The 57652-nt window shown below is 45.1% G+C and overlaps 1 pseudogene; it reads right to left on the reverse strand.

The window, feature by feature from the left end:
* Positions 1-28120: 28120 nt before the first annotated feature.
* LOC117369380 lies at positions 28121-47428 on the reverse strand (annotated as a pseudogene).
* Between the last annotated feature and the right edge of the window lie 10224 nt (positions 47429-57652).

Consider the following 57652-nt stretch of genomic DNA (forward strand, 5'->3'; position numbering starts at 1 on the left):
TGGTGGAATGAGGCATTATGACATCACAATATCTGCTCTGGATACCAGAGACTGTCATTCTGTAGTGTCTGTTTCAACCTCAGTCCTTCTACACCAGCATTCTTCAAAGCAAAGCTTGCGGGTCAGTGGTTGTGGCCATTCATACTCTGATTCTTATTTGAGCCAAGTATAGGATAATGAAGCCATTGTGACATCACTGATGTGATTGGCTCTTAGGCACTGGTGGAATGAGGCATTATGACATCACAATATCTGCTCTGGATACCAGAGACTGTCATTCTGTAGTGTCTGTTTCATCCTCAGTCCTTCTACACCAGCATTCTTCAAAGCAAAGCTTGCGGGTCAGTGGTTGTGGCCATTCATACTCTGATTCTTATGGGAGCCATTGTGACATCACTGATGTGATTGGCTCTTAGGCACTGGTGGAATGAGGCATTATGACATCACAATATCTGCTCTGGATACCAGAGACTGTCATTCTGTAGTGTCTGTTTCATCCTCAGTCCTTCTACACCAGCATTCTTCAAAGCAAAGCTTGCGGATCAGTGGTTGTGGCCATTCATACTCTGATTCTTATGGGAGCCATTGTGACATCACTGATGTGATTGGCTCTTAGGCACTGGTGGAATGAGGCATTATGACATCACAATATCTGCTCTGGATACCAGAGACTGTCATTCTGTAGTGTCTGTTTCATCCTCAGTCCTTCTACACCAGCATTCTTCAAAGCAAAGCTTGCGGGTCAGTGGTTGTGGCCATTCATACTCTGATTCTTATGGGAGCCATCGATAATGAAGCCATTGTGACATCACTGATGTGATTGGCTCTTAGGCACTGGTGGAATGAGGCATTATGACATCACAATATCTGCTCTGGATACCAGAGACTGTCATTCTGTAGTGTCTGTTTCATCCTCAGTCCTTCTACACCAGCATTCTTCAAAGCAAAGCTTGCGGGTCAGTGGCTGGGCCCATTCATACTCTGATTCTTATGGGAGCCATTGTGACATCACTGATGTGATTGGCTCTTAGGCACTGGTGGAATGAGGCATTATGACATCACAATATCTGCTCTGGATACCAGAGACTGTCATTCTGTAGTGTCTGTTTCATCCTCAGTCCTTCTACACCAGCATTCTTCAAAGCAAAGCTTGCGGGTCAGTGGCTGGGCCCATTCATACTCTGATTCTTATGGGAGCCATTGTGACATCACTGATGTGATTGGCTCTTAGGCACTGGTGGAATGAGGCATTATGACATCACAATATCTGCTCTGGATACCAGAGACTGTCATTCTGTAGTGTCTGTTTCAACCTCAGTCCTTCTACCCCAGCATTCTTCAAAGCAAAGCTTGTGGGTCAGTGGTTGTGGCCATTCATACTCTGATTCTTATGGGAGCCATGGATAATGAAGCCATTGTGACATCACTGATGTGATTGGCTCTTAGGCACTGGTGGAATGAGGCATTATGACATCACAATATCTGCTCTGGATACCAGAGACTGTCATTCTGTAGTGTCTGTTTCATCCTCAGTCCTTCTACACCAGCATTCTTCAAAGCAAAGCTTGCGGGTCAGTGGCTGGGCCCATTCATACTCTGATTCTTATGGGAGCCATTGTGACATCACTGATGTGATTGGCTCTTAGGCACTGGTGGAATGAGGCATTATGACATCACAATATCTGCTCTGGATACCAGAGACTGTCATTCTGTAGTGTCTGTTTCATCCTCAGTCCTTCTACACCAGCATTCTTCAAAGCAAAGCTTGCGGGTCAGTGGCTGGGCCCATTCATACTCTGATTCTTATGGGAGCCATTGTGACATCACTGATGTGATTGGCTCTTAGGCACTGGTGGAATGAGGCATTATGACATCACAATATCTGCTCTGGATACCAGAGACTGTCATTCTGTAGTGTCTGTTTCAACCTCAGTCCTTCTACCCCAGCATTCTTCAAAGCAAAGCTTGTGGGTCAGTGGTTGTGGCCATTCATACTCTGATTCTTATGGGAGCCATGGATAATGAAGCCATTGTGACATCACTGATGTGATTGGCTCTTAGGCACTGGTGGAATGAGGCATTATGACATCACAATATCTGCTCTGGATACCAGAGACTGTCATTCTGTAGTGTCTGTTTCATCCTCAGTCCTTCTACACCAGCATTCTTCAAAGCAAAGCTTGCGGGTCAGTGGCTGGGCCCATTCATACTCTGATTCTTATGGGAGCCATTGTGACATCACTGATGTGATTGGCTCTTAGGCACTGGTGGAATGAGGCATTATGACATCACAATATCTGCTCTGGATACCAGAGACTGTCATTCTGTAGTGTCTGTTTCATCCTCAGTCCTTCTACACCAGCATTCTTCAAAGCAAAGCTTGCGGGTCAGTGGCTGGGCCCATTCATACTCTGATTCTTATGGGAGCCATTGTGACATCACTGATGTGATTGGCTCTTAGGCACTGGTGGAATGAGGCATTATGACATCACAATATCTGCTCTGGATACCAGAGACTGTCATTCTGTAGTGTCTGTTTCAACCTCAGTCCTTCTACCCCAGCATTCTTCAAAGCAAAGCTTGTGGGTCAGTGGTTGTGGCCATTCATACTCTGATTCTTATGTGAGCCATGGATAATGAAGCCATTGTGACATCACTGATGTGATTGGCTCTTAGGCACTGGTGGAATGAGGCATTATGACATCACAATATCTGCTCTGGATACCAGAGACTGTCATTCTGTAGTGTCTGTTTCATCCTCAGTCCTTCTACACCAGCATTCTTCAAAGCAAAGCTTGCGGGTCAGTGGTTGTGGCCATTCATACTCTGATTCTTATTTGAGCCAAGTATAGGATAATGAAGCCATTGTGACATCACTGATGTGATTGGCTCTTAGGCACTGGTGGAATGAGGCATTATGACATCACAATATCTGCTCTGGATACCAGAGACTGTCATTCTGTAGTGTCTGTTTCAACCTCAGTCCTTCTACCCCAGCATTCTTCAAAGCAAAGCTTGTGGGTCAGTGGTTGTGGCCATTCATACTCTGATTCTTATGGGAGCCATGGATAATGAAGCCATTGTGACATCACTGATGTGATTGGCTCTTAGGCACTGGTGGAATGAGGCATTATGACATCACAATATCTGCTCTGGATACCAGAGACTGTCATTCTGTAGTGTCTGTTTCATCCTCAGTCCTTCTACACCAGCATTCTTCAAAGCAAAGCTTGCGGGTCAGTGGTTGTGGCCATTCATACTCTGATTCTTATTTGAGCCAAGTATAGGATAATGAAGCCATTGTGACATCACTGATGTGATTGGCTCTTAGGCACTGGTGGAATGAGGCATTATGACATCACAATATCTGCTCTGGATACCAGAGACTGTCATTCTGTAGTGTCTGTTTCAACCTCAGTCCTTCTACCCCAGCATTCTTCAAAGCAAAGCTTGTGGGTCAGTGGTTGTGGCCATTCATACTCTGATTCTTATGGGAGCCATGGATAATGAAGCCATTGTGACATCACTGATGTGATTGGCTCTTAGGCACTGGTGGAATGAGGCATTATGACATCACAATATCTGCTCTGGATACCAGAGACTGTCATTCTGTAGTGTCTGTTTCATCCTCAGTCCTTCTACACCAGCATTCTTCAAAGCAAAGCTTGCGGGTCAGTGGTTGTGGCCATTCATACTCTGATTCTTATGGGAGCCATTGTGACATCACTGATGTGATTGGCTCTTAGGCACTGGTGGAATGAGGCATTATGACATCACAATATCTGCTCTGGATACCAGAGACTGTCATTCTGTAGTGTCTGTTTCATCCTCAGTCCTTCTACACCAGCATTCTTCAAAGCAAAGCTTGCGGGTCAGTGGTTGTGGCCATTCATACTCTGATTCTTATGGGAGCCATTGTGACATCACTGATGTGATTGGCTCTTAGGCACTGGTGGAATGAGGCATTATGACATCACAATATCTGCTCTGGATACCAGAGACTGTCATTCTGTAGTGTCTGTTTCATCCTCAGTCCTTCTACACCAGCATTCTTCAAAGCAAAGCTTGCGGGTCAGTGGTTGTGGCCATTCATACTCTGATTCTTATGGGAGCCATTGTGACATCACTGATGTGATTGGCTCTTAGGCACTGGTGGAATGAGGCATTATGACATCACAATATCTGCTCTGGATACCAGAGACTGTCATTCTGTAGTGTCTGTTTCATCCTCAGTCCTTCTACACCAGCATTCTTCAAAGCAAAGCTTGCGGGTCAGTGGTTGTGGCCATTCATACTCTGATTCTTATGGGAGCCATGGATAATGAAGCCATTGTGACATCACTGATGTGATTGGCTCTTAGGCACTGGTGGAATGAGGCATTATGACATCACAATATCTGCTCTGGATACCAGAGACTGTCATTCTGTAGTGTCTGTTTCATCCTCAGTCCTTCTACACCAGCATTCTTCAAAGCAAAGCTTGCGGGTCAGTGGCTGGGCCCATTCATACTCTGATTCTTATGGGAGCCATTGTGACATCACTGATGTGATTGGCTCTTAGGCACTGGTGGAATGAGGCATTATGACATCACAATATCTGCTCTGGATACCAGAGACTGTCATTCTGTAGTGTCTGTTTCATCCTCAGTCCTTCTACACCAGCATTCTTCAAAGCAAAGCTTGCGGGTCAGTGGCTGGGCCCATTCATACTCTGATTCTTATGGGAGCCATTGTGACATCACTGATGTGATTGGCTCTTAGGCACTGGTGGAATGAGGCATTATGACATCACAATATCTGCTCTGGATACCAGAGACTGTCATTCTGTAGTGTCTGTTTCAACCTCAGTCCTTCTACCCCAGCATTCTTCAAAGCAAAGCTTGTGGGTCAGTGGTTGTGGCCATTCATACTCTGATTCTTATGGGAGCCATGGATAATGAAGCCATTGTGACATCACTGATGTGATTGGCTCTTAGGCACTGGTGGAATGAGGCATTATGACATCACAATATCTGCTCTGGATACCAGAGACTGTCATTCTGTAGTGTCTGTTTCATCCTCAGTCCTTCTACACCAGCATTCTTCAAAGCAAAGCTTGCGGGTCAGTGGCTGGGCCCATTCATACTCTGATTCTTATGGGAGCCATTGTGACATCACTGATGTGATTGGCTCTTAGGCACTGGTGGAATGAGGCATTATGACATCACAATATCTGCTCTGGATACCAGAGACTGTCATTCTGTAGTGTCTGTTTCAACCTCAGTCCTTCTACCCCAGCATTCTTCAAAGCAAAGCTTGCGGGTCAGTGGTTGTGGCCATTCATACTCTGATTCTTATGGGAGCCAAGGATAATGAAGCCATTGTGACATCACTGATGTGGTTGGCTCTTAGGCACTGGTGGAATGAGGCATTATGACATCACAATCTCAGCTCTGGAATGTTGCTGCTCAATCTCAGCATTCTTCAAAGCAAAGCTTGCGGGTCAGTGGTTGTGGCCATTCATACTCTGATTCTTCCCTCTCTCCTTAAAGAATGACATGAAGATGGTTTCCCGCGGGGACGGGAACGGTGATGAATTTTGTCACCGTGTCATTCTCTACCATGAAACTCTTGTACAGGTTATTCCACACATTCCCCCCTAAGTTCAACACATTTAGCACATCGTGTCTTGAAATTTCTGTAACCCTACCCAAAAAAATACTCTGATGTCCGATCACTGAAATATTGCACTGTTGCTGCAATCACCTCTGAATCACTTGAAAATTGTCACCCTTTCAAACGTTGGGAAGCAGAAACCAGTCAGATGGCGCAAGATCTGTGGAGTAGGGTGGATGGTCTATGCACCGAAACCCCAGCTGCGTCAAAATATCTCCAACTTTGTCCGGTAGCATCGAAAGCAATTTATAATGCCCCTTCCACTCTCCTTTAAATCTCTTACCATACAGCATCATGCGCACTTATTCTTGATTCCTGTCCATCCATTGGTTGGCTGTTATAGCTCATAGTATTAGCAAGCCAATTAAAAATTTCTTGGTCTGAACTGAGCTGCTTCCTAAGTCTCCTACCCTTGAGTTGCTTCTACAAGGTAGGTCCCAACCATTCACTTGTAGGTGCAGGCTAAGATAAGCCACAGTTGTGCACCTGGAATGGACATTTCTAACATACTCAGCTTGGGAGTCGGATATTTGTCTTCATGTTTTGCCAGCCTTGCGAGCAGGTGCATTGTTTTGCAGAAAGAGAACGCCTTTCCACAGTGTCCCTCTCCTTTTTTCGGTTCATAGACAATTGCGCTGCGCTCAATTGTCTTGCGCTCAAATGTCTTACGCTGGATTGTCTTTGCGCTTACTTGTCTTGCGCTCAATTGTCTTTGCGCTGAGTTGTCTGCGCGATTTTGTCCGCGCGCGATTGTCTTGCGCACTTTTGACCTGTCACCCCTTTTTTCTTTCAATGTCTCCTTTAATCGGCCCAGCAAGTAACGGGAGCATTCTGCATTAACTATTTCACCCCCTTGGAAGATAGTCACTCATTACAACACTTTCCTGATCCCAAAACACTATGGCCATAACCTTTCCCGCTGACGTTTGGGTCTTGAATTTCCTTTGAGCTGTCTTAACTTGGCCAGCCTAGGTAAGCGGGTCCCAGCACTGAATATTGCCAACATAATAATAATAATAATAATAATAATAACAGTTTATATACCGCAGGACTGTGAATTTCTATGCGGTTTACAAAGATTAAAGAAGGTACAAATAGATTGAACTTAACAGGGTGGAAGCTAGTGATTAACGGCTCAAGGGATCAGTTATTGAGGAGAAAGAGTTGTATAGGTCAGCTGCCTAGATCAGGGGTAGGGAACTCCGGTCCTCGAGAGCCGTATTCCAGTCGGGTTTTCAGGATTTCCCCAATGAACATGCATGCGATCTATTTGCATGCACTGCTTTCAATGCATATTCATTGGGGAAATCCTGAAAACCCGACTGGAATATGGCTCTCGAGGACCGGAGTTCCCTACCCCTGGCCTAGATATTTCAGGAACAGATGTGTTTTTAGGCGTTTCCTGAATTCCCCGGATGTCTCAATCTGTCCTCCTTTTTCTGGATACTTACAAAAAGGCAGAACAAGTCAAAAGGTTCTGAGAGTGGTAACTCAAAGACAAAAGCCCCTGTGATTATCAACACAATTTCAAAATGAGATAATGTGGTAAATATTTAGTGTAATTGGGTACCCTCAGTGTGGAGGGTCAGCGAAGGGAGAATTTCTCCAGCGCTTCACACAACAAGGCGGAGGCAACCATACCCAAATCCATGCAAGACTTACACCCTTAATGGTGAGATCCTAACAAGAACTGAAGCAGAATGAGACTTAGGGGTGATCGTCAGTGAGAACATGAAGACTGCCAATCAAGTGGAGCAAGCTTCATCGAAGGCAAGGCAAATCATAGGTTGCATACGCAGGAGTTTCGTCAGCCGTAAGCCTGAAGTCATTATGCCATTGTATAGATCCATGGTGAGGCCCCACCTGGAATACTGTGTGCAATTCTGGAGGCCGCATTACCGCAAGGATGTGCTGAGACTGGAGTCGGTCCAGAGAATGGCCATCCGGATGGTCTCGGGACTCAAGGATCTCCCGTACGAGGAACGGCTGGATAAGTTGCAGCTGTACTCACTCGAGGAACGCAGAGACAGGGGTGACATGATCGAGACATTCAAGTATCTCACGGGCTCATCGAGGTGGAAGAAGATATCTTCTTTTTCAAGGGTCCCGCGGCAACAAGGGGGCATCCGTGGAAAATCAGGGGCAGGAAACTACACGGGGACACCAGGAAATTCTTTTTCACTGAAAGGGTGGTTGATCGCTGGAATAGTCTTCCACTTCAGGTTATTGAGGCCAGCAGCGTGTCTGATTTTAAGGCCAAATGGGATAGACACGTGGGATCTATTCACAGAGAAAGGTAGGGGAGGGTCATTGGGGTGGGCAGACTAGATGGGCCGTGGCCCTTATCTGCCGTCTATTTCTATGTTTCTATGTTTCAATACCCCCGCCTGCACACCATCATCGGGTACCTCATGTGTGCCTTAAATCAAAATGTGAATCAAACCACAGTGAAATAACTAATAAAACACAGGTGAAATCGAACATTGAGACCACTCTGAGAACCCCCCCAGCCAACTCCCCAAACAGAAACAATGGACTTAGCTTCAAGTAGTCTTCATGAGTCCTACAGCAAAAACAAGGGGAAATAAGTCATCAATGCACCCCTGGATATCAGAATCAACCAAGCCCGGTTTCGGGAACTCAGCGTCTCTTCATCAGGAACCCGCAGATGAAAAGAAATGGCATAAGTCCAAGCCAGCTGAGAGGAGGGCGGGTTCCTGATGAAGGGACTCTGAGTTCCCGAAACCGGGCTTGGTTGAACCTGGTATCCAGGGGTGCATTGACGACCTATTTCCCCTTGTTTTTGTTGTAGGACTCATGAAGACTACTTGAAGCTAAGTCCATTGTTTCTGTTTGGGGAGTAGGCTGGGGGGTTCTCAGAGTGGGAGAGGGGAGACATGATCGAAACATTTAAATACCTCACGGGACGTGTCGAAGTGGAAGATGATATTTTCTTTCTCAAGGGACCCTCGGCCACAAGAGGGCACCCGCTCAAACTCAGGGGCGGAAAATTTCATGGCGACACCAGAAAGTATTTCTTCACAGAGAGAGTGGTTGATCATTGGAACAAGCTTCCAGTGCAGGTGATCGAGGCAGACAGCGTGCCAGACTTTAAGAATAAATGGGATACCCATGTGGGATCCCTACGAGGGTCAAGATAAGGAAATTGGGTCATTAGGGCATAGACAGGGGGTGGGTAAGCAGAGTGGGCAGACTTGATGGGCTGTAGCCCTTTTCTGCCGTCATCTTCTATGTTTCTATGATGGGTCATTTGGCCTTTATCTGCCATCATGTTTCTATGTTTCTATAATCAGAAAGTTCTATGACATCACAATGCAGGTGTAAAGAGCCTTAGCCTATAGGAAGAGGAGATGCAAATGTTAAGAGCCTTAGCCAATAGAGAGAGGAGGAGAGAGTGGCTGCTGCAGACACCAGAAAGTATTTCTTCACAGAGAGAGTGGTTGATCATTGGAACAAGCTTCCAGTGCAGGTGATCGAGGCAGACAGCGTGCCAGACTTTAAGAATAAATGGGATACCCATGTGGGATCCCTACGAGGGTCAAGATAAGGAAATTGGGTCATTAGGGCATAGACAGGGGGTGGGTAAGCAGAGTGGACAGACTTGATGGGCTTTAGCCCTTTTCTGCCGTCATCTTCTATGTTTCTATAATGTTTGATTTCACCTGTGTTTTATTAGTTATTTCACTGTGGTTTGATTCACATTTTGATTTAAGGCACACATGAGGTACCCGATGATGGTGTGCAGGTGGGGGTATGGTACCCAATTACACTAAATAGCTAGCATATTATCTCATTTTGAAATTGTGCTGATATTCACAGGGGCTTTTGTCTTTGAGTTACCACTCTCAGAACCTTTTGACTTGTTCTGCCTTTTTGTAAGTCTCTTTTGTAAGTTCCAGTGGCAGGTTACCGGGAATAGCGTAGTGACTCCTTTTTCCGGAGCCATATGGTGACCCTACATACATCAAATAACAAAAAATTGACAACCTATTAAGAACTAGGGGGTCAGTATGACAGGATTTTGCAATATCACAGAGTTCAGGACGGACTGTTCCAGTACATCCCACCTTCTGGTGTCAGGTCAAAAGCGTGCCGGGACAAAGGCGCACGCAGACAACTGAGCGCAACGTGGAGGCACGCGCCGCAGAAAATGACTGTTTTAAAGGGCTCCGACGGGGGTATGTGTGTGGGGGGGAACCCCCCCACTTTACTTTATACAGATCGCGGGGCGTTGTGGGGGGTTTGGGGGTTGTAACCCCCCCCCATTTTACTGAAAACTTCACTTTTTCCATAAAAAACAGGGAAACAGTTAAGTTTCCAGTATAATGAGGGCAGTTACAACCCCCAAACCCCCCACAACGCCGCTGTAATCTGTATTAAGTAAAGTGTGTGGGGGGGGGTTTCCCCAACAAAACCCCCTGTCGGAACCCCTAAAAACAATCTTTTTCTTCGGCGCGCACTTCTGTCTTGCGCTCAGTTGTCGGCGCACGCCTTTGTCTTCGGCGGTTTTGTCTATGAACCCACCCTCTCGCTCTTTCTATATAGTGTACATAAAACAGATTTTGTGCTTGTAGAGACACAGTAATAACAGACCAGAAGCAGCAAGAGGATAACAGGCATGATGATCTATTCGGAGCGGAAAATGTGAAATGCAACTGGGTGTACATGTGAACTGGGGGAGGGACTTTTCCACTGGTCATTAAGATAAACGAGGTCTTGCGTATTAAAATTTTTTTTTTTTTAATTGACTTGCTATTCAAGCCGACCAGTTTATTTTCTCCACAATCGGAGCTGAGGCAGCTGGATTTCTCTCTGGACAGGGGAAATAGTTGAGAATCTCTTTCTAATTTAACAGCTGTCAGGAGCTCCTGGTTAATTGAGCCAAGATGATGCAGGGGGGGACCCTTTACCAGGAACCGGTCTGTACTGTAATCTGTATTTAATTGGATAAGCTAAAGCTATAATCGCCTGTCAGTCGCCATGTTTCAGGGGCGAATTTCAAACTCTGGACAGGTAGGTGATTTGCTTAATGCTGCAGGTAAGTGGAGGTAATTCAATTACCTTCTATCTGCGGACAATTTGGGGTGACACTAGTGATCCTGGTCGCAGGAGTATTACCATTTGCGGAGGAGACGCCCTCGAATAGACATCAGAACAGTTACAGAAATAACCTTTCAGAGAACTAGGGAGGAGAGGAAGTGATCATTTCGGTTAGTAATTTCACACTTAGGGCTCCTTTTACGACGCCGCGTTATCGGCTTTATCGCACACACCTTTTTAGTGCGTGCTAACCCCCCGCGCTAGCCAAAAAAAACCTACTGCCTGCACAAGAGGAGGCGGTAGCGGCCAGCGTGGCCGGCAAATTAGTGCACACTATTCCGCGCGTTAGACCGCTAACACGGCTTCGTAAAAGGAGCCCTTAGGGCCTTCACGCGCGGAATAGCACATACTAAATTGCCGCACACGCTAGACCTTAACGCCGGCATTGAACTGGTGTTATTCTAGAAGCGTGGCGCGCGGCCATTTTGTGCGTGTGCTAAAAACGTTAGCGTACCTTAGTAAAAGGAGCCCTTAGATTATCGAAATTCACCTTGCCAGGGAATAACGTAAAAGGAAATTAGAAGGCTTCCGATAATACAGAATACGGCTGTTAAAATTATTTATAAAGCAAAAAAAAAAAAATAAATTTAATTTAATTTAAAAAAGACCATGTCGCCCCTCTTTTTAAAAAGGCGCAACGGCTTGCCCATCACCCACTGGACTACATTTAAAATTCGGTTCATAGTCTAAAGCGCGCGAAGATAAAGGCGCGCAGACAACTGAGCGCAGGACTTCATCGCGCTGAAGAAAAACAATATTTTAAAGGGCTCCGATGAGGGGTGTTGGTGGGGAACCCCCTCCCACTTTACTTAGTAGAGATCGCGCTGGTGTTGTGGGGGGTTTGGGGGGTTGTAACCCCCTTCATTATACTGGAAACGTAACTTTTTTCCCTGTTTATTAGGGAAAAAGTTAAGTTTTCAGTATAATGTGGGGGGTTATACCCCCCACACACCCCCAACATGGCAGTTTGAGGCAGCGCGATCCCTATTAAGTAGAGTGGGGGGGTTCCCCCCACACACACCCATCAGAGCCCTTTAAAATACGGGTTTTCATTGGTGCGATTAAGCCCTATGCTCAGTTGTCCGCGCTCGGTTGTCGGTGCGCCTTTGTCCTCGCGCGCTTTTTGACCCGTCACCTATAATTCTGTTCTTTCCTGGGGAGTTCGTGACAGACTTCTTACTTTTGTCAATCAAGGTGAGGGTTTACCAATTTCGGTTTCTCTGTTAAAGAGGTGGTGGTGGAACCTACTTCCAAATTGTACATATGATAAGCTCTTACAAAATTGAGTTGAGGAGTTGGGGACTTAGATATCGCTTTTTGATTTTAGTCAAGCAATTCATCATTTACCTAAAATTATTACGGGTTTTGTATGGAGGGAATGCACATATAGAGTGATACATAGGGCTTATTTCTCACAAATACAAGCTTTTCATGCGGGATTGGTGAATTCTCCAAAATGTAATAAATGTGACAAAGATCTCAATATGTTATCTCGTGCTTATTGGCAATGTCCTTTTATTAAGTCTTTCTAGTCTGCCATTCTATTTTATTTGGGTTCATTATGGGATAGTCCTGTGGTGGGATTTCCAAGGGGGGAGGGTGCTATTTGGTAAGGCAGCTGCTTTTGGGGTATATGGTCAAGGAAGATGCCTCTTATAAAGCTTGTATGGTGGGTCATAAATGTATTTTGCAATATTGGTTGCAGAAAGAACCTCCTAATTTTTGACATTGGAAGAACCAATTACATCGTGTACTTTGGGAGGTTCATCGATCTCCTAGACAAACTTGTCTTTTTATGAAAATTTGGGACCCTTATATTCAAAAACTTTCACCTAGAGCACGAAGTTTGATTCTTAATGAATTGCATTGAAGCTTTAATTGAATTCATTGTATCCTATACCTGGTTGTCCTTGTCACCTTCCATCTTGGGTGGGAGGGGGGGGATTGGAGGGAAGGTAGGGAGGGGGCAGGGGGAAATTAGATTTTTTTATATAAAATATTTGGAGGAATGATTTTATTTAATAGAATATGTAAACTGAATTTTCAAAATGTATGAAATCATTTGTAATGAATATCTATATGTACTACATAAATGTTTATTTACTTTATTCCTTCAATAAAAATGTTAAAACGTAAATTGTCTTTTTATATATATATTCCTTGGCCATAGACTGTAGAAGTCTGCCTGGAACTGTATTTAGGTTCCAAGTACCAGAGTTAAGAACATAAGAATAGCTTTCCTGGGTCAGGCCAATGGTCCATCAAGCCCAGTAGCCAGGTCTCACGATGGCCAATCCAGGTCACTAGCCCAAACCCAAAGAGTAGCAACATTCCATGCTTCCGATCCAGGGCAAGCAGAGGCTTCCCCCATGTCTTAATAACAGACTATGGACTTTTCCTCTAGGAAACTGTCCAAACCTTTCTTAAAACCAGCTCTTACCAGAACCTATCTGCTCTTACCACAACCTCTGGCAATGCGTTGCAGAGCTTAACTATTCTCTGAGTGAAAAAATATTTCCTCCTATTGTAACTTCGAGTGTCCCCTAGTCTTTATAATTTTTGACAGAGTGAAAAATTGATCCATTTGTACCCATTCTACTCCACTCAAGATTTTGTAGACTTCAATCCTATCTCCTCTCAGCCGTCTCTTTTCCAAACTGAAGATCCCTAACTGTTTTAGTCTTTCCTCATACGAGAGGAGTTCCATCCCCTTTATCATCTTGGTCGCTCTTCTTTGAACTTTTTTAGCGCCCCTACATCTTTCTTGAGATAAGGAGACCAAAACTGAATGCAATACTCCAGATGAGGTTGCACCATGGAGCGATACAGGGGCATTATAACATTTTTAGTCTTATTAACCATCCCTTTTTTAATAATTCCTAGCATTCTGTTTGCTTTTTTTGGCTGCCGCTGCAAATTGAGTGGAAGGTTTCATCGTATTGTCTACGATGACACCCAGATCCTTTTCTTGGGCGCTAACCCCCAAGGTGGACCCTAGCATCCGGTAACTGTGATTCGGGTTATTCTTCTGGGTGGAGAGTGGGGCATGAAAGCGCCGATGAGTAAGCGTGTGAGCCCTTGCTGTCTACATCAGTATCTCGCAAACTCTCCGGAGCCACGGCACACTAAACTCGGGGGCCGCAGCTGGAGTGCATCCAGAAATGCGGACGTTGATGCGATGACATCACACACACGCATGACATCGTCACATTGACATCCGTGCATGCATGGAGGCCCTCAACAGGGTCCTGAGCCGCCAGTTGGGGGAATGGTGGAAGAGGAGAGGTGCACGGCTGACTGCTTACAGGACGTGCCTGTCGCTGCAAGAGGCACATCCTGTAGGCAGACGGTGCCCCTCCTCCTTTCCGGCGTCTTGCAGCGCGCCGGGAATCTCCCTGCGGCACACAGTTTGTGATACACTGGCCTACATAATGGGCTCACACGGTAATATTTTTAATGCAGAACGCTAACTGCACAATTACCACATGGCCATTAATTCTGGAAATAGGAAAATCGGCCTACTTCCGGCAGCAGCGAACGTGGCCTTGGTGTGTGGAAAAGACCCGCGTTACGGGTGCGCTAAGGCCACTTTTGCTGTAGTTTTAATAGTAAAGGCAGTGGACTCCCGCCTGCCCAATGTAGAAGATGCAGAAGGAAGAAGGAAGCTCGGTGACAGGTCAAAAGCGCGCAAGACAATCGCGTGCGGACAAAATCGCGCAGACAACTCAGCGCAAAGACAATTGAGCGTGAAGACAAGTAAGCGCAAAGACAACCGAGCGTAAGACATTTCAGCGCAAGACAATTGAGCGCAGCGACAACTCAGCGCCAGACAATTTAGCGCAAGATAACTCAGTTGTCCCGCTCGTGCACATTTCGGAAAATAATTTGCGCTCAATTGTCTTGCGCTCAAATGTCTCACGCTCGGTTGTCTTTGCGCTCACTTGTCTTAACGCTCAATTGTCTTCCGCTCATTTGTCTCGCGTTAAGTTGTCTCGCGCTGAGTTGTCTGCGCGCGATTGTCTTGCGCGCAATTGTCTATGAACCAGGAAGCTCAGTTCCCAAATTTGGATACAGGTGGGGAGGAATGCCCCAGAAACACTTCCCTGCAGGCTCATTGTTCAATTGAGCTGGTCAGAATCTCTCATGTAATCCTTTAAAAGTCCTGCTTTAGGGACTGACATTAAAGACAACCATTAATGGCAGCCTACCATCCTTAAGCTGGCCTGGCCTTAGACTGACAATGCTGGTTGTCAGTTTCCAACTTTTTAATTTATTATACAGGATTTGCCTTGTTACCCTACAGTGGTAGAGTTTAAATAGTATTAGGGAATGACTCCCGTTGAACGAAAGAGAGAATCCAGGCTAAGAGCTGGAGGGTGTTGAAAATGTTAAGTGCTGCTGGCCACATTTTAAGAATGAATTGCTTTCACCCAAAATGATTCCCAGGCAATGGGGAGTAAAAGCTGGGGGGGGGGGGGAGTGCAAAAGGTCACACTCATGACGCCTAAGAGGCTCGTTTGAAGGCTGCAAAGTTTGGGAACTCCAGGATCCTGGAAAGCCTAAAATCTAGTGGCTTTAGCCTGACTCTCCTCAAGGTGCGACCATGTCTCTGGGTCAGTGCAAAGGATGCATTAGTGGAAATATTTAGCCAGAAATTCAATCCCAGCCTCTCGATCACACTTCTCTTTAATTGATTGAAGAGTTCCTTTGAAGTGAGAAGAAGCTTAGCACGTGATTCCAGAGAGCCTGGGGGGGGAGGGGCAGATAATGACTCCTGAAGACTTTAGTCCACTCCACACCTGAGTCTCCAGCTGCCCACGTCCTCCACTCGCACCCCTGGGAAAGATCAGAGCCGGAGACGGGATCTTCACCCCAATACGGGCACCCGGATCACCGGTTAAGGCAGGTAAAGGGAAGGGGGGTTCTGAGCATTTCCAACAGCCTAATGAGGGGACTTGGCTCCCTGCAAGGTGCCCTCTTACATACATCCTTCTTTCTCAACACCGGGGAGATCTTCTTTCTCTGCAAATCCCCCCCCCCCTACCTCCAGGTCTCTGTGGTACTCCTCTCTGTACCCCCTTTTTTGCATTCTTTCCCCCTAGGGATTTCCTGGAGTTCTGCTTTTACCCTCGCTTCTCTTCATCCTTTCTCCTCATGCAATTCTCTCCTTGTCCCTCTTTCTCTGAACCCTTGTACTCTAGGGATTCTCTGTAGTACCGCAGGGGCCCCGCCATTCTTTTCCATGGGATAGCTGGTTGTTTTCTCATTTCCTCTTTCCCACACCCCAGGGACCTCCCCCAATCCTTCCTCTGGAGATCCCCTTAGTTCTCTCTCCTCTGCTGCACCCTGGGGCCCCTCCATCTGTTCCCTCTCTAGCAGGTTTTTCCTCTTTCCTCAGACCTTTTGCACTTCCTGTCTCTTTTCACCTCTCGCTCCAGTCTGCACTCCTCAGTTTCTTCCATCTCTTCAGTTCCGACCCCACCTGAGTTGTTGGCAGACTCTTTGGAGCCTTCCCCGGGTCTGATTGTTTTGTCTTTCCCCTCCAGGTGCTGTCACGCGCTCCCAGTGCTGGATCTCAGTCTGAGGAAGGATGTTTAACCCTGACCACCTGCTGCCCTGCGGTCCAGCAGCTACTTGCTTCTATAGCATCCCTTTTCCGGGCTCACTGGGACTCTACCCAGGCTGTGGGCTTTTCCTGCCACCCCCTTTCTTCGGCTACCAGCTCCTGCAGTCCTGCAGCCCCCCAGAGACTTGCAAGCAAGCGCTACAGCTGGCCAGCCAGGCTGTGGGGCTGGGGACCTTGGGGGACTTTTCCGGTAAGCACTGACTTTCTGCTATGGCCTGACCCAAGAAGACCCACTAAAACAGTGGTCTCAAACTCGCGGCCCGCCAGGTACTATTTTGAGGCCCTCGGTATGTTTATCATAATCACAAAAGTAAACTAAAACAGTTCCTTGGTCATTTGTCTCTTTAGCTATAAATGACAATATTATTATTAAGACTTAGCCAAAAGGAAAGATTTATCAACTATAAAGAGTTTTGCCTCATGCAAAATTGTCATTTGTTTAATAAGACATTAACTATTTTTTTCTGCGGCCCTCCAAGTACCTACAAATCCAAAATGTGGCCCTGCAAAGGGTTTGAGTTGGAGACCACTGCACTAAAAAGCCTGGCTTCCCATCATTGAATGAACAGAAGCTATGGGCAAACTGGAAACGTGCATTGTGATTCATTGATTTAAAAGCCCAGGCAGGTTTAACTTCACGTACTCCAATGGAATATTTCTCCTAATATTATTTGCTCCAGGAGAGCATTCTGGGGTTACTCAGTATATTTCCACGTTATCTATTTATTTATTTTACATTTTAGAGGGTTGAGATACACATTTCCAGGAATAAAAACAATGAAATGTGAAGAGCAAGAAATGGAAATGTGCCATAAAATCTTTAAATGAAAAATAGGAAAGTATACTCCAGTGCATAGGTATTGAAAAGCTATGTTTATACACTGCTGTACACACAGCGGCTCATTAATAACCACCGCCAATAGGACAATAAGTTATTTTACGGCCAAGCTTGTTTTCTTGACATTCCTGTAAAGATATTTTGTATAACTTTCATATAAATCATTTTTCAATTTAGGCTCTAAGGTTTAAGCAGGTTTGGCTTGCCCTAGCAATGTGCAAACAATATTATTTTCATAAAATATTGATGCAGAGGATTTTTAAAATTAAAATAAAATGAATGGTCTGGTCCCTAAGACATTAACTTATGTTTGTTCAAGGGAAAATTCTCTTCATCAATATTTGAAGTTGGCAGTCCTGGAGATGGATTATCGTCTGCGAGGGGCAGAGGTGATGGAATTTAAAAGCTCTTAGGGTCATCTGACAGCAATAACCAGTTCAGAAGCTTTTGCTGGAATGGGCATTTGCCGTTTGCTTGTTTAGCAGTCGGGAATCAGGATGGCTGGCAGCCCACCGATTTCCTCTTTAATTAATAGGGACCCTCCTCAGATCTTTGGCTAAAACAATGATTAATATCATAATAGCACTTGACTTTAGAAAATTTATTTAACTATGACACTTAAGAATTAGACTGGACAAGTAGGTGGACTGAAATAGGCCATAGCTCCGTTTATTGGTGAGCAAATTTGGTTCTAGCTAAGAAGGCAAATATTTGTCTGACAATCTAAACCCCGGATTTCTTGCTGTTAGCATCAAGGCGTTCACATGTAAAAGCAGCAGAAAACTTAACACACATCCTGCATAGTAGCTAGAACTGCAGGAATGACAGGCATGGACCTCCATGCCTGAGTTTCAGCGCGCTGCCCCGTATGCCTGGAATAAATGACCCGAGCCCGTCCGCCACTCCCGTTCCCTTATTCAAAAGTAGGCTGAAAACCCACCTTTTTTTTAGACAGCCTTCAACCCATAACCCTACTTGTCTGTCTTGATTTTTTAGATTGTAAGCTCACTGGAGCAGGGACTGTCTCCTTTGTGACTCTGTACAGCGTTGCGTACATATGGTAGTGCTCTAGAAATAATTACCGGTAATAGTAGTAATTCAGAAGCTTGGGCCTAAAATTTACCACCTGCTAAATATTAAAGCCCTGTTCAAAAGTACATTATAAGGGTAGCTTAAAAATCGCTGGCCAGTGTTTTTGGTTGTTTTTTAAGAGGACCAATTTCTATTTTAAAAGTAGCATGTTTAGGTTTCATGTTTATTAAAATTTGATGAAAACGCTTATAATAATATTTCAAAGCAAATTACAAATCTACTAAAAATTGGATTTACAAATATCATTTAGGGCTCCTTTTACTAAGGTACGCTAGCGTTTTCAGTGTGCGCTAACCACGTGCTAAATGACTACATGTGGAAAGGGGGTTGAACTACAAATATTTTATAGGAAAGTAACAAATAAAGGCTCATACTTGAGAATAGAGGTAGAAGGAAAATCTGTATGCTAAAAGCAAAGTCTGCTGGGACGCTATCGAATGCGTCTCTAAATAGGAGTTTCTAAAAAAATATGCTGATCTCCAATTAATCTAATCTAATCTTTGGTTTATATACTGGGTCATCTCTCAGTGGAGCTCGACTCGGTTCACATATAATTAAGACTAGAGTACATAGCAGAAAACATAAGAGAAAGAACTAATTAAAAACAAAAGTACATAAGAAAAGTAACTATAATATTATCATTTTGTTGAGGCTGTAGTTAAACCATTAAAAAATTGCGAGAACAACAAAGTTTTCAGGAATTTACGAAATAATTGCAGCTGGCTTAAAACTCTAACGGAGTCAGGAAGTTCATTCCAGATCTCTACAAACTTGAAAACAAAAGATCGACTGAACATACTCGCAGGCCTCTTCCCAACCTCCATGGCAGTGAGAATATGTGGTCTTGGGAGGATCTAAAGATTTGCCGGAATGTTTCCTCCTGGGGGTTCTAGATTTTCAGTAAAATGTTGCCACGAGAACTGGTGAAATTAGCGCAGTCCTTCTGACCAATCCCCTTAAAGAGAATGATCTTAAAATCTGGTTCTGTGAATTACATATGCAGTATATACTTGTATCATTTGAGAAAGGACTGGAAAATTAAAGGTTAGTTGGCGGTTCTAAAAGGGTTAGGGCTCTTCAGCTTGGAAAAGAGACGGCTGAGGGGAGATAGGATTGAAGTCTACAAAATCCGGAGTGGAGCAGAACGGGTACAAGTGGATCGATTTTTCACTCCGTCAAAAATGACAAAGACTAGGGGACACTCGGTGAAGTTACAGGGAGATACTTTTAAAACCAATTGGAAGAAATTTTTTTTCACTCAGAGAATAGTTAAGCTCTGGAATGCGTTGCTAGAGGATGTGGTAAGAGCGGATAGCGTAGCTGGTTTTAAGAAAGGTTTGGACAAGTTCCTGGAGGAAAAGTCCATAGTCTGTTATGGAGAAAACCATGGGGAAGCCACTGCTTGCCCTGGATTGGTAGCATGGAATATTGCTTTACACTGGGATTCTAGAATTTTGCTACTCTTTGGGGATTCTGTATGGAATGTTGCTACTATTCGAGGTTCCAGAATTTTGCTTACTCTGAGATAATGGAATGTTGTTACTCCTTGGGTTTTGGCCAGCTACTAGGGACCTGGATTGGCTACCGTGAGAATGGGCTACTGGGCTTGATGGACCATTGGTGTGACCCAGTAAGGCTATTCTTCTGTTCTTATTTATCGCAGTTTGATATACTGGTTTTACTTAAAAAAAAAAAAAAAGTCAAAGTAGTAAAAAGAAGCAGGAAAGGGAAGGACATCAGTAAAATAAAATAAAAGTTCAGAAAGTCATGTACAACTATCCCAGAGCCTGGAGCCCCTTGTCACCAAAGGCTGTAATTAAAAAAATAGTGGGTCTCTTTTTCTGATTTGCATTAACGAAGTTCTTTACAGATGAAGGCCGACCACCCAAGCAGCGCAGAGCCCGGGCAAATTACAGTGGCTGGCAGCTGGAGGAGCTAGAGAGGGCCTTTGAGACAACTCACTACCCCGACGTCTTCATGAGGGAGGCCTTGGCCCTCCGTCTGGACCTCATCGAGGCCAGAGTCCAGGTACAGGTGTCAAGACTTCCAGAATTTGCACTGAGTAGCCCAGCGGCTAGGTATGAATGTGGATTTTAATGTGCTCGAACAGCAAGGCGCTGAGTTAATAGTGTGGCGCAGTGGTTAAAGCTACAGCCTCAGCACCCTGAGGTTGTGGGTTCAAAGCCACCCTGCTCCTTGTGACCCTGGGCAAGTCACTTAATCCCCCCATTGCCCCAGGTATGATAGATAGATTGTGAACCCACCGGGACAGAGAGGGAAAACTGCTTGAATACCTGAATAAATGCATGTAAACCGTTCTGAGCTCCTCTGGGAGAACGGTATAGAAAATTGAATAAAAAAAAAAAAAAAAAAAAAAAAAAAAAAATCTAGAACATTCATTTATTTGTGCTCATTGCTAACGTTAAAAACTTAGGGCTCCTTTTACGAAGGCGCGTTAGCGGGTTTAACGCGCGCGACTTTTCATCACGCGCTATCCCCCGCGCCAGCTGAAAACGTACCGCCTGCTCGAGAGGAGGCGGTAGCGGCTAGCGCGGCTGGCGGTTTAGCGTGCGCTATTACGTGTTCAACCGCTAGCGCGCCTTCTTAAAAGGAGCCCTTAGATGGTAATTCCATAAAGAGAAACATGTTTAGGGCTCCTTTTACTAAGCTGCAATAGCGTTTTTTAGCGCACCCAGGATTTTAGCGTGCGCTAAACCCGCGCCACGCGGCTAGTACTAACGCGCGCTCAATGCTGGCGTTAAGGTCCAGCACGCGCTAAAACCGCTATCGCAGCTTAGTAAAAGGAGCCCTGAGTCACCTATTTGGAAAGACAACCAGGGGCAGTCTCATTACTTATCAGTCAGCCCTCGTGAGAATATTTCTCTCTCTGATGAATTAAGAGTGGAGATACTGTGGGTTTTATTATTATACGTAGATGTAAATGTATTGATAACTGTTTAAATAAGTTTACTTTTTCTACCCAAATTTATTGTATGTCTGAATGATATGTTATCTAAATTTTTGAACTATTTGTACATCGCCTAGAATTTTGAATAGGCGATATAAATCAAACTATTTAATAAACTTGGAAACTTGGGTTTGAAAGGTCATTTTGGGCAGCCACAAAACTTAGAGACTTGAAGAAAGCACAGGTGTTTATTCAGCTTATGCGGACCCCTGAGCCCCAAGCTGGCTTCAGAAGTCCCGAAACCAGGAAGTTTCAGAGCTATTTATACATTCTTCTGGCTATACAACTGAATTCTAGAAAAAACTGTTCACGTGTTACTTTTCTTAACAATCATTGGTCCTAAGCTCACACTAGCAGGTCACTTATCTAAGCCCTGCAGTCTTTCTGTTACATGTCGTTTATGCTGAGCTAGCCATAAGAAGCTAGAATGCCCAAGCTAGAACATGAGATAAGTTAAGTCTGCAGCTAAACATAATTCAGCATTTTATTAAAGAGAAAACTTAGTTCAACACTTAGGAAAACCAGTCCCAGACTCCTTCAGGTTGACGGGATAATCGCCCGCCAGACACCATCACGTCGACAATGGAGCGCTGACAATTCGGCGCAAGAAAGAAGCGCGCCGCGGGAAAACTTAGTTTTAAAGAGCTCTGAAGTGAGGTGTGAGTGGGGAATCCCCCCCCCCCACTTTACTGTATAGTGTTCGTGCTGCCGTTGGGGGGGTGGGGGGAGTGGAATCCCCCACATTATAGAGAAAACGGAACTTTTCCTGAAAAAATCGGAAAAAGTTCCGTTTTCTCTATAATGGAGGGTACCAACCCCCCAAACCCCCCCCCCAACAGCAGCGCGAACACTATACAGTAAAGTGTGTGTGTGGGGGGGTTCCCCACTCACACCCCGCTTCAGAGCTTTTTAAAACTAAGTTTTCCCGCGGCGCGCTTTTTTCTTGTCAGCGCTCGATTGTCGGCGCGCTGGTGTCTCGCGCGCGGCTGACTATGAACCTACTGTGGTATATATGTGTTGAGATACTGATACTCTACTATTCTTTTGGTATGATATATTTAGATGGGAGAATGAACTGTTTTGAACTTCTCGTATCTCCGAATACCAGTCCATCACACATTATTACTGGGTTTTCCTCCTTGTTAGAGGTGGTAGAATGTAGTAGCAAAGGAGTTTTTTTATGTGTGGGGGGTGGGGGGTCCACAGGGCTTATCTGGATTACATTTAGAGTACAGGCAGTCCTTGAGTTACAGACACCCGACTTAAGTGCGACTCGTACTTAAGAACACCATTGCGGCTTTATTTGATTTCCAGTGGCATAGACTCCTACATTTCTCCTGTAGCAGATTCAGGAATGAGGTATGGCCACATTAAGAACACAGTGTGTGGTTTTGCATACTGTATCTTAGAGGGAACACTGGAAGGGACAGTCGGCCCTTTTGTCAGCTGGGAGCAGAGGTGAGCAGCAAGAATCTTAAAATCTACAAGTTCTGAGTTACATATAAATCCGACTTAAGAACAGCTTTAAATATGTCACTCGTTCTTAACTCAGTGACTACCTGTATAGGAATAATCAAGCCTTTGTGACATCACCGATGAGGTTGGCTCTTAGGCATTGGTGGAATGAGGCATTATGACATCACAATCTCAGCTCTGGAATGTTGCTGCGTAAGAGCATGGTTGTGGCTTCATTTGATTTCACTGAACAGTACAGTAAATCCTTGGTTTGTGAGCATAATTCTTTCCGGAAGCATGCTTGTAATCCAAAGCACTCGAATATCAAAGCGAATTTCCCCATAGGAAATACAGTCAAACCTCGGTTTGCGAGTAACCCGGTTTGCGAGTGTTTTGCAAGACGAGCAAAACACTCAGCAAACTTTTGACTCGCAAACTGAGTGTTGACTCGATTTGTGAGCACCCCCCCGATAACCGGCATCGATCCCCCCCGCTCGCAAAGGCCCCTTCGTTCGATCCAGCACCTCCCCCCCCTGCGCGAACCGGCCCCCCCACCCGAACAACTTAAACTTACCCCCTCCCCCCCCATCTGGCATAGGCACAGATCGTGCCAGTGCCTAGAAGATCTTCCGGCTTCTGCCTGCCTTGAGCATGCATCTGCGCATGCTCAAGGACTTCTAATTCTCTCTCTCGCTGAGATTCCTCTCGCCGAGATTCTCGGTGAGAGGGAGAATTAGAAGTCCTTGAGCATGTGCAGATGCATGCTCAAGGCAGGCAGAAGCCGGAAGATCTTCTAGGCACCACGATCTGTGCCTGCGTGCTGGTGCCAGACGGGGGGGGGGAGGGGGGGGTAAGTTTAAGTTGTTCGGGCGGGGGGGGGGGGTAGTTTGCACGGTGGGGGGGGGGTGCCGGATCGTGCGGAGGGGGGGTCTTTGCGAGCGGGGTGAGGGGGAGCAGTGTTGCTGGCCTCGGGAGAGGGGGGGGTGGGAACCTATCAAAGCGAGTTTCCATTATTTCCTATGGGGAAACTCACTTTGATAAACGAGCATTTTGGATTACGAGCATGCCCCTGGAAGGGATTATGCTCGTAATCCAAGGTACCACTGTAATGGAAACTCAGATGATTTGTTCCAAAAACTAATACATAATACTATACTTGTATTGCAAGACCTCGCACATTTAGAACAGTCACTACACTCCTGCAGCTTCAGGGAGAGAAGAACCATCGGCTCAGTTGTGATGTGTGTATACTATATGTACTTGTATTGCAAGACATTGCTTGTATATCAAGTTAAAATTTAATCAAATGTTTTGCTTGTGTTGCAAAACACTTGCAAACCAAGTTACTTGCAATCCAAGGTTTTACTGTATTTCCAGTGGCCTAGACTCCTAGCGGATTCAGGAATGGCCACATTAAGAACAGTGCGTGGTTGTGCATGCTGTACCTTAGAGGGAACACTGGTAGGGAGCTGGGAGCAGAAGTAAGCAGCAAGAATCTTAAGTTCTGACTTACATAGAAATCTAACTTAAGAACAGCTTTGAAAACATAACTCGTTCTTAACCCGGGGACTGCCTGTATTAGGTGATATTCATTATGACTGCATTGATGATTTCTCGTAGCTAGTTTTATAACCTACCTGACCGGTGAGTTACGAATTTTTTGAAAATAATAATATAAAAATAAATACATTTATCTTAGTTGAATCTTCTGGTGTGTTACTCTTTTTGTTAGGTTTGGTTCCAGAATCGGAGGGCAAAGATGAGGAGACAGCTGAAACTGCATGGACACCACTCAGACAGGGCTCTCACCGGGATCTCGCCACCATCAGGGCAGCTGGAGGCAATGGTGGGGTCCGACAGGGTCACCGAGGCTTCCGGGCCTGGAGGGATAAGCATCCTGCTGCTTCCCTTATCCGGAGCAGCTCAGGAAAAGGACGGTTCCAGTCCAGAAGAGACATGTTCCGGCAGTATTGCCAATCTGCGAGCAAAGGCACGAAAACACGAAGCTGAGATCCAGAGTTCTGCGGTTCAGAACCAGAGGGAGCCGGCACCGAGACCAGCAGTAGAGACAGGAGGACCGACGAAATGGTTTCAGAGCCCCTGACAAATGGCTTTTCACAGGAGCCGGCTCTGTGGCTACTGAGCACGCCCAATATTGAGGAAGCTCCTTCACTGAGTTCAGGGAGGGGTTATTTGTGTTTGGCCTTCCCAATCGTTTTGAAACGTGGGAAAGAGTTTCAGCCCCGGTCTTTTATGGGATGCAGCTTCCATTTCTTCAAGTCTTCCTTATCTGACTTCAAGAGATTGTAGACTGTCCAAGAGAGATGGACGAGCAAGGACCATGTTCCCCCTTTATTGTGTCTTCAGCTTCCTGAACATTTCTTGATGACTAGGATCAAACCAATTCTACTGAAAGACATTTATGGGTATAAAATCTGTTACAAAAAGCCTTATATGCTTAAACTGTGGAATTTTATGCAAACAGGGAGCCTACATGAATAAACATGTTCTCAATGGCCCAAAATATGCAAATCTCTTCACTTTGCATGGTTTTCTTGTGGAGAGCCTGTTTGTCAAAATATTTGCGAAACAAGGGCCATCCTCAAAAAAACCCTTTTATGCATAAACCATGTGCAAAAGTTTATGGAAAGTTGTGATTAATATGCGGCTGCAATGCAGGAACCTACAAATCAGCTCCAGGTTTCTACATTTTTGAAATGCAGTTCTCAAAATCATCTTCACACTGGTTTTTCACTGCACCTAGAGAAGTGGACTGGGCAGTTCTATAACTGGGTGTGTGCGGTGGCGTAATAAGGGTAGGAGGCGCCAAGGGCAGTGGCATCTCCCCTGCACCTCCCACTCCCTCCTCTCCGTGCCCCCTCTCCTTCCCCCCCCCCCGCTCTTCCCTGCCCCCCATTTCACACTTGTGCTCTCCCTTCCCCTGGTATCTCTTAATCTTTGCCAACACAAGTGGCTTCTGCAAGCATGCTCCTCACGCCAGCTTTGGATTCGCTCGGATGTCATTCCTGCACCCGCGACCCGGAAGTGATTCAGAAGGGAACCAGGCTGGTGCGAGCAACAGGCAGAAGTTGCTTGCGCTAGCGATGATAATACAGAGGTACGGGGTGGGGGGGGGAGGGATGACACAAGGGTGTGTGACAAACCCAGTGCCAGCTCAGGGTTTGCCCCAAGAAGAGACAGGGGTTTTCCCAAGCCCCGTTGTAGGAGGGCAGATCAAGTTAGTGCTGGGTCTCCAGGAAGTACTGACTGCCCCTGAGATGGCATGGACCTGGCTGAGGCAAGCCTGAGTTCATCTATGGGTTTAGTACCTGATAGTGTGCCTGTCCCTTTAAGGCAGAAAGCTGCCAGAGGCAAGAGAATGAAGCCTGCTCAGCAGTATGAAGTGCCTGATTCTGTTTTCCACGCCCTGACTTAGGGGGCGTGGCCTGGAGCTCTTTAAAGAAAAGATCAGGTTACAGGGTGAGGAGAGCTGGAAGAGAAGCTACAGGGAGAAGAGAGCAGACAGAACAAGAGCCCAGCTGGGAAGCAGCTGGAGTTGCCTACCAGTGCTGACCCCTCAGACTGAGTTATGCAGGAGGTGGAAGAAGTCCCTCCTAGATCTGCTGCACAGTTTACTTCACTGCCAGAGGCTATGGAAGTTGTGGAATGTATACCTGAAATCCACGAAGATGCCGAGGCTAAGCAGATTAACTAAACCTGTGAAGTATGTTTTCTCTCTTTACTGAAAAGTGTTTTATGTTCTATGAACTTGAAAAGTGCAGTATTTTGGAAAAGCTTATATCAGAAGGGGAGGAGTTTGGATTTGTCACCGAGTGGTTCGAAAAGCCAAAAGAGAAAACGTATCTGTTCCTGAAGTATCTAGACAGCTGACCCGTTCAATTCTTTCTCTTCAATAACGGTTCACTTGAACTGCTAACCACTATCTTTCTCCTCTGCTAAGTTCATTCAATTTGTACCATCTTTTAATCTTTGTAAACCGCATAGAACTTCACGGTCCTGCGGTATATAAAAAAACCTGTTATTATTATTAGTAGTAGTATGAAGAGAGGCTAGCCAAGGAAGCACGAAATTTCAAACCGTTCTTTAGATATGTTAAAGGGAAGCAACCGGCTAGGGAGGAGGTGGGACCGCTGGACGACGGAGACAGGAAGGGAGTGGTGAAGGAGGAGAAAGAAGTGGCAGAGAGACTTAACGTGTTCTTTTCGTTTGTATTCACAAACGAAGACACATCCAACATACCGGAACCTGAGCAATTCTTCAATGGAAATCAAGAGAAAAATTGACATCCATGGAAGTGAGCCTTGAAGATGTACGCAGGCAGATAGAAAAACTAAAAACTGACAAATCCCCGGGTCTGGACGGAATCCATCCCAGGGTTCTGAAGGAATTAAAGGAGGAGATAGCGGAACTACTGCAGCAAATTTGCAATCTATCCCTGAAAACAGGCGTGATCCCGGAGGACTGGAAGATAGTCAACGTTACGCCCATCTTTAAAAAGGGATCAAGAGGTGACCCGGGAAACTACAGACCAGTGAGTCTGACCTCAGTTCCGGGGAAAATGGCGGAAGCACTGATAAAAGAAAACAATGATGAACATTTTGAAAGAAACGAACTTCTGATAACCAGCCAACGTGGTTTCTGCAAGGGGAGATCGTGCCTAACGAACTTATTGCTCCCCCCCTGTCCCCCACACTATTCAACATATACCTGGCCGCTCTAGGTAACCTATTGCAAAGTCTGAAAATCAAATTCTACATCTACGCTGACGACATCACCATAGTTTTCCCCCTAACTAACTAACTCCCGAGACAAAAAAATCACCTTGCATCTATTTTAAAGCAAATCGAACTATGGATGACAGAGTTCAAATTGAAACTCAATACAGATAAAACCAAATTCTTCCTGGCGAGTCCGAACGACAAAATCAAAGATTCATCAATCTCCTTATGATAGAGACTTACAAGATCATGAAGGGCATAGAGAGAGTAGAGAGGGACAGATTCTTCAAACTTTCGAATAATAAAAGAACAAGAGGGCACTCGGAAAAGTTGAAAGGGGACAGATTCAAAACGAATACTAGGAAGTTCTTCTTTAGCCAACGTGTGGTGGACACCTGGAATGCGCTTCCAGAGGACGTAATAGGGCAGAGTACGGTACTGGGGTTCAAGAAAGGATTGGACAATTTCCTGCTGGAAAAGGGGATAGAGGGGTATAGATAGAGGATTACTGGACCTTTTGGGCCACTGCGTGAGCGGACTGCTGGGCACGATGGACCTCAGATCTGACCCAGCAGAGGCTTTGCTTATGTTCTTGAAGCAGTTTTTCTTTTCCCCGTCTGTACTAATTAATGTGCTCCATTCAGCTGAGGCTGCTCTGTGAGGTTACCACGGAGACCAGGAGGAGACCAGGCTGTGTGCTGCATTCTCCGCTCCTTACTGTTAAAGTTTCCCTGCATCCTCTGAATGAGAAATTCTATGTGGTGTAAAGAACTGTAAGATACCATAGCACTGCTGATAAATGTACTGTCTGCATTATACTTCAATTAAGAACTATGACTAAAGCTTTCAGCACGCCTTTTTCCCTTGCTGAGGGTGTGCTAATGAGTAGAGCTGGCAGAGACAGCCTTGATCACACTTTGCTTAAACCAGCTCAGCAACCATCTCATGCTGGAAGTTACAACCAGGAACATAATGGCTTTGTAAAGCATTTATTTTGGATTATTGTTCTGCTTTTCAAAGACTCTGACTATCGAAGCTGAAATATTTTCTTTCTAATATTCGTGAGTGTTATCGGTGCTGTGTGCCAGGAACACGACGCAGTGTTGAAATCTTATTTGGCCAGTGGCCTTATTAAACCTTTATTTTCTGAGGACATTCTGACTTGTGGATTGATCATTGGGTGTAGAAGTTCATACTTACCAGTACATGCACTACTAGGCAGTTGCCTAGTTCCGGTCCAAGTCCTGAAGGGTTCCTCTAGCTAAAGAGGGCACGCTGGGGTGGTGGTTGTCACTGCCAAAGCACGCTAACGAAGAGAGTTAGGCGCCTAGGGGTGACAGATGCCATGGTGTGGCAGGGCGGGGCAGAGAGGTGCCAGCGCCCCCACCGACTTGGCGCCTGGGGCGGTCCGCACCCCCTTTTCTATGCCACTGGTTGCATGTGCCTTGCATGCGGGAGTCCTGTGAAAATTCAAACATATGCAATGCACACTGTATTGTATTTCCCCATATATAGGCCACTGCCTATACATGGATTTTACAAACCCGTGTATGGGGCGAAACCTAGATATAAGGGGCGGCCTATAAAAAAAAAATTTAGCCATCCCCTCCCCCCGGTACCTTTTTCGGAGCCCCCTGGATGGCGAGTCTCCAGCGGTACAGGGCAGCCTCGATCCTTTCGGCATCCAGCCTACCCCCGCACCGCTTGCTGAGTGACTGACGTCAGTTCTCGCGGGCTGTACTCAAGTATGCCCATTAGCACCTGCCATTGACATTGCTTAAGCAGCCATGCCAAAATGTACGGTAGATATGTTGATGCCAACTTATGCTAATGTTCTATAATGACACCTTGGTGCCCAAATGCTGTTATATTACTACTATGAATTATTTCTATAGCGCTACCAGACGCACGCAGCGCTGTACAGAGTCACAAAAAGTAAGAAAACAGTCCCTGCTCTAAAGAGCTTACAATCTAAACAGCCAAGACAGACAAACAGGATGTCATGGATACAGTTAAGGGGAACGGTTATTCTGCTGGCTGGGTTGGTGGGCAGTGGGGAGTACAGGACAATCAAGCGGTGGGCAGCTGGTAGGTGGGGGGAATCGAGAACTGGGGAGAGGTCGGATCCAGCTGAGAGGAGTGGGGGCTGGGGTTGGGTTGGCTTTGACGGAGGGGGGCGGGCAGGAAGGAGGGATCCCTGATGTTGGAGGCAGCTGAGGCGGAGGTGGGTGGGCGGGCAGACAGGCAGGCAATATCCATGGCGGCGCGTGCCCCCAACAAGTGGCTCGAGTACCCTTCTTGAGAAACACTGCCCTACAAGAATTAAACATATTTAGGTGCTCAGATTTATCTGGTATATCTTTCTGGTTCACATCTTGCACTAAGGACCAATTTTCATGTTCATCGAAAAGTGTATGCAATGTGCGAGTGTGTTGTGCAAATTAATTTGCACGTATAGTTTTGAAACAACACAACTTTTGTCCAAGGATTTAATTTTTCACAGGTTCAGGAACAAAACTATACCACTGTACATCCCATATAGAAAATGTGCATGACTGTCACAAAGAGACTTGTGATCAATCTTTATATATTATCAAATGGACTTCAAAAGCTTTCTTGATGGATTTTTTTTTTGCTTCTGCAAATTAATTTCTGTACATTTTCTTTCTTTCAGAAGTGGCAGGAAATCAGAGTCTTGGGAATAAGATGTTTTGTGGCAAAACAGTTTGAGCAAATGTGTTCATCGGGGAGGGAGGGCCATCATTGGTTGGGGGGTGTATGTATGGGTTTTTTTTAAAAAAAAATAAATAATGGGACAGATACCGTACACGTGTAACATGTGCCCATTTGAAAAAAAAACCCAAGGCTAGACAGGTAAGTGACTGGTCTTGACCAGTTGCTTTTTTGGATCGCTAAAAGCGATCCTTTTTTTTTTTGTAGTGCATGAGGAAGCCATTTTAAAGCATCAATTGCTCTATTAGTTTACAAGGCATTTTAATATTAATCAGCTTATTTGCATGGTTGGATCAGGGAATGAGCGATTGTGCAGAAAACCAGGCGGTCAACCGTTTTCTGCAGCGGGCCGGCAAATGCGATCGTCGCTAGAGCTGTTAAAATAGGTTTAGCAACGGTCGCTGGCTTTGCTACATCTGGGCCTAAATCGGCTCCTGCTCAACATTTACCAGGTCCATTAATTCAGCTAATTCCCTACTGCTTGCCCCTCCCCCAATCAACACTTGTTTTTACCAGAAAAAGTGTGTATATACAGTATATTAAAACATGATAGGAATTACAAAGCACTTGATACAATAACTATAGTAACCCAATAATGTACAGCAGACTTTTAATCTGTCTGGCTACCACAATGGACTACAGAGGCAGGGAAGTGTGTGGCACAGTGGTTAGAGCTGAGGTTGTGGGTTCAAATCCCAAGCTGCTCCTTCTAACCCTAGGCAAGTCACTTAATTCCCCCATTGCCCCAGGTACATTAGATAGAGTGTGAGCCCACCAGGACAAATAGGGAAAATGCTTGAGTACCTGAATGCACACCACTTAGAATATACCATGCGTGGTATATAAAAAATATTTATTGCAGGCTCTACTGAATAAGAGCCATTATCCATACTCACCCAGATTCTATATATGGTTCTTAGATTTTCATGCCAAAATTTGGGCATGCTCCTGAGATGCCCATGCAAATTAATTGTAAACTTAAGCACTATTATAATAAAGTCTTTTAGAATGAAGAATCTAGACAATCTAGACAGTGTAGACAATGTACAATTCAGCTGAGAGAAATTGTCTCACAGCGTTACCACCCTTCATTCACACTTATGGTTTATTTTTCATTTAATTTTTCACTGTTCCTCAGCGGGCCACCACACACTCAAGCGTTCTCATAGGGCATGGCTTTACGCTCCCACTCCTCATTGGAACCAGCATGTGTTTTTTTTATATATATATACTTCTTGTGCTTACTTTATAAATAAATTATATATACTAAAAGTACTTAGCTTTTAGCGAGACGCTGTGCAGGGGAGTTTGTGTGAGTACACCGACATGTTTCGCCCGTGCAAATTAATGGGCTTTATCAAGGTTCCCACTCCCTCTCACTAACATTCAGCCACCATAGCGTCGAAATGAAAATTGTTAGTGAGAGGGAGTGGGAACCTTGATAAAGCCCATTAATTTGCACGGGCGAAACATGTCGGTGTACTCACACAAACTCCCCTGCACAGCGTCTCGCTAAAAGCTAAGTACTTTTAGTATATATAATTTATTTATAAAGTAAGCACAAGAAGTATATATATATAAAAAAAACACATGCTGGTTCCAATGAGGAGTGGGAGCGTAAAGCCATGCCCTATGAGAACGCTTGAGTGTGTGGTGGCCCGCTGAGGAACAGTGAAAAATTAAATGAAAAATAAACCATAAGTGTGAATGAAGGGTGGTAACGCTGTGAGACAATTTCTCTCAGCTGAATTGTACATGCAAATTAATTGGCATATGAGCCAATTTACTACCATAATTGAGTTCTATCAACAAATATTGGTGTTACTTGGCACCATTACAATTTGTGTGCACATCTGGCTCCACATTATTTTATAAAACATGGAACCTAACACTAATAATGCATAACTCATAAGGGGGCAGACCATGGGAGGGGCATTGGATGAGTCAGGGGCATTCTGAAAAGTTACAATTGTTCTCTGCCTAGTTAAGAGGCAGGTTATAAGTGAAATACCGTAAATAAACTATATTTCTATCTAATGTACCTGGGACAGTGGGGGAATTAAGTGACTTGCCCAGGGTCACAAGGAGCAGCGTGGATTTGAACCCACAACCTCAGGGTGCTGAGGCTGTAGCTTTAACCACTGCGCCACTCTAGAAATCAAAATGTATCAAAAGTGAGCTGAGTATAGGACAATCAAGCCATTGTGACATCACTGAGGAGGTTGGCTCTTAGGCATTGGTGGAATGAGGCATTATGATGTCACAATACCAGCTCTGGTTATCAGAGGCTGAAACCTGTCACACTATTTAATTATTTAAATTTTCTATACTTTTCTCCCAGGGGAGCTCAGAATGGTTTACATGAATTTATTCAGGTATTTGAGCATTTTTCCCTGTCTGTCCTTGTGGGCTAAACAATCTATCTAATGTACCTGAGCAATGGGGGGGGATTGAGTGACCTGCTCACTTTTATCACATTTTGTTCTTATCATGTTTTAATATACTGAATATAAACATTTTTGGGGGGTAAGTGCAACAGTGTTGATTGAGAGGAGGGGCAAGGAGCAGCCTGGATGCTGAGCTGTAGCTTTAACCACTGAGCCACCATCTCCCCATTCCCTGCTTGGTTGGGCTGAGAACTTTTCAGTGGCCCCTCGTATTATGATGTCATAATGCCTCATTCCAGCAATGCCTGAGCCAACCTCATCAGTGATGTCACAATGGTTTGGTTCCCCTATACTTGGGCCCATTCACTAGATGCATTTGCCTCACTGAAATGAAAAGTGTGGAATAACTTGTAAGTTTCATGGCTCCTATCATATTTGTTTATTCATTTTCTATACTGTTCTCCCAGTGGAGATCAGAACAGCTTTACATTAATTTATTGAGGTACTCAGATTCCCTGTCTGTCCTGGTGGGCTCACAATCTGGGACAATGGGGGGGATTAAGTGACTTGCTCAGGGTCACAAGGAGCGGCGGGGGTTTGAACCCACAACTTCAGGGTGCTGAGGCTGTAGCTTTAACCACTGCGTCACACTCTCAGACATAATAAGGTAGAAGATAGCGTGGCAACCATTGTTTGACAGAGATGGAAAACAGTTAACAAGCATGGTAAAACATAATATGACAAAACATGGAATGGTGAGACAGCATGGCAAGCTAAGTACAGCAAAACATAGCACGGAAAACATAGTATTAGAAAGCATGGCTAACATAGTATGATACGACTTGGCAAAAACAGTAAGGCAAGCGTGCATGATGAAACATCCGCTATAATAAAACCCTTAGCGCGCATGCACACTTCAATCTCTGTGCCTCTGTGATCCATGGTGCCCTGCAGCGCATGCGCAGTGCCTGCCTCAGCTGATTTCCTGCCTTCTGCCTCAATCTCCAACACCAGCTGACTTCCTGCCTTCTGACTACACTGCCGCTGCCGGGACGCCTCTTCTTCTCACCCCCGGACCAGCAGTGGCAGCAGCCGTGGTTTCATCAAGCAGCTGTGGGGCATTTGCTAGGCTGGGGGGAGCAGGGAAGGGAGAAGGGATATTACTGGACAGGGGGGAGGTAAAAGTAAGGGAGAAGGGCTACTGCTAGACAGGGGGAGCAGGGAAGGAGGGCTGCTGGACAGGGGGGGGAGCATGGAAGGGGTGCTGCTGGACAGGGGGGAGAGACAGACAGAAAGAAAGAAAGACAGACAGACAGCGGGCAGGGAGACAGAAAGAAAGACAGGCAGGAGGCAGGGAGAGAGACAGAAAGAAAAACAGACAGGGGGCATGGAGAGAGAGAGAGAAAGAAAGAAAGACAGGGGGCCAGGGAAAGAGAAAGAAAGAATGAAAGAAAGAAATGCCTAAGTCTACACATCTATTCTAGCACCCGTTAATGTAACGGGCTAAAAAACTAGTTTAATATAATACACATGTTCTTACAGAATACTGCCTTAGGATAGACACCTAATGTGGGCCCCAGAATTTGCACCAGGTTTCAGCAGGTGTACGCCTGGCATGGGAATCGGAGCTCAGCACAATGCTATACACTAATTTTTTTTTTTCTAATGCTGATTTTGAGTGTCATTTTTAGAATTCCCCTCCACTGGGTGTTTCCACAGACATGCACAATATTGCACATTAAGCCAAAAACCAAGGGGCAATCTAACAAGTTGAAATCTCGGTCTTCCAAAATCTATACCTCTTAAAACACTAGAGGGAGCCATGCCAGAGTCGATGAAGTAAAGATGTTGCAATGTTAGTTCACTTGACACAGGAATGAAGGTTAATGCACATCAAAAGAAATGTATCAATTGAGAGCGAGAAATAAAGTAATATATTTCTTGGCAAGATTTCAGGAGTTAACGTGCTTTCTCGGGTTATAAGAGAATGATAAAAGTGAACTCATATAAAGTTTTCAAATGACAATCTGAAAGATAGAAACAGAAACTTAGAAACATGACGGCAGATAAAGGCCAAATGACCCATCCATTCTGCCCATCTACAACATCCACTATTTCCTCCTCTCCCTAAGAGATCCCACATGCTTGTCTCATGTTTTCTTGAATTCAGACACAGTCTCCGTCTCCACCACCTCTACTGGGAGACTATTCCACGCATCTACCACCCTTGGAGTGATCATCAGCGCAGACATGAAAACTGCTGATCATGTGGAGAAGGCTTCATCTAAGGCAAGACAGTTGTTAGGTTGCATCCGCAGGAGTTTCGTCAGCCGGAAGCCTGAAGTCATAATGCCATTATACAGAACCTCATTTGGAATACTGTGTGCAATTCTGGAGGCCACACTACCGAAAAGATGTGCTGAGAGTAGAGTCGATGCAACGGATGGCCACCAGGATGGTCTCGGGGCTCGAGGATCTATTGTACGAGGAAAGGCTGAAAAATTTGCGGCTGTACTCACTGGAGGAACGTAGGGAGAGAGGAGACATGATCGAGACGTTTAAGTATATTACCGGCTGTATCGAGATGGAAGAAGAGATTCTCTTTCTCAAAGGACCCTCATCCACAAGAGGGCATCCGCTCAAACTCAGGGGCGGGAAATTTCATGGCGACACCAGGAAATATTTCTTCACTGAGAGTGGTTGATCCTTGGAACGAGCTCCCGGTGCAGGTGATCGAGGCAAACAGCGTGCAAGAATTTAAGAGCAAATGGGATGCCCAGTGGGATCCCTTAGAGGGTTAAGCCAAGGGAACCTGTCACCAGGAGTGGGATACCTAGGATAGTAGACTTAGGGGTGGGTCAGTAGAGTGGGCAAACCTGATGGGCTATGGCCCTTATCTGCCGTCATCTTCTATGTTTCTATGTTTCTGTAAAAATATATTTCCTTAGATTACTCCTGAGCCTATCACATCTTAGCTTCATCCTAGGCCCTCTCGTTCCAGAGCTTCCTTTCAAATGAAAGAGACTCACCTCATGTGCATTTATGCCATGTAGGTATGTAAACATCTCTATCATATCTCCATTTTCCGGCCTTTCCTGCAAAGAAAACATATTAAGATCTTTAAATCTGTCCCCATACGTCTTATGACAAAGACCACAAGACCATTTTAGTAGCCTTCCTCTGAACTGACTCCATCCTGTTTATATCTTTTTGAAGGTGCAGCCTCCAGAATTGTACACAACATTCTAAATGAGGTCTCACCAGAGTCTTATATAGGGGCATCAAAACCTCCTTTTTCCTACTGGCCATACCTCTTCCTATGCACCCTAGCATCCTTCTAGCTTTCGCCATCGCCTTCTCAACCTGTTTGACCACTTTAAGATCACCACATACTATCACTCCCAAGTTCTGCTCCTCCTCTGTGCACAAAAGGTCTTCATCCCCCCTAAACTGTACCGTTCCCTCGGGTTTTGCAGCCCAAATGCATGGCCTCGCATTTCTTAACATTAAATCTTAGCTGTCAAATTTCAGACCATTCTTCAAGCTTCACTAGGTCCTTCCTCACGCTATTTACACCATCCAGGGTGTCTACTCTATTGCAGATCTCGGAATCATCCGCAAAGGGGCAAATCTTACCTGACAGCTCTTCAGCAATATCACTTACAAACATTTTTTAAAACAACAGGCCCAAGAACTGGTAACATCCCTTTCCTCAGAGCGATCTCCATTGACGAGCACCTTATGTCACCTTCCAGTCAACCAGTTCCTGACCCAGTCCGTCACTTTGGAGCTCCTATCAAGGACGATGTCAGGTCAAAAGCGCACCGGGACAAAGGCGCGCGCAGACAATTGAGCGCAGCGCGGAGGTGCGCGCCGCAGAAAATTACTGTTTTTAGGGCTCCGATGGGGGGCGTGGGGGGAACCCCCCCACTTTACTTAATAGAGATTGCGCCGCGTTGTGGGGGGTTTGGGGGATTGTAACCCCCCACATTTTACTGAAAACCACTTTTTCCCTGTTTTTAGGGAAAAAGTTAAGTTTACAGTAAAATGTGGGGGGTTATAACCCCCCAAACCCCCCACAACACCAGCACGATCTCTATTAAGTAAACTGGGGGGGGCTCCCCAACAAACCCCCCCCCTGTCGGAGCCCCTAAAAACTGTAATTTTCTTCAGCGCGCTCCTCCGTCTTGCGCTCAGTTGTCGGCGCGCGCCTTTGTCTTTCGCGGTGTTGTCTATGAACCATCAAGGACACTCACAGCCTGTTTTACAAAGCTGCGTGGCAACAGCCCCGAAGCCCTTTAAATCTCTATGGGCTTCGGGGCCGTTACCGCGCAGCAGCTGCTAGCGTGGCTTTGTAAAACAGGCCCTCAGTTTATTTATTAGATGTCTGTGTGGAACACTGCCAAAGGTTTTTGCTAAAATCTAAATACATCATATCTAGCGCACTCCCTCTATCCAATTCTCTGGTCACCCAGTCAGAGAAATTGATCAGATTTCTCTGACAAAACCTGCCTCTAGTGAATCCATGTTGCCTCGGGTCCTGTAATCCACTGGATTCCAGAAATGTCACTATTCTTTGTTTTAAAAGCATCTCCGTTAATTCACGTACCACGGAAGTCAGACTTACCGGCCTGTAGTTCGCTACTTCTTACTTCCACTTTTATGGAGAGGGACAGCATCTGCCCTTCTCCAGTCCTCTGGTACCACTGTGGCGTTCAGAGAAGCATTGAAAATGTCAGCCAGCGGAGCTGCCAGAACTCCTCTAAGTTCCTTCAGTCCCCTCAGATTTATGCCATCCGGCCCCTTTGCTTTGTCCACCTTTAGTTTAGCTCCACCCCTATTTGTGTTTATGCTCTGCGGTCCTGCTTCCAGTGCTTCAGCTGTGAACACAGAACAATTTGTAAAGCAATTCAGTCGTACCTATATCAGCTTCTCCCTTTCACCTTTGAGCCTCACAATGCCACTTTTACACTTCTGCCTATCACTAATATATTGAAAAAAGGTCTTGTCCTCCCTCTTGTTCACCTGCTTACACCTGCATTTCTTTCCCTAAACATGTTTTAGGCTCTCGTGTGGTTTCTCTCACTGTGTTCAGTGCACCTTTTTGATACATCATCCCTGATGAGGGGTGGGGTGACCAGGTCGCGGGGAAAGCCAATGCTGGTAGTAGGAGAAGAGAGGGCACAAGTGTGGTGTAGGGTGGGGGGAAGGAGCGGGGGAGAGGGGAGGGCATGGAGGAGCATCGCCCCGGGTGCTTCCTACCCTTACCACACCACTGCTTAACATTAATCTTTTCCGGTGCCGATTGTGAGTGCCATTTACAAAATCCCTCCCCCTTTGTGATCTTGGACACACCCTTCACTGCCTCAGGAGCAATTTAGATAGTAAACCAATTTGGGCAAGGCAACAACTCACCTCTAGCTTGGATTTTTTTAAAAATGAAAAACCATCAAACCATCTAAACCCCCCCCCCCCTAAAAAAAAAAAAATGGTGCCTATTTTTTGAAAGAGGGAACCTGCCATTCAAAGTGATTTTTTAAAAAAAATTTAATGTGGTCCTTTCACTAAGGGGTGTTAGCCGATTTGGCACTCGCTAAACGTTAACGCATCCATTATAGTCTATGGACGCGTTAGCGTTTAGCATGGGCTAATTGGCGTACGTTAAATCGGCTAGCATGCCTTAGTAAAAGGACCCCCAATGTGCATTCATTATTTCTTTTCATTGAGGACAATAAGAAATGCATATTAATAGCAGCAACTGACTGAAAGAGGAGACGAAGTATTGGAATGCTGAACGCATAATAAGGAAAACAGAAATGCCGCCGGTACGACATAAATGACTGGAGGGATCAAAAGATTTTGCTGGACGTAAAAGCTAATAGCTGTCAAATAAAGGGTTTAATTTTCATTTGCTTTTGCAGAGAGTCCTGTTTCTCATCCCATAATCTCCTAATGCAGCCATGGTATGTTCCAGTCAGTTCTGGCCATGCAGCTAGTAATTTAATTTAATTCAATGTCACTATTTATAATCGGCCTTTTCATTCCAATGAAAGTACGGTGCAGATCAGAAGTCATAAAATAACCCCCCCCCCCAAACAATAAAATAAACCATACAGTCATAAAATTGTAATACACTTGGTAGAAACCATCCGCCGACTAAAGGCTACTTTTACTAAGGTGCGCTAGGGCTTTAACGCACGGAATAGCGCCTGCTACATTGCCCCGCGCGCTAGACCTTAATGCCAGCATTGAGCTGGCGTCAGTTCTAGAAGCGTAGCGCGCGGTAATTTCCTGCGTGCGCTAAAAATGCTAGCGCACCTTAGTACAAGGAGCCCCAAGAAGGAGAGATGAGTGCACACTTTAAGCAGAATTCCTACCACCAAGGTGCAAATTTTGGGGGGGACCAGGTAATGAGTTTTATATCAACGGTTCTGGGCTACCAAGTGTATAAAACTAAAGTGTTGTCTATTAAATATGGTATCTCTGGAAACACTTGATCATCACAGGAAATGGATTGGGTTAGTTATCCAAAAGGAAATTGGACAACACTAGAATTTTCCTTGGAGAAAACCTTTTTAGCTCCGGCACACTGAATGGAGCAAATGTTTTTTATGGCACATTATAATTGAGCTTATAAAATTGCAAAACCAACATAAAATGAAATTTGAGAGCTATTTATTTAAGGTTCTTTAAGCTATATGTGGGGAAGAGACGTCTGAGGGGAAATATGATTGAAGCCTGCAAAATCCTGAGTGGAGTAGAACGGGTACGAGTGGATCGATTTTTCGCTCCGTCAAAAATTGACAAAGACTAGGGGACACTCGATGAAGTTACAGGGAAATACTTTTAAAACCAATAGGAGGAAATTTTTTTTCACTCAGAGAATAGTTAAGCTCTGGAACGCGTTGCCAGAGGTTGTGGTAAGAGCGGATAGCGTAGCTGGTTTTAAGAAAGTTTGGACAAGTTCCTGGAGGAAAAGTCCATAGTCTGCTATTGAGAAAGACATGGGAGAAGCCACTGCTTGCCCTGGATCGGTAGCATGGAATGTTGCTACTCCTTGGGTTTTGGCCAGGTACTAGTGACCTGAATTGGTCACCATGAGAACAGGCTACTGGGCTTGATGGACCATTGGTCTGACCCAGTAAGGCTATTCTTATGTTCTTATGTAATTGTAAAAAGGGTGAAACTAAAGTAGATAGAACAGAATTGCTAATTAATGTGATGGATGTGCTTGTTTTTGATTGCAAATTAACTCAAAATGCAGCTCGATAGTCAACAAGCAAATATGCATTTCATCATCCATCCTCTGAAGTCATTCTCTCTCTCTATATATTTTTAATTTAGGCCCCCTTTTATCAAGCCGTGTTAGGGTTTTTAATCACAGGCCGTTGCGGTAAAAACTCTGACGGTGTTTGGTAACAAAGCCTTGACTGCTTTGTTACTCAAGTTAGGATAACTCCTGCATAAACCAGAGGACATAATTTGAGGTTGAGGGGTGGTAGATTCAGGGGCAATGTAAGGAAATTCTACTTTACGGAGAGGGTGGTGGATGCCTGGAATGCGCTCCTGAGAGAGGTGGTGGAGAGGAAAACGGTGACTGAGTTCAAAGAAGCGTGGGATGAACACAGAGGATCTAGAATCAGAAAATAATATGAAATATTGAACTAAGGCCAGTCCTGGGCAGACTTGCACGGTCTGTGTCTGTATATGGCCGTTTGGGAAAGGATGGGCTGGGGAGGACTTCAATGGCTGAGAGTGTGTAGATGGGCTGGATTAGGTTTTAACGGAGATTTCGGCAGTAGGAACCCAAGCACAGTACCAGGTAGAGCTTTGGATTCTTGCCCAGAAATAGCTAAGAAGAAAAAATTTAAAAATTTAAATTGAATCAGGTTGGGCAGACTGGATGGACCATTCGGGTCTTTATCTGCTGTCATCTACTATGTTATGTTACTATAAAAAATAAAATAACTTGCCATTAATTTTCAAGGACCAATCAGGTCAAAGAATGATGCTTGTCTGGGCGGTTGTATCCTTATGCACACAGATGCTCATAACATTGACAGACCCTTGCATATGCGACATACATTATGAAGGGAAGTTTTTTTAAATAAAGTAAAATTCTGGAATCTTTCTTGGCGAGCACAGAATCTCTTCAGGGCGCACCACTGTGCCATGGCACACAGTTTGAGAACACAGATATATATATATATAGGAATGCAATACTGGCTCCCAGAATCTCATAGAATCACATATAAAACTCCTGCTTCTAGCCTTTAAAACATGCGCCACAAACTCTCCCGAATGTATAAACAGACTCTTAATCCTGTACGCTCCTTCAAGAACACTGCGATCAAATGCCCATTTGCTATCTATTCCATCGATGCGTACACATCAGCACGACATCGTTCAACCATTTTCTCAGTCACCGCTCACCGCGCTGTGGACCTTAATGCCCGCAGAATTGCATAAAGAAACGATAAAAGACCGATTTAAATTGAAACTAAAAACATTTTTATTTCAAGATGCTTTCAATCTTTAATTAACGACTCTATACCTTTATTTACTGATGGGTCCCCTCCTACTGTTCTTCCCTTAATTGGCTCCCTATCTTATTTAGAAATTTAATTATTCTCTTTCCTCCATTCTCTTCCAGTGTGTCTGTGCGTCAAAATTCGTGTACCCCGATTTTATATTTTTATATATACCCCTTAAACAGGGGTGTCCAATGTCGGTCCTCGAGGGCCGCAGTCCAGTCGGGTTTTCAGGATTTCCCCAATGAATATGCATGAGATCTATTTGCATGCACTGCTTTCAATGCATATTCATTGGGGAAATCCTGAAAACCCGACTGGATTGCGGCCCTCGAGGACCGACATTGGACACCCCTGCCTTAGAAGCTTGATAAGCAGAATAACAAATTTTAATAAAACTTAAAACTTGTAGTGGAGGCAAGTGATTTCCAAAACAAATGTTCAGTCAACATCCCTTGCACTCCCAGATGTGTCCTGTTAGTGTTTTCTCTGTCCTGGGAGGGGAGACACCAGTGAATAAGAAAGCTGAAATATACAGGAAGGCAGCAGTGAGGAAATAAATTCCTGAACTTAGACTAAAAAAAAAAAAAAGCCAAACAGGGGATGACTAATTTTCTCAGCTGTGGGAGCTTCTGACTAACTCACCAGTCCATACGAATAACAATCTGAGACAGATTTAGTTCTTTTGCTCCTCCTCGGCATAAGTCTATCCACCTCTTCTTCCTAGGAAGGTTAAAAATGGTCCCAGATAGGAGCCCAGCTCTTGTGTTGCAGCCATCACCATATAAGGAGTTCCTATAGTCCCATGGGGGGTCACTGGAGGGTCTGGATATTTTGCATTTCATTAATTGTCTTTCCAAGTCAAAGTTCTGATGCACTAGGAATTTTCATGCCCCAGGTGCTTAGAATTTATGGGGTTAAATATTCAGCTGGTGGCAGTCAGTGAGTGAGGTTTTAGGCTAGCTGCCACTGGCTTTCTGCTTATATAATGCTGGGTCGTATCTGGGTATATGCAGATGGCTTAGGGTTGCCATATGGCTCCAGATAAAGGAGGATGGATTGAGAAATCTGGGTCTTACTTCCATTGAAAGCGATGGAAGCAAATCCCGGATGTTTCAGTCTGTCCTCTTTGTTTCTGGAGCCATACGGTAACCCTAGGATGACTGGTACACGTTCAGTTAAGGTCAATATTCAGCCCTTAACCAGGTAAGTGAAAGTGAACAACGATAAGACCGTGTTTTATGTGGTCTGATTTGTTCGGTTACCTTATGCAGTTAAATGCTGAATATTGACACTTAACAGCGTTACTGTGCACTCTGCCCTGACTCTGCCCTCGGACTGCCCACAACATAGTTGGCTTTGGCTTAGACAATTAGAGGGGATATTCAGTGGCTTGATCCATTTAGGTACTACTGAATATCCAAGAGTGGTGGGGTGGGAACCCGGGGTGGAACACCTCCTCCTCTGGCCAGAGCACCCCCTCCTCTAGGAAGTGGCAAGATGCGTGGATCGGTTGTGGGGTTGCAGACTGCCTGCGCACAGCCGGTGGCTCTGCTGGTCCCCCACCCTGGAACAGGAAGTTGGCATCAGAGGTAGCAGGGGCTGGCAGAGCTGATGGCCACGTGCAGCAGGCGGACTGCAGACTTGCAACCACTCCAACACCCCCGGGCTCCCTGCACCTGGGGCAGACTGCCCTACCCTTGGTGCGCCACTTCCAAGAGCCTCTCTTGCTTGGTTAAATTGCTTTGAATGTTGACCCGGATGTTTGTACTACAGGCAACAGAGGATGTCGTGTCTTGCTTCAAAGTCAGATGGAGCATCAAGGGACAATGTAGGTCTTGACCCCTGGCTGCTATGATTCTAAGCCCAGTGATCTAAGGGGGCTTTTCCTCCATTGTAGGCAGTTGATGGGGCAGGTGATGGGATGTTGCAGACCAGATCTGCCAAAACACTGTGCCTTTTGGAATTTTGGAGAGGAGGCGTAGCCTAGTGTTTAGAGCTGCTGTCTCAGCACCCTGAGGTTGTGGGTTCAATCCCAGTGATGCTCCTTGTGACTTTGGGCAAGTCACTTAACCCTCCAATGCCCTAGGTACCATAGTTAAATTGTGAGCCCATTGAGACAGGGAAAATACTTAGAATACCCCATTGTTATTCAATATAAACTGCTTAGGATATATGTACTGCCTCCAGATGTCATCCATTTCATAGTAGGTCTCCTACATCACCGTATGAGAATCCCAACCAGAATTTGCAGATAAAATGATAGGAGAATGCCAGAAATACAAAGCTTGCTCATATTGCCACTTCCCTGCTGACCTTTTAGCCCCTCCGAAAAATAAATCGACATGGGACAAGCTAATGTTTCTTGGAAAAGAGAATCCCATTCCGGAATATTCAACCTCTATACAGGAAAACCTTGGTTTGCGAGTGTAATTAATTCCAAAAACAGGCTTGTAATCCAAAACTTTTACTCATATATCAAAGTGAATTTCCCCATAAGAAATAATGGAAACTCCACAACCCCAAAACTTTAATACAGAATATTGTGTGTACTTGTATTGCAAGACTTTGCTTGTTTAGATCAGTCACTACACTCCCGTAGTGTCAGAGAGAGAAGAACCATCGACTCAGTTGTGATGCGTGTATACTGTATGTACTTGTAATGTAAGAGGGGACATGATTGAAACATTCAAGGTACTGAAGGGAATAGACTTAGTAGATAAGGACAGGTTGTTCACCCTCTCCAAGGTAGAGAGAACGAGAGGGCACTCTCTAAAGTTAAAAGGGGATAAATTCCGTACAAACGTAAGGAAGTTCTTCTTCACCCAGAGAGTGGTAGAAAACTGGAATGTTCTTCCGGAGTCTATCATAGGGGAAAACACCCTCCAGGGATTCAAGACAAAGTAGAGGGCCACTGTGTGAGCGGACTTCTGGGCATGATCGACAACTAGTATGACCTAGAAGCGGCAATTCTTACGTTCTTATGTTTAGAATAGTCACTACAGTCTTGCAGCATCAGAGAGAGAAGAACCATCGGCTCAGCTGTGATGTGTGTATACTGTATGTACTCGTTTTGCTTCCGGAGGCTTTGATAGGCCGGAACACGTTACAGGGCTTCAAAGAAGGTTTGGATAGGTTCCTAGAGGATAAAGGGATTGAGGGGTACAGATAGGAGTAGAGGTAGGTTATAGGGATAGTCAGGGACCACTGTTCAGGCAATGGGCCTGATGGGCCGCCGCGGGAGCGGACCGCTGGGCGAGATGGACCTCTGGTCTGCCTCAGCGGAGGCAACTTCTTATGTTCTTATATCAACTTAAAATTTAATAAAATGAATTGCTTGTCATGCAAAACACTTGCATATCAAGTTACTTGCAATCCAAGGTTTTACTGTATTTCTGATTCGAAACTAAAATGACATGCTAAGGTAAGACCTTAATATAGGACTTCTTCCGTAGAATCCAACTGCAAAGGGGGAAACCACCAGGGTTCTCCATCTGTCAAGGGTTCTTGTGTCCAGCAGTGGAGGGGCAACGCTAATTCTCAGCTGAAGGTAGTTAGAGGCATTTAAAGTTTATTTAATTGAAGTACATTTTCACAAATCCACAGGGAACATATTATTGTCGCTTTAGATTTCAAATGAATTTATTTAAAAAAAAAAAAAAAGGGTAATTTTGGCTTTATTACTTTTATGTTATCAGTTTTGTGCACAACTATTAAATGCTAATAAGATTGTTATCAATTATTACATCTTAATTACCCGGCAATAACTATCTTATTGAATTTTAATGGAATTCTTAATTGTTCCTAAGAGTTCCAGCAGTTCTCTGTATGATCTTGGTGTTTCATTAGACGAAGCATTAGTCTTGGCTAAGAAAGAATGATGAAGATGTGTGATGAAAAATAATAAGCTGGATTACATTTTCTAAAAATAATTATTAAGGAAAGAAAGAAGAAACCTTACGTTCCTGTTTTTTTTGTTTTGGGGTTTTTTTTGTTTTTCTTTCTTTTTTTGCAAGGCTGGCAAGAATTTGAACTCAGCCAGCAACATGAAAGTTGGCGATGCAGAGGGAGATGAGAAGAATTTCGACAAGAAGCGCTGACATTTTTCTGACACTTTAGAGAGGAATTCTCTTTCAGCTTCCGAATAACAGTTTAGTAACATTTTGGATCTTTCAGTGCCATTTATGTCTGTTACATTTTAACGAAACAGTTTGTTTCTGGCTGTGTTTGATGGTAGCAAAGTTGATACCATGGACAGAGCTTTGTTATCCCATGTGTAGGTCGTTTTGTTTTGTCATCTGCTAGTTCTCAAGTGATTAACATCCACCGCATTATTTATCTGGATTTTTATTAACCACCTTTGCATGAAGATTCACCCAAAGTGTTTTACAATGCATTGAATAGTAATCAGGTACCCTTTAACCACGTCTTTTACAAACGCATAGCGTGGGTTTTAGCGCCAGCAGTGGCGGTAACTACTCCGACGCTCATAGGAATTTTTTTTTTTTTTTTAACCGTGAACAACGATAGTTTTATTTCACATACAAATGGAAAAATACATAAAATGGACTAAGTTAATACAAAAATCTGAGAAGGGGTAAAACGCGAACCTGACTGGACCTCGCGGATCTAAAACCGAACGTCCTTAAAAATCTGAGGTCCGTGCCACTTGTAGTTTCTGGCTCTGACAGACCTCGATGACAATTTAGCGCTGATGGATCCGTCTCAGCATATAGGGAGGGAAAAGTATTAGGATCCGTCAGCGCTAAAATGTCATAGAGGTCTGTCAGAGCCAGAGACTAGTGCTGGAGCGGCTCAAAAACGAATCCTTTAAACCGGTTTCCTAAAATCTGAAGTCCGCGCCACTTTTAGTCTCTGGCTCTGACAGACCTCTATGACATTTTAGTGCTGACGGATCCTAATACTGAGACGGATCCGTCCGAGCTAAATTGTCATCGAGGTCTGTCAGAGCCAGAAACTACAAGTGGCACGGACCTCAGCTTTTTAAGGACGTGCGGTTTTAGATCCGCGAGGTCCGTCAGGTCCGCGTTTTACCCCTTCCCAAAAAATCTTTCTGAGAATGGTGATGGCAGTGGCAGATCTGGTCTGTCTCAACCACTTCTTTTTGTCCATAGACACTCCACCAGGCCCTAATGCCACCACCAGGAGAAGCCCTCCTATGACCGACATGGTCTGGAAAAAGTCATACTTGAGGAAGTTGTGGAGGGGTCTGTACGTGGGGATGTTCCAGAAAGCATTGTGCGCCAGGTTTAGAACTAGAAGCCAGACCACCAGTGTCAGTGCGACGAGCTTGGTCTTAAAGGCGACTGCCACAAGAATGATCATCGCCATGCCAGAGATGTCCTGGAAAATAGTGAATGCACTGGCTTCCAGGTGCAGCAGAGTCGTAAACATGAGGACCAGCGGGACTCGGCCTCCCAGCTGCATGTACTGCCGTGGAGAGTTATCAGTCATGGTTGGGACCTCAGCAAACATGGACTTCCCTTCACACCGAGACTCTGCCAGTAAAAGCAACAATCCACCTCCTAGAGCAAGGTTCCTCATTAAAAACTTGAATCATCTATTCCTTTATCTTATGAAACCATAATTTGTGGTACGTTGTTACAGGTAAAGCCTGTTTTGGATAAATACAAAAGCTGTCTTTTATTGATCATGACAGGAATAGCCGTCCAAATGATCACGAGAAACTGGAAATGTCATGACAGACTTAATTACACATTCTGTTGGGCAAGTGTGTGTAATACATATAAATATGAAAGAATGAATGTGGAATGTTTGGGTTTTAGTAATGCATTTAATAAAGTATGGAGCCCGTTGACTGCATTTGTTAACATACAATAATAGAGATATATCTTTTATTTCTTAGATTTCCTGACACATCCAGGGTGGGGGGGGGGGGAGGGGAGGGAAAGGTATTTGGAAGAGTTTAAAAATATTTAATTATAATGTTATAATAAATAATATGATTTAATGTATTAATAATTAGGAGGAGGGTGGGGAAAATGGCTGTTTTCTTTACTATTTGTGTAGTATGGTGTATTTTATGCAACCTGTTAAGGTTATATTATTTGTAATGCACTGCCAAAGTTTGGAAAATCAATAAAGAATTACAAAAAAAAAAAAAGAACTTGAAGTCCCATAAAATATTGTATGCAATAGTCTGCATGAAGATAATTCCAAACAACCCAAAGCAAGCATAGGGAACAAACTTCCAGGCCAGTACTAGCGCCCACCCCACTAACTGTCCCAACATGTTGATTAATAGGAATTAATAGTGCTAAAACCCACGCTATGCATTAGTAAAGGGGGAGGGGTCAATGTTTTCCCTATCTGTCCTGGCAGGCTCACAGTCTAACTGGGGCAATGGAGGGTTACGTGACTTCCCAGAGTCACAGGGAGTGATCTGAGCCAGTGGCGTAGCAAGGGTGAGAGGCACCCGGGGGGGGGGGTGCCCCCCTCCTCCACACGCTCCTTCCCCACCCTTTCCTGCCGCACGCACCCCGCTTTCCTTCCCTCCCGTACCGCTGTCACGCCACCATCGACTCTTCCTCTGACATCACTTTCTAGGCACGGGTCCGGGAATTGACATCAGAGGAAGATCCGGGAACGTTACAGAGGTACGGGGGAAGGGAAGCGGCGCACACATGCAGCAGCGGGGAAGGGAATGAGGGGGGCACTGGTCTGAGCATTAGTAAAATAAAATCTACCCGGGCGGATTGAAAAGTAACGAGACTGCCTCTGTTTTTCTTTCCAAGAAGTAGGCGCAGCAACGCTGGGCTGGTTCTTGACGTATATCGAGGTTTCTGAACCCGCAGTTGGACCGCCATAGTCTTCGTTGTTGGGTCACGGCGATCAGAACAGCTTTGTACGCTATGCCCCCCACTCCCCCCCCCCCCAAGGTAGTAGCACCTCTGATAACCCTCCAACTAAGAGTGCCCCCCGCATCCCCTCAGGTAGGAGCAACATTTCTCCCCCCCCCCCCGCAGCCCACATACTTCTTGAAAAGTTTACCGGCAGGAGCAACATCTTCCATCCCCTGCTTGCGCCAGCCTCGTCTCACCTCTGATGCCACGTCCTGGTCCCGCGATTAGGAAGTGGCAGGGGGGTGGAAGATGCGCTGCCAGACTTTTCAAGAGGTATGCAGGGGAAGGGGGGGGGGCAGAGAGGAGGAGAGGCGCCGGCAGGGGCGGAGAAAAGCAGGACGATTGATCGCGGTTCATCGTGGAGAGGACAATTCATCGCGGCCGTGCTGAAATGACCTGCGATGAATCGGCCCTTTCCATTGCTGAAGCATCTCAGGGTAGGGCTGTTCCCCTCCTCCATTATCAAACAATCCAGAGATAAGAGGGTAAATCAGTACCAACAGGTTCCTGCCAGGTTTTCCTGAGACATCACCATTAAGACCAGGGCAGGAAGCCAGATCAAAAGAGTCAGGCACAAAAGGTGAAGCAGGATAAACAGATCTTTTCACTTCCCTTTAGTGGTTGTTAGATATTAAAAAGTGCCTGTTTAAAGATAGCTTCCCCACCCCATACCATTGATTTGTGATTCATAATAGTTTTATTGGTGGAGTGGTTAAAAGCTGCTTTTGAAAGCCAAATGTGTCACCAAGGCAGCCCTGACTCCCGCATTTACACCATACTCATTTGCTTGCTTTGATATAGGAGGAAACTGTTTTTGCAATAAAGAGGAGCCCGAGACCCCGTGTCGATGGGCGAAGGATAACACGGGGCTGGCAGGCCTGCGTGTTGCCCATCGGCTGGGGCGGTCGGGGGGGCGGTGTATGTGGGTGCGGCGTGATTGGCCGGTGGCGAGCAGGTGCCAAGCTTTAAATTAATTGGAGGAGGCTTGGGCGCGTGGGGGGAGCGAATCTATTTAAGGGGGAGGCAGTGGAGGACTCAACCGTTTGGGTCCTCCAGAGCGGGCTTTTCCCTCCCACCCCATGTTTTTTCCGGTAGTATGGTGTAGCTCGGGGGGCGGATCTCCCGAGATACTGGGTCATTGGGGCTCATCAGGTGATGAGCGGTGGGGCCGGCGGGGTGCCGTGCCTGGTGGGTCAGGTAACCCGGATAATGGGGCATGAGGGACATGCCACTCCTCTGACCCTTGCTGAGGTGGCAGGGTCGAGGGCACTGAATGTTTTTTATGGGTAGTTTGGGAGGAGCTCTGGGAGTTTATGTTAATTAATGTTATAATTGAGATTATATTATGTTAATTGTTATGATTAATAAACTGAGCTGCGGCTAATTACCATCAATAGTAGTCGGTGTTTTTGTAGTAATGGCAGGGGAGTATTGTGGGCCAAGGAGTTGGGTTATAGGGTGACAACGGGACGTGTCCAGATCTCGCTGTTAAAGACAGGACACAGGAATTCTGGCGGAAGAAACATTAGGCTGCAGCTTTTCTAACAAATGACAATGGACTAGATTCACAAAGCAAACCGATCGTGTACCGATCGGTTTGCGACCCCTTTACTATCAAATTTCCATTCGGCCTGATTCACTTACCTCTCCTGCGATCCGCTTTGAATCCAGGCATGCAAATGAGGTGAAGCGCATGCAAATTGGACAGCGACCCGATTCACTACATCAAATTTCCGATCCGACTGGGCTAGCCGATCACCTGAAGAAGCGACTGCTGGGGACCAGTCGAAAACGTCTTTCCGACTGGAAGCCCTGCTCCCTGCCCTGCAATCTCTCCTGCCTGCTCGCCCCGAATGTTGCCCTGCTTCTTATCTCCTTCTGCTCATCTTTCCGATGCTCTTCTCCTGCCTGCTCAAACTGCTGCCTACCCCCGAACTGCCATGATTTCCTGCCTGCCTGGACTCTCCCACCCTTCCCCGCAGTGCAAGCTCGTGCTTTTAACCCGCAGGCTCTAAGCGGGTAAAAACCACGGGCCCCATTTATCTTTTTATTATTAGTGAGGGCGACAGCTGGCAAGAGTGGGACCAGCTTTCTGGGAGCCACACGGGTTGGGGTCAGTGGAGGTGGCGGCGCTTGGTTCTGTCTCCCCGAAGTCCTGCAGCCCAAAGTACAAAAAAGTTAAAAAAAGAAATTGCTGCTCCTATGGTCTGCGCATGCGCGATCCATGCAGGCAGATGGGGGCGTTCCTCCGATCGCCCCATCTCCATATTTTTGGTTTCTGAATTGGTCGGACCTGCCAGGATCGGGCCCGATCTGGCGGTGTCAGGCCAAAAGTGCGCCGGGACAAAGGCGCGAGCAGACAATTGAGCGCAGTGCGGAGGTGCGTGCTGAAGAAAAAGACTGTTTTTAGGGGCGACGACGGGGGGTGTGTGTGTGGGAACCCCCCCACTTTACTTAATACAGATCGCGCCGCGTTGTGGGGGCATTGGGGGGGGGGTTTGGGGGGTTGTAACCCCCCACATTTTACTGAAAACTGAACTTTTTCCCTGTTTTTAGGGAAAAAGTTACATTCACTAAAATGTGGGGGGTTACAACCCCCCAAACCCCCTACAATGCCGCCGCGATATGTATTAAGTAAAGTAGGGGGGGCTCCCCAACAAAAAACCCCGTCGCAGCCCCTAAAAACAGTCTTTTTCTTCGGCACGTGCCTCCATCTTGCGCTCAGTTGTCGGCACGCGCCTTTGTCTTCCGCGTTACTGTCTATGAACCGATCTGGCAGGTTAGTGAATCCTGGCCAACATAAGCACAAACTAATGGATTAACACCAGCAGACCTACACATTGGGACCCAGCAGGACCATCATTTTCAGCTCTTTCAGTGGAGTGGGAAGGGGGTGGGTGGGGGGGGGGGGGGCAGCCCCGTCTTACACCTATGGAGCCATATGTACAGTGGCCACATCAAGCAGCTCCAGTCCGATGAGGGCATCCCAGCTACAGTTATAATAATAATAATAATAACTTTATTTTTGTATACTGCAAATACCATAAAATAGTTCAGAGCGGTTCACAATGCAATAGACTATACATATGAGGCGGCTTAGGCTGAAGGGATACATTATGGAAATACTTCTTTATGGAAAGGGGTGTAGATGCAGTAAATGGCCTCCTCATGGATTTGGTGGTGATGTAGACAACTGAGCGCAAGACGGAGGTGCCGCCGAAGAAAATTACAGTTTTTAGGGGCTCCGACGGGGGTTTTTGTTGGGGAGCCCCCCCAGTTTACTTAATAGAGATCGCGCTGGCGTTGTGGGGGGTTTGGGGGGTTGTAACCCTCCACATTTTACTGTAAACTTAACTTTTTCCCTACAAACAGGGAAAAAGTGAAGTTTTCAGTAAAATGTGGGGGGTTACAACCCCCCACACCCCCCACAACGTGGCGCGATCTCTATTAAGTAAAGTGGGGGGGTTCCTCCCCACACACACACCCCGTCGGAGCCGTAAAAACAGTAATTTTCTGTGGTGCACGCCTCCGTGCTGCGCTCAATTTTCTGCGCGCGCCTTTGTCCCGGCACGCTTTTGACCTGACACCGAATAGGTAGACAGGATAAGCCATTTTTTTTCTGTTTTCTTCCTCTTTCCTATTAAGTTCTCTCAAGATGAGCCCTAGAAACTCTGATCTGTAGCAGCTGGGACCCTCGTTTACCCTGTCCTAGTGGCAGAAGTGGGGGGGGGGACGGACTACTACTATTGCTATTATTTCGAGAGCATTACCAGACGTATGCAGTGCTGAACAATCACAAAGATGGTCCCTGTTCGAATGAGTCCTTTCTTCATAGTCCAAGTTAGGGCTACCAGGTGTCCAGGAAAACCTGGACTTGCCCTTTTTTTAGAGGACTGTCCGGGTTCCCGGATGGACTTTCCAAAACCCGGCGAGCTCCGTCCGCATCTGGAGGGCATCTGAGCAGGCGTGAATGATGTCGCACGCATATCCGCATATGCCCCATACCCTCCAGACGCAGACGGAGCTTGTCGGGGAAGAAGAGAGGAGGTTTGTGGGGGTAGGGCTGGAGGCTGAACTGGGAGGGGGGATGGGGTGTGGCCGAAGATGGAACTGGGCGGGGCCATGTGTCTGGATTTTTGCAGCCTGAAAAATAGTAACCCTAGTCCAAGTCCCCCCCGTCCCTCCCAGGCTCAGGCCCACCTGCTGCTGTGACAGCCATCATGCAAAAATCAAGCAACGAATGGGACCGGTGAATGGGAGGAGTGCCAAAAATGTGACCAGAAAGCCACGACTGGTTCCCATCATTGCTCTTGCTTAGGGTTACCATATGGCTCCAGAAAAAAGAAGACGGATCGAGACATCCGAGTTTTACTTCCACTGAAAATAATGGAAGTATGGAGGATAGATAGAGACATCTGGGTTTTACTTCCATTGCATTGTAGCGTCATGAAATGGTTAACTGTTGTTTAAAATATTGCTCTGGCCTACATTGCTGAAGAAAGTGTACAATCTATTAACTTCATCTGCCTAAAATGTATGTCCCTGCCTTACCGCATTGTAAGCTAAATAGATAAGAGTTTGAGCCATGATGTACCCTGCCCTTCTGTACATTTAACATTTAGAACTGTAAGAGTTAGATAAGTGATCTGCTAGTGTGAGCTTAGGACCAATAATAATTGTAGAAAAGTTATAGAAGTAACAAATGAAAATTGTAATTTTTGCATATATTAGTTTGCAAAAAGGGCAAAAAGTCTGTGTATTTCCTGATTCTGACACTCTAGTAGGCAGGTTATTAACTGCACTAGAGTCCGGTATACCGTAATAAATTTCTTGTACTTTCTTCATGCCTCTGACTTTGTGTGTCCAAGTGACCTTTCATTATGTCTCAGTCCGTCCTCCTTTTTCCGGAGCCATATGATAACTCTACTCTTGCTGGCACCTCTTCCACTGGTGTATCTGGCCACACCACTACAACATTGCATCTCTCACAATATCTGGGAGCCACGATATGAAAGAGGAGGGCCCAAGGGGCATGAAGCCACGTCATTCTCAGCTGCCATAAATCCAGGCCCACCACCTCCTCTAGTCATAGCAACTAATAATGGATCTCAACAGGACTCTCTCTGGGCTGATAATTAGTTAAATGTTTACATTCTTAAGGAAGTTAGCAAGTACAAGAAGTCCCTTGGACACTGGCAGCTTTGAGATTGGTATGGCAGAGCTTGCTGGGATCTCATATAAAGGTAGGCAATTCTGGTCCTCGAGAGCCACGGGCAGGTCAGGTTTTCAGGATATCCCTAATGAATATGCATGAGAGAGATTTGCATATAATGGAAGTGACAGGTATGCAAATATCTCTCATGCATATTCGTTAGGGATATCTTGAAAACTCGACTTGCTGGTGGTCCTCCAGGACAGGGTTGGGGACCACTGGTTTAGAGCACTGGTTCCCAATCCTGTCCTGGGGAGACCACCAGCCAGTCGAGTTTTCAAGATATCCCTAATGAATATGCATGAGAGAGATTTGCATATCTGGCATTTCCATTATATGCAAATCTCTCTCATGCATATTCATTAGGGATATCTTGAAAACTTGACTGGCTGGTGGTCCCCCAGGACAGGGTTGGGGGAGATGAAAAGATGGGAGGGTCAGCAGGGGTTCAGCTGCACGGCGGAGCCAGGAGGAGGGGGGGAAGCTCTGCTGCTGGCGAATTCAGGGACTAGGGCAGGGGTGGGCAACTCCGGTCCTTGAGGGCCGGGTTTTCAGGATTTCCCTAATGAATAGGCATTGAAAGCAGTGGATGCAAATAGATCTCATGCATATTCATTGGGGAACTCCTGAAAACCTGACTGGATTCCGGCCCTCAAGGACCAGAGTTGCCCAATCCTGGACTAGGGCTTATTTTCAGGGAAACACGGATAGAAGAAAAAGCAGTTTTCTTCCTCACGGCCCCTCCTTACTGTGATGAATGGTAAATAAGGTTCAACAGAGCGCAGCCGCTGATCAGTTGCACTGACAAGGGCCTATGGTGGCGGCTGGGAATGAGGCACTGCTGCTGCGGCTCAGAGAGTATAGACTTGTGCTTTTGTGCAAAGATCAGGCTTTTAGAAATGTTTACCGCCAGCACAACACCTGCAAGTTTCACTTTCCCTTTTCTGCCTGAATCAATTTCCCTGGCATGACTGCAACTCAGATTTGTTGAAAAGTGTAGTTACTTACCTGTAACATAGGTTCTCCGTGGACAGCAGGATAGTCAGCCACATATGGGTGTTGTCCCAACAGCTTCCAATTTGCAGATAAGCTCTCCAATAGCTCAGAGAGATTTTTTTTTTTTTCTCTGAGCACGTGCAGTGCCCGGGCCCCACTGGGCATGCCCGAGCCCAACCCATTTCCCCCTGCTTCCCCCCTAATCCCCAGTCTTTAGTTTCCGCCCTGCAAGTTTCATTTTCCCTTTTCTGCCTGAATCAATTTCCCTGGCATGACTGCAACTCAGATTTGTTGAAATGGGAACTACCCAGGCATCGTTTTGTGGGGCAGAGAGGGCTGAAATATGGTTTTAATTTATAACAATTTTTATTGAAAGAATCAAATAAAAAAAATACAATAAGATAATATAAAAATACATTTGTTACAATAAGAATCATAATAATAATATTTCATACATATTTATATCATTCCTTCAAATTAAATTTCATATGAACTAATCCAATCTTATCTACACCCACCTTAATTCCATCCCCTACCCCCCTACCTTTCTCCCCAAATGAAATCCCCCACCCCGGATGAAAGTTGACAAAAATAAAGAAATAAAATAAATATCTGGAATGTAATTAGAAAACCCAAGTTTCATCGTAAATCATTGAGAACCAAACTTCTTATTCTGGTGTCAGGTCAAAAGCGTGCCGGGACAAAGGCGCGCCCAGACAATTGAGCACAGTGCGCACCGCCGCGCCGCTCTAAATTACTGTTTGTCTATTAAGTAAACTGGGGGGGTTCCCCAACAAAACCCCCCCGTCGGAGCCCCTAAAAACTGTAATTTAGAGCGGTGCGGCAGTGCGCGCTGCGCTCAATTGTCGGTACGCGCTTTTGTCTTTCGCGCCGTTGTCTATGAACCCTTATTCTTAGTGAAAGATTCTGAATATAAGGATCCCAAACCTCCATAAAAAGACGAAATATGTTTTAAATACATCGGTTGATCTGAACTACTAAACAGAATTAAAGGCTTAAGAAAAGCATTTAGGCAGAGCTTGAGAGATCGCGGAAGAGTCAGTAGTCCAATTGGTCCTACTTTGGATTTCACTCCCTTTTTTGAACAACTTTCTTCTCTAATCCTTAAAAAGCAAAGTTTTCCATGCCCCTCTCTCTTTTTTTTTTTTTTACTAGTCCAAATTAAGGGGAGAGAAAGAAAGATGTATTTCCTTCTTTTTTTGAAGCTCATTAAGGGGGGGGGGAGTTAATTAAGAGTGAATGGACTGTAGCTAAATTGGCGCTACTGCTCTCACCTTCCAAACTTGCGCTAAGTTTATTAACGAGACATTTTTAAAGCTTGCTGGGAATTCAAAAGCTCTTGGGACCACTTCAATAGCCAACTCTGGAGAGAGGTATATTAAGGCTGTGGTTTTTGTGGGCTTTACAGAAATGATGAATTTATACATCGCACATGAACACGGTACAAAAACCACACAATAAATAACTCTCCGGGAGTTGACACAGCCTCGGTTAAAGTGGCAATCAGTACGAGGTGGTATATTCAGAATCTTTCATCTAAGCCAAGAAGTTTAATTCTTAATGATTTACATTGAAGCTATGATTATTTATTTAAAATTCCAGTTCTTTATTTTTATTATTCTTTATTTTTGTCAACTTTCATTGGGTTTGGAGGTTTATGTTGAAACATTTTATTGAAGAAATCAATCAAATATACAATTATTTAATATATGCTCATTACAATTAAATTCAAAGCTCAAATATTACATAAATAATTTTATCATTTCTCCAAAATATATTTTCTATAGTACCTATTTATAATACCATATATACCCCCCTATACCTTTCCACCCCCCTTTCCCTCCCCTTCACATCCCCCCAAATTTTTAAAATATAACAATGTAATGGTTTGGGGGGGGGTTAATTTCTGGGTTATTTTATTTTTTTAATAAAAGGTTTACACATAATTTAGGGGAATAGGGAAGGGAGGATAGCGGGGAGAGGTGAATAGGGTACAGGGAAGGGGGTAGGAATTAGGGGAAGGGTATTGAGAGATGCAATGGGTAATTTGGAAATATTTTTTGAAGAAATGAAAGACATTTGATGGAAATTATTATGATGAATTTTAACATAATGACTATTTTATTGTATTATATTATTGCATATTTACTGATTTCTTCAATAAAATGTTATAAATTAAAAAAAAACAACAACAAATAACAGTCATTATCAAGATGCTCCCTGTAAGGTGTAACCCAGGCATGCAAAATGTTTTTGGGTGAGACACATCCTAAAACCCAACAATTTTTTATCCCAGTATTAGCAATGTATTTCTGTATACAATAGATAAACCATCGCACATATGGTCATAGATTTAGTTTAATTTTGTTTGAAAGTAAGATCAATATTATTGTGAGCAATTGTGTAACAACGCAACAAAACCCAAAGGAAAAAAGGGGAGGGTCCAACGTTGTCTGAAGTAAAAAAAAAACCAACCAGGAGCAAACAAACCAAAACTGCAGATATGTACAACGATGTAGGCAAACTTTATTGTGATAACAAAAATGTAATTAAAAACCTTTTTACCAAACAGGGGACACGGTCTGTGTTTCGGACAACCTTCATCAGGGGTCCATGGTAGAAAAGGGAAAAAACTTATGTCACAAAAAAATGCAGTGAAACATACAACAGAAGCAAACAAATAAGATGTAACGCCAAAGCGATATTTTACATTATCTAGTGACCTTTGGCGTTACATCTTATTTGTTTGCTTCTGTTGTATGTTTCACTGCATTTTTTTGTGACATAAGTTTTTTCCCTTTTCTACCATGGACTCCTGATGAAGGTTGTCCGAAACACAGACCGTGTCCCCTGTTTGGTAAAAAGGTTTTTAATTACATTTTTGTTGTCACAATAAAGTTTGCCTACATCGTTGTACATATCTGCAGTTTTGGTTTGTTTGCTCCTGAGCAATTGTGTAACAACCATGTAATGTATGAGTGATTGCTCACATGCTCTGCTTAAAGGGAACAGAGGTCATTATTATGCCTCTTTCTGATGGGAAGATTGGTTCAAAGCTCTTCTAGGCCCACCGTTAAGAATCTACTTAACTGAGGTTAGTTAGGTGCTACGAGTCCTCGCAACTTGGGCCCAAATTCTATACCAAGCGCCTAAAGTTAGCGCCTATCTAAATTGAATAACAAGCTCAATTAAGCTTTTTAATTGGCACTGATTGAAACCTAGGCGCCTATCCAGAAAGCGCGCTTCTGTAACAAGGCGCCTCTAAAAATTTAGGCGGCCTTCAAAAAAATCGGCGCTACGCGCGTTAGGCGTGGGCGTGGCTACACGCTAGGTGCCTTGTTGCAGAATCGTTGCTCTTAAGCGTGCTTAAGCACTCAGCTAGGCGCCTAACCTT

The sequence above is a fragment of the Geotrypetes seraphini genome, chromosome 11 (assembly GCF_902459505.1).
Source record: "Geotrypetes seraphini chromosome 11, aGeoSer1.1, whole genome shotgun sequence".
NCBI classification, from domain to species: Eukaryota; Metazoa; Chordata; class Amphibia; order Gymnophiona; family Dermophiidae; genus Geotrypetes; species Geotrypetes seraphini.